At 54.9% G+C, this 66,042-nt stretch overlaps 6 protein-coding genes and 2 long non-coding RNA genes across 17 annotated transcripts in view; 3 read left to right on the top strand and 5 right to left on the bottom strand.

The window, feature by feature from the left end:
• Positions 1-257, top strand: part of LOC110584702 — a 6,020-nt gene extending 5,763 nt beyond the window's left edge. The window contains exon 3 of the long non-coding RNA XR_002480591.1: positions 1-257. This exon is cut by the window's left edge and continues 144 nt beyond it. This is a non-coding gene — a long non-coding RNA (uncharacterized LOC110584702).
• Positions 258-12,198: 11,941 nt separating this feature from the next.
• SLC16A11 (solute carrier family 16 member 11) lies at positions 12,199-14,438 on the top strand. 2 transcript variants are annotated; one of them, XM_044921690.1, is made up of 5 exons: positions 12,199-12,312; positions 12,556-12,760; positions 13,030-13,173; positions 13,338-14,105; positions 14,192-14,438. In XM_044921690.1, exons 2-5 carry the CDS (start codon positions 12,562-12,564, stop codon positions 14,419-14,421), a joined length of 1,341 nt encoding a protein of 446 aa, XP_044777625.1. In that variant the 5' UTR covers positions 12,199-12,312; positions 12,556-12,561; the 3' UTR covers positions 14,422-14,438. The 2 variants fall into 2 exon arrangements, with proteins under 2 accessions (XP_044777625.1, XP_021550217.2); XM_021694542.2 differs by lacking the exon at positions 12,199-12,312 and having other exon boundaries at positions 12,361-12,760.
• A 671-nt stretch (positions 14,439-15,109) lies between these two features.
• On the bottom strand, positions 15,110-18,617 carry LOC110584588 (monocarboxylate transporter 13). Its single transcript, XM_021694691.2, has 4 exons — positions 17,973-18,617; positions 17,678-17,821; positions 16,319-17,056; positions 15,110-15,704 (listed from the first exon to the last, which is right to left on the bottom strand). Exons 1-4 carry the CDS (start codon positions 18,169-18,171, stop codon positions 15,508-15,510), a joined length of 1,278 nt encoding a protein of 425 aa, XP_021550366.1. The 5' UTR covers positions 18,172-18,617; the 3' UTR covers positions 15,110-15,507.
• Positions 18,618-22,574: 3,957 nt separating this feature from the next.
• Positions 22,575-26,384, bottom strand: BCL6B (BCL6B transcription repressor). The gene is made up of 8 exons (XM_044921650.1): positions 26,206-26,384; positions 25,759-25,980; positions 25,295-25,648; positions 24,926-25,050; positions 24,186-24,350; positions 23,964-24,094; positions 23,709-23,846; positions 22,575-23,383 (listed from the first exon to the last, which is right to left on the bottom strand). Exons 1-8 carry the CDS (start codon positions 26,382-26,384, stop codon positions 23,267-23,269), a joined length of 1,431 nt encoding a protein of 476 aa, XP_044777585.1. The 3' UTR covers positions 22,575-23,266.
• Positions 26,385-32,639: 6,255 nt separating this feature from the next.
• C15H17orf49 (chromosome 15 C17orf49 homolog) lies at positions 32,640-35,372 on the bottom strand. Of its 4 annotated transcripts, none has more exons than XM_021694634.1 (6): positions 35,248-35,372; positions 34,962-35,056; positions 34,315-34,416; positions 33,455-33,645; positions 33,132-33,236; positions 32,640-32,907 (listed from the first exon to the last, which is right to left on the bottom strand). In XM_021694634.1, the coding sequence occupies exons 1-6, from the start codon at positions 35,266-35,268 to the stop codon at positions 32,843-32,845; spliced, it is 579 nt and encodes a 192-aa protein (XP_021550309.1). In that variant the 5' UTR covers positions 35,269-35,372; the 3' UTR covers positions 32,640-32,842. The 4 variants fall into 4 exon arrangements, with proteins under 4 accessions (XP_021550309.1, XP_021550310.1, XP_044777444.1 ...); XM_021694635.2 differs by having other exon boundaries at positions 32,640-32,903; XM_044921509.1 differs by lacking the exon at positions 34,315-34,416.
• Positions 35,373-35,610: 238 nt separating this feature from the next.
• On the bottom strand, positions 35,611-37,315 carry RNASEK (ribonuclease K). Its single transcript, XM_021694544.2, has 3 exons — positions 37,076-37,315; positions 36,315-36,391; positions 35,611-35,936 (listed from the first exon to the last, which is right to left on the bottom strand). The coding sequence occupies exons 1-3, from the start codon at positions 37,151-37,153 to the stop codon at positions 35,795-35,797; spliced, it is 297 nt and encodes a 98-aa protein (XP_021550219.2). The 5' UTR covers positions 37,154-37,315; the 3' UTR covers positions 35,611-35,794.
• Positions 37,316-37,573: 258 nt separating this feature from the next.
• Positions 37,574-39,934, top strand: LOC110584561. The gene is made up of 3 exons (XR_002480582.1): positions 37,574-37,708; positions 39,583-39,663; positions 39,833-39,934. It is a non-coding gene; the product is annotated as an uncharacterized LOC110584561 (long non-coding RNA).
• On the bottom strand, positions 38,961-50,939 carry ALOX12 (arachidonate 12-lipoxygenase, 12S type). Of its 6 annotated transcripts, none has more exons than XM_021694646.1 (14): positions 50,716-50,939; positions 50,038-50,239; positions 48,768-48,849; positions 48,543-48,665; positions 48,325-48,428; positions 47,906-48,066; positions 46,982-47,125; positions 45,969-46,178; positions 43,418-43,504; positions 43,023-43,192; positions 42,414-42,535; positions 39,888-39,988; positions 39,596-39,766; positions 38,961-39,471 (listed from the first exon to the last, which is right to left on the bottom strand). In XM_021694646.1, exons 1-14 carry the CDS (start codon positions 50,848-50,850, stop codon positions 39,292-39,294), a joined length of 1,992 nt encoding a protein of 663 aa, XP_021550321.1. In that variant the 5' UTR covers positions 50,851-50,939; the 3' UTR covers positions 38,961-39,291. The 6 variants fall into 6 exon arrangements, with proteins under 6 accessions (XP_021550321.1, XP_021550323.1, XP_021550322.1 ...); XM_021694648.1 differs by having other exon boundaries at positions 39,119-39,471; positions 39,596-39,649; XM_021694647.2 differs by having other exon boundaries at positions 39,119-39,471; positions 42,414-42,499.
• Positions 50,940-66,042: the final 15,103 nt, after the last annotated feature.

Below are 66,042 nucleotides of genomic sequence, written 5' to 3'. Positions count from 1 at the left end.
GCTCCGAAAAGTCAGAATCCTGGGGGTGGGCTTGGTTAGATGAGGGTGTGCGATTAGTGACAGGGTCTGAATATTAAGAATATTAACGTCCAGAAGACGGGGCAGGGACCAGGAGGAAGCTCCACTAATCTGGGACAGCTGATGCATCAGAAAGCTCAAAGATAAGTAAAACACTAACAGTCACCACCCTGAATTTTCTTCTGACTGGCAAGAATATATTTCAAAAGAAGACTGCTCCTGGGGCGTCTGGGTGGCTCCTGGGGCATCTGGGTGGCTCAGTCGGTTGAATGTCTGCCTTCAGCTCAGGTCATGATCTTGGGGTCCTGGGATCAAGTTCCACATTGCGAGGGGAGTCCCTGCTCAGCAGGGAGTCCGCTTCTCCCTGTGCCCCTCCCTCTGCTTGTGTTCTCTTTCTCTCAAATAAATACATAAAATCTTAAAAAAAAAAAAAAAGAAGACTGTTCCTTAATTTTAAGAGACTGCTCATGCTGGCTCTCTAATTTTGCAAACAAACCTTCTGTATTCAGAGTTATAGGAGACTCTCTTCTGATAGAGGACTTTGGTTTGAAAAAGATAAAACTGCTCATTGGTGATTATGCCAGCTTTTCTAAGTTGTTTCCGGAAACAAGGAGGCTTAGGTGAGGAGGGGATGAGACTGTGGAAGGAATGGTGTGTGACGCTTGTTTCTTTGGACTAGTCTGAACCCCTATTAGAATCCTACCTTAGAATGACTCTTTGGTTTTAAGCTACAGAAAATCTCTGGATTTAGGTAATGCAGAAAGACCATTTGTTATACAAGGGAGTCTCATACAACCTGTCAAGGGTTGGATTGTGTCCTCCAGAAAGATATGTGGAAGTCCTAACCCTCAGCACCTGTGACTGTGACCTTATCTGGAAACAGAACGGTTGCAGATGTAATTAGTTAAGACGAGGTCAGAGTCGAGTCCGGTGAGTCTTTAATCCAGTATGACCGCGGTCCACATGAGGAGACGCAGACACACAGGGGAGAAAGCCAGTGGCCGCCCGGGTAGCCTGCCGAGGATTGCCCGCAAACCACCGCAAGCCAGGAAGAGGCCAGGACGGGAGGCAGGGGGGTGTCTTCCCTCCAGGCTTCGGAGGGAGCCCCGCCCGGCTGGCCCGGCCGGCCCTGCCCACACCTTGGTTTCAGGCTGCAGCCTCCAGAACTGAGACACTCCACTTCTGTGGTTCCGTTGCTCCTCGGCCGCCCTAGGAAACCACCTGGCAGCCCGAGGCTGGGAAGTGGCTGCAGCCCGGGGAAGGCCGGAAAGGGCAGCTGCAGCCCTGAGGGTCTCTTCCCCTCCGCGCCATGTGCCCCATCCCTCTCCATCACTGCCGAACATCATGCTCCGCGGTCCCTTCCCGCGCTCTCCTGCGCTCAGGGATGCAGGCCTGGGGCAGCCCCGCCCCCTCCACGACCAAGCGCTGTTATGATTGGCTTAAGCCTAGTAGGGCACGCCCACTCTCTTTTGCCGGTGATTGGCTTAGGGGTAGACATGTGACTCGGTTCTGACCAATGATACTCGAGGGTCTGGAAGCCTGCTGGGGCTTGTATGAAAGATTCTCCTCCCGGAGGAAGAAAGAAAGATGTCTAAGGACGGGGAGCTCTGTGTGTTGACTTGCTGCTTTGGATCCTTGCTCGTCGAGGACGCGGTGTTTGGAGTAGTGGCAGCTGGCTCCTGACGATGGAGGGAAAGCCAAGAGTAAGGAGTGTATTTAGCTGCTGGGGCAGAGTGAACCTGCTGTGACCCCCCTGGGCGAAGGCAGACAGCTGGGTGTTCAGTGCATCCAATTCTAGCTAAACGCCGTGCGCTGAGTCAAGTGCTCTGCCCATCCTGCGTCTCATCTGGAGTGAAAACAGACACTGCTTTTAGAGTTAACTTGTAGGTTTGAGGAAGAGAAGGACAAGAATCTGGAGAAAATGCACGCATCACTGGCTAGAAAGGAAGACAAGTAAATGCCTCCAGCAGTACCCCCCCAATTATTAGGATTTGAAGTGTCAGAACGAGTCCTAAACTGGTCAGGTTTTATAAGTGAAACAGTCGTACTGCGTTTTATTTTTATTTATTTTTTAAAAAAGATTTTATTGACTTATTTGACACAGAGAGAGAGACAGGGAGAGAGGGAACACAAGCAGGGGGAACGGGAGAAGCAGGCTCCCGGCTGAGCAGGGAGCCCGATGCGGGGCTCGATCCCAGGACCCTGGGATCATGACCTGAGCCAAAGGCAGACACTTAACGACTGTGCCACCTAGGCGCCCCTCTTACTGCGTTTTATTCACATGGTGCATGATTACTTCACGGGGCGTGGATGGGAACGGTCTATTGCCATTTGATAGAATGGCTTCAGAATGAGAAAAGAAAACCATTCAATCAGTCAGGATCAGCAGTGCACACCCTCCTGACTCCATCCGTTTTCCACAGGTTGATTTGCACCGCCTGAGAAGGGGCAAAATACCCATCTGTTCTATATACATAGGCACGGCCACTACTGCCTAAAATTAGGTAATTCAGAAGTTAATGCATGAACTCTCTAGTTTCATACCTTGACCCTGCTACTAGGAATGGAGTAATTCTGTCCCAGAAGGTCAGACGGAACAGAATGTGTACATAAACTAGACTACCTTTGACATCTGTAAGAAATTGTAGAGGGGCGCCTGGGTGGCTCAGTCGTTGGGCGTCTGCCTTCGGCTCAGGTCATGATCCCAGGGTCCTGGGATCGAGCCCCGCATCGGGCTCCCTGCTCTGCGGGAAGCCTGCTTCTCCCTCTGTCACTCCCCCTGCTTGTGTTTCCTCTCTCGCTGTGTCTCTCTCTTCAAATAAATAAATAAAATCTTAAAAAAAAAAAAAAGAAATTGTAGAGATGGCAATTGCAAAAAAATAAGAAAAGATTGTCCCTCTGTCAGCAAAACTTCCGTCTAGCTATGCTCTGCTGGAGTCTTCACTGGGTTCTGTCGAGCCAGTAGTGGGGCAGGACTGAGTGGGAAGTTACCTGTCTGCAGTCCACGCTCTGCCATGTGATCACTCCCATTGATCCTGAGACCTTTACCACCTCACTGGCCACCAATCAGAGCCAGTCCTGAGATGCTGGCAGGTCTATACTTCTCAACAGAAAGGACTGGGATTAACCCCTTCCTGCCTTTGCTGTCCTCATTCCACCACTGTTCTTCAGGATTTTTTCTGGATTCTCAGGATGTCTCTTTTCTTTTCTTTCTTTCTTTTTTTTAAAGATTTTATTTATTTGACAGAGAGCGACACAGCGAGAGAGGGAGCACAAGCAGGGGGAGCAGGGAGCCCGATGCAGGGCTCCATCCCAGGACCCTGAGATCCTGACCCCAGCCGAAGGCAGACGCTTAACGACTTAGCCAACCAGGTGCCCCTCTCAGGATGTCTCTTTTCTTAAAGGTAAGATCTTCTCCATCACATTCATTAAAGTCAAAGAAGGATTGGGTTACACGCCCTCTGGCTCTTCCTGCTTGAGAATCACCCCATTTCCTTGCCTGGTCCCTGGAAGCTGCTCGTACTAACGGTGTCATGTCCAAATGGTGCATTTTGTAGAATTATGGTAAGGTAGGCAATGAATCAAACTCCTGATCTTCTCTGTTTGGAATCTGAGGGGACTCAACCCATCTCTTCTTCTCCTCTACGACTCCACCATGGCCGTCTCCACACCAGCATGCTGAGACACGGTTCACACGCGCAGCCCCACCAGCCGCAGCAGCCCCGCAGGGGACCAGCTCAGGTCTCAGCCTCACTGTTGTGCTCATACCCAGAATGGCAGGAGCAGCTGTGGGTGCTCTCTGCTGGAAATCTGTCTAGTAATTTTGAGTTTCTGGTAATTTTTGAGTTTCCTTCTTCTTATTCATATTTTAAAGATTATTTATTTATTTATTTTATTTATCTATTTTTTAAAGATTTTATTTATTTATTTGAGAGAGAGAATGAGATAGAGAGCATGAGAGGGGGGAGGGCCAGAGAGAGAGGCAGACTCCCTGCTGAGCAGGGAGCCCGACGTGGGACTCGATCCCGGGACTCCAGGATCATGACCCGAGCCGAAGGCAGTCGCTTAACCAACTGAGCCACCCAGGCGCCCTAAAGATTATTTATAAATTTATTTGAGAGATGGGGAGGAGGGGCAGAGGGAGATGGAGAGAGAGAATCCCAAGCACCCGGTGGGAGGGCTCAATCCCATGACCCTGAGATCATGACCTGAGCCAAAATCAAGAGTCACACACTCAACCGACTGAGCCACCCAGGCGCCCCCAGGATGGAACTTTCTTTCTTTCTTTTTTTTTTTAAAGATTTTATTTATTCATTTATTTGGGAGAGTGAGAGAGAGAGAGCACATGAGAGGGGGGAAGGTCAGAGGGAGAAGCAGACTCCCCGCCGAGCAGGGAGCCCGATGCGGGACTCGATCCCGGGACTCCAGGATCATGACCTGAGCCGAAGGCAGTCGCCCAACCAACTGAGCCACCCAGGCGCCCCAGGAACTTTCTTAAAGACATACACAAGCACTGAGGAATCCACAGCGCTCCCACATTTGTTTTTTGTTTTTTTTTAAACAAACAAACAAACCCCTTAAATAGAGCTTCTGTCTTACTTGGAATTGTTCCAAATGCTTTACAAATATTAACCCACCAAAACTCCACAACAGTCCCACAAAGCTGTGCTGATGGTAACAAGGTGCTTCCATGACCATCATCATCATCATCACTGCCTTTTCTTCGCAGAAGTAGGTGCTATCTTACCATCACCTGTTTTATGGAGGAGGGAACTATTGCACAGATGGGCTAAATAATTTGTTCTAGGTCATACAGCTGGTAGGTGGCAAAGCCGGAATTTAAACCTATGCAGTTTGGTTACAGGGTCCGTGGTGCCTGTCAATATCCAGTGTACTAAAATACACTTACGTTCCACACAAAATATGTTTGCTGTTAAGGTTTTTGAAAGGAGGGGTGCCTGGGTGGCTCAGTTGTTAGGCGTCTGCCTTCGGCTCAGGTCATGATCCCGGGGTCCTGGGATGGAGCCCTGCATCGGGCTCCCTGCTCTGCAGGGAGCCTGCTTCTCCCTCTCCCACTGCCCCTGCTTTGTTCCCTCTCTCGCTGTGTCTCTCTCTGTCAAATAAATAAATAAAATCTTTAAAAAAAAAAAAAGATTTTTGAAAGGATTTTCTTTTTTTAGAATTGCCTGCAAGGAACTGATTGAATCCATGAATATTTAGGAAATTCTAGGAAGTGAGAAAAACTAACCCACAAATTGTTTTCCAGTGTCGTGAAATTTAACGAAGAAGTTGATTGACTTATATTATGTTTTGCACATATTTATTTAAATATTTATTAATTTAGGTGTTTACAGTTTTCTTTTTGTATTTTATTTTAATTTTTAAATGTTTTCCTTATTTGAGAGATGAGAGAGAGAGAGCACGAGTAGGGGGGAGGAGCAGAGAGAGAAGGAGACTCCCCGCTGAGCAGGGAGCCCGATGCGGGACTTGATCCCAGGACCCCAGGATCATGACCTGAGCCAAAGGCAGATGCTTCACCAACTGAGCCACCCAGGCACCCCTTCTTTTTGTATTTTAGACTCAAAAAACTTTTCTTGGGAGTGTAACCTATCTGTAAGCACTTGGAAAGCTTCTAGCCCTAAGCCCTGTGTACTCAGGAGATAAATCAGCTCTTCTCAAGGACAACAGGGAAATAAACCCAGAAACCACAGGCCACCTAAGAACAGCCAGGCTTTACATACCATGGAGCTCAGGCTCCGGTCTTACTCCACACTGCTGCTCACTGCTCTCAGCATTCGCTGGCCACTGTCCCCCAAACATCTGCACCTAAGCCCTCGGCACCAACTTCCCACCTCCCAGATCTCTGGATCCAGGAGGGGGTAGGCTCCTAACCCATAAATCAGGATGCCTCTGCTAGGCAGCTGGTTGACCAGATGCCCGAGGCCTTGCCTTCACCTCTGTTGGCCCATCCAGGTGTGACCTCCCTCCGGGCCAGTTCCCACCACCATCCTGTTCAAATAGACGGGGGCTGTTAGACTCACAGATGTGCTTTAAACTAGGATCCGTCCCACTGCGAGAGGTTCTGGTTGTAAATCAGGAAAGAGAGATAAGACCAGACTTGAGGCTCAGGAAGAAAATTGGGTAAAGCTGCTTGCCTGATGGGATAGAGGGAAGGGATCCTTAGGGAGAGAGACTGCTCAGGACTGAAAATGCTTTGAAAGTAGAGAGAGGCTGGAGAGGGCTTTGCAGAGGCGAGAGGACTCTGGAGTGTGGGTGGGGCAGAGATTGGGACCCAAAATCCGAGCTCTGTTGGAGGCCCAGACACGGAAGGGAAAGACCCATCCTGTGCACAGATAATTAGAGGTCGTGTGGCTTCAGGGCCTCTCGGGGTCCCAGACCCTCCCGGCAGCTTTGGGACTTGCCCACCCCCTCCTCCCAGTGTGCGCACGAGGAGCTCTTTCTGGGGGAAAGAAAACAGGCCCTCTCTGCTTACTTGTCCCCCCAGACTCCGCCTGACACATGACACACTCCAGGAAGTCTGAGTTACATCCCCGCGGGGGCGGGAAAACCTGTTTTCTGACTCCCTGTCTCCTCCCACCTTGGCTTTGGTCCCCCTTGACAGTGCTCATTTGGGAAGCAGATTCCGGGATCCCGGTAGCCCAAGGGCAGATCCAGGGGTTGTCAGCTGAGTCCCCTAAGAGGCTGAATCCTTTAAGTCAGAGGCGAGGTCCCAGGCTGGGGCTGGTAAATGCAGGGGTAGGTAGCTAAGAGGTTGGGTTACTGCAGAGGGGAAATGACAGGCCTCACCCCTGGCCCTTTCTGGTGCGACTCTCCCTCTCAAATCAAGCCAGGAGGTGCACAGGGAGCTGGAGAAGACATTGGACGGGGGGGTGGGGGGTGGCGGCGGGGAGATGCAGCAGTGGCTGCTTGCGGCCGGAAGAATGGGAGGAAACAGAATGGAGGGGAACCTACAGTTGTTCTGTGCTTTGTTGAGATAGGATTGACATGTCCCTCGTTCCTTTTTATGGGAGGAAGAATCCATCTACCTGTGGACGCTGAATGCCCCAGGTGCTCTATCTCCCGGTGTCCCTTCCAGCCAGGATGAGAGCCCGTGACCAGGGGTCAGGCGGTCAGGAGCAAGCATGGACCTTGGCCCTGAATCTGGAGCTCGTGGTGAGTGAGGCAGAGAACATTCTAGCAGCACAGCAGTTTCCAGACCCAGTGGTGGCAGAGAGCCAGAAGCAATGTCTAGCATCTGTTAGTGACAGCGGTGGCCTTGGAGACTCACTGAGGCCCGTGGCAGGCCCATGGCAGGTTGTTTACAGAACAACCAGTTCTGTAGCCTCTTGGGTAATTCTGAGACTACTTAGTATCCTGTAATCAATCATTTCTGTCCTTAAGTAAGTCACGGTTGGTGCTCACAGCCCGTAATTCAGAAGTTTGACACAGATGTTAGCCAAAGTCCCAGAAGCAGAAAATGCCAGATCAGACACATTTGGGTATTTAGACACACAGACCAGGCTCAAAGCCTTTAGCTGGGATCCTGTCCTTGGAAACTGGGCTGCCTGGAGAGATCCAGGAGCCAGAAGCTGCAGACCTTGGGAAGGGGTGTGGGGAGGTGGGGGTGGTGGCAGAGGGCCTGGAAGAGGCACAGGAGGCAAACTTGGTAGGGGGAGTAAGTGGGGAGTAGGGGTGGGGTGGGACTCCCAGGCCAGTGCAGCCTGGCCCACGTCCTGGCTCCAGCCTCAGCCCTGTGACCCTGTCACCAGGCTCCCCCAGCCGCAGACTCAGCAAATTCCTTACCTGATCCCAGTCTCTGCGCACCGCCCCCCCCACCGGCCCAGTTCAAGGAACCCGGCTGGTTCTCCATTCGTATGCAGACTTGTGCCCTTCACTCAGTGAGCCCCACTGTCCTGAGTGAGCGCCTTTCCCCGGATGCCTACCCACCCCCTTCCCAGAGCATCTCAGCAGCTGGGCTTCCCTGGCCCCGAACCACACATCCCAACCTTTGTGCCCTGTTTCTTTCCACTTTTCCAGGCCCTGGGTCTGGCCCTTGAGGTCTATGCTGACTTCCCAAAGCCTGGTCTCTGGGGTGAGCTGAAGAGGGAGGAGATTTTGGGGGTGAGGGGTAAGAGGCCCCTTTATTGGGCACATAGAAGCCCAAGGTCAGCTGGGCCAAACTCCGGAAAGCCTCCTCTTTCTGTGTGCCTCAAGGAGAGCCATGTTTCTTTGCCTCTCCCCATCTCTCCCACCTACCTTCTGCAGAGGGCCCCCCAGCCCTCAGCAGGTGGACCCTGGGAATGGCTGGGCCCAGCTCAGGACCTCCCCGCTGAGCCTCCTGCAGGTGTTCCCATGAGAAAATCCCAAAGCAGTTTTAGAGTTCACAGACACAGACACACTTGCAGACCTCATGGTCCCCAAAGCACATTATGTACCGACTTTGGCCCTCTCCAAAGACCTGACCTGGCCCAGCACCTGCTCCTGGGGCTTTCTCCCTGTGGGCAGGCACTACCGGTCTGGTCCACTGGAACCACTCCTTACGATCTCACCCCAACCCGTGGAGCACCAGGCCCTGGGTCTGCTCAGTCCACGAGTCTCTGGCTCAGTTCTGTCTGAGCCAGTTTTCCCCAGAGATCAGTCACGTAAGGTCCCACCTCCAGGGCTACGTGGGGACGAGGACAGAAGACCAAGATGGATGACGTCCCTGCAGGCTGAGAAGGCTCCGAGGGGGGTGAGGTGGGCAGAGGGGGCAGCCACTGCAGATCCACAGTGGGTGGGGGCGGGGCATGACTTCTGGCAGGGGGACTCCCCCCCCACACCACCACCAGTGGGGACCTGGGCAGAAAAACGGAAATAATTTATTTAGTTATTTAAAGAGTGGTTTTCCTACGCATTATGAAGTAGAGGGGCGCCTGGCTGGCTCAGTGGGAAGCACCTGCGACTCTTGATCTCGGGGTCGTGAGTTTGAGCCCCATGTTGGGTATAGAGATTACTTAAATAAATGAAACTTAAAATAAAAGATAATGAAGTAGGATGCAAACTTCCACATGAATTTTCTTTCTCTCTTTTTTAAAAAAGATTTTATTTATTTATTTGACAGAGCGAGAGAGCACAAGCAGGGGGAACAATAGAGGGAGAAGCAGGCTCCCCGCTGAGCAAGGAGCCCGATGTGGGGCTCGATCCCAGGACCCTGGGATCATGACCTGAGCCGAAGCAGACGCTTAACCATCTGAGCCACCCAGGCGCCCCTCCATATGAATTTTCAATGTACAATAAGATGTTTCAAAGAAATTTCTCACATCAAGAAAAGGTGTCTAACCCCAGACTCTCCTGCCCCCCTCCAACTGGTGTGAGTCCTCATTGTCTGTTTAGCGCCGAATATTACTGAATACTAGTGAATGCTACATCAGTGGAAATTTTTGAGAAGCATCAGTCTCCGGGGAAACATCTAAATTCCTTAGCCTGGCCTTCAAGACCTCTGCCCTACGCAATCCTATACGCTCTCTCATCTCCATAGAGCCCGCTATTTGCAGCTCCCCAAACAATAAAGAATATGCCAAGCTGGTTCGTGCCTTTGTGATTTTCCACAAGCTTCTCCCTTTGCCTGGAATGCCCCTGCCCACGCAACCATCTGGCAAACTCCTACTCATCCTTCAAGACCCCGTGTAAAGGGCTCCTCTCCTGTGAAGCCTTCCCAGCAGTCCCGAGAGCAGAATGAGTCAGCTCCTCCCATGTAGCACCCTGTGGTGTCTGTGTCCCTCTCCCTGTCTTGGGCTCTCTGCATTTCACCTTTTCCCTAATTTGAACATGGGGGCTCGGAGGGGAGAGACTGGATCCTTCATAGTTGTATCCCCAGCACTAAGCATATAATCTGGCATGGTTAGGTGTCTATAAATATTTTGTACGAAGGAGTGAGTGAACAAAACTTAATTTGACTCCTTTCTTTTTTGTTTTTAGAGTCGAGATGGGGAGAAAGCATTTTCTCACAAACTTTGGAAAATGCTAAGAAAACCACTCACCGTAAAGAAAAAAAAATTCACGTCACCTCTTTTTGTCGCCAGTCACATCTCCTAAGCCGTGTAGTTCTGCCGAGAACTCACCAGACCCATGTGGTTCTTTGCCATCGAGGCAGTAATGGAAGTGGCCAGGTGGGGAGAGGGCGGCGGCACTGGAGGGTCCAGCCAGGGTCCTCCAACAATTGCAGCAAAGGGGCCGAGGCACTGCGCTCGGTGCCATACTCACGCGTGTATGTGACACACACAGTGACTCACTGCATCCCCATACCAACCCTACCAGGTGGCTACTATTATGAGCCCCATTGTAGAGATGAGGAAGCTGAGGCGCGTAACTTGCTTACAGCCCTACGGTGGATAAGTGGCAGAGCTGGGAGTCAAACCCAGAGAGTCCAGCTTGGGCATCCATTCTCCTAGCCTCAATGCTGTGTTAGCTCCATGAGCAAAAGATGCATAGTGATGGTTGTTTTGGCTAAGAATATACGGAACATGATGTAGAAGAGGACCGTGCCCTTTGATGACCAATCACCCTGGTCCCAGAGCCTGGGACGGAAGACTCTGGGTTCCTAAGTATCCTGTAAAGGTGCTCAGCATTGCTTTGTCCAATTCCCAGACCCAAGGGGCCCAGTCTCCTCTTTGGCTGCATGAGGCATGTTAACTCCACGGTGGAGAGGGTGTGATTTGTTTCAGGTTGGGGAGGGGGGCAGGGCTCTGCTTGCCTCAGAGTCCTCAGCAGCCAATTCCGGAAGTAGGCTTCCTGTTCCACCCCCAGTGGCTGAGGGTCTGCCAGGCTTCATCTGCCAGGTGTCTCCCACAGCAGCAAACCAGGCTGGGGAAACCAGTGAGACCACTTTACTAGGGCGTCCGTGGCAGGACCGTCCACCTTCAAGGACGCCTGTTCCCCATCCAGGACATTTCAAGGAGAGGGGATGGCAGATGCACAAATTCAGGAGTGAGAAAAGCTAGGCATGTCCTTGGAGCAGGTGAGGCGATTTGGCTGACGCCCACGGAAGGGCGCCGGACGGAGGGGAGGGTGATGGAATGGGGAGGGAGGGTTCCTTCGGTGGTGAAAAGCCTGATATCCAAAGTAGAGCAATGGGGTTGTTTTCCTCCGATTTGCAGATATTTTCTCAACAACTAGGAAACACTGCCACCGTGTGGCTCTGGATTGATACCGGCTCCAAGCTGTACCGGGCCAAATTTTCTGATACTGTGTAATCATTAAACCAAAGAACACATCTCTTGATTCGAATAGCTCAAGTGAAGCAACCTAACCCTAATGTGGAAAGGATCTTTTTAAGTCAAATTTTCCAAGAAATCAGTGCCTGGGTTCAATTCTCGGATTTCTTATCTTGTTTTAAAACTCCGGATCTAAATCTTCAGCGATTCTGATCCCAGGGATCCTTCCTGGCCAGTGAGGATCAAACTGTACCCTGGCCAGTCCCCCCACTGGGGCATAGTCTATTTCAGTCCTAGGTCTGTTCTCCCTGTACCTTCTGCAGCTGGACAGATCCAAATTCAAACATTTCCACCATCTTTAAGGTGGGTGCTTTGGGGACAAAGCACCTAACCTCTCTACTCTCCAGTGACTTCATCTGTAAAATGGGCATGACACCTTCCTCGGCGGTTTCTTGGTGGGCAGGTGGCGTGGGTCGCGTGCCTGGCACATCACAGCTCCTCATAATGAGGGAGTCCTCTTCCTCCCGCTCCGCCCTTGAGGGCCGGCTATTGTTGAGCAAGGAACAAGCATTCAATGGAGGTCAGTGATTTGATATACGAGAATTGCCTGGTCCCCCAGCAAAGTTCCCAGAGAACAAAAGTACTCATCGCGGCAGGCCTTGGGGGATCACTCCTGTTTCCAAGTGTTGCCTACGGGCCCTGCGTTTGCTGGGGATCGCAATCCACGCGTCTCCTCCGCGAGGGGCGGGCGGCAGGTGCGTGGGCCTGAGCCGGGCGGGGCCGCCTTCATTCTCCCCGCTCGCTCCGCGGGGGGTGGGGTGTGTGTGTGGATAATTCAATCCCCGTGGGACTCAGCGTCTGGCCTCACCCGCCGCTCGGCCGATTGGCTGACGGTGTCAGCTCCCCCCGCCCTCCGCACCTCCGCGTCCCAGGTGGCTCAGGCCCCCGGTGGTGCTCTCTGTTTACCTAGAGAGCCGGTCCAGGTGGGGCTCCAACTCGGCGCTCGCTCCCCTCTGGGGCCCCGCCCGCGCAGGAAGCGGGGAGAACACCTGGCCGAGCTGCTCCTCGCCCTTCCCCTCCCCCCACCGCCCAGAGAGGTCGGGTAAGGGGGAAGGGGTGCGTGTGGGAGGGGGAGTCCCAGGCCCGGGGGATCCGCTGTCACCCGGTCCCGGGAGCTCGCGCGGGCCCTGGGGATGTATCCCCAGGCCTAGCTCCCACTCCCTCCGCCCCGCCCTGCCGTGCTCCGGGTGACGTGCCCACCCTGGGCCAGCAGCCAGAACCTGGATCTCAGGGATGCCCAGGACCCTCGAGGAGGCACGGACGTGGTGTGTTCCCCCTTCCCCAGACGGCGATGACCCCCAAGCCTCCCGGACCGGACGGGGGCTGGGGCTGGGTGGTGGCGGCCGCAGCCTTCGCGGTGAACGGGCTCTCCTACGGGCTGTTACGCTCCCTGGGCCTTGCCCTGCCTGACCTCGCGGAGCACTTTGACCGAAGCACTCAGGACACTGCGTGGGTCAGCGCCCTGGCCCTGGCGGTGCAGCAGGCAGCCAGTGAGGGGGGGACCCCAAGGTGGGAGGCGGGAACCGGGGTGGATTGGCGGAGTGTGTGTGTAGTGATGGAAGACCCACCTGATGACCAGACAACCGGGAAAAGAGCGCCCGGTGGGACCGAGTCCTAGAAAAGAGGGGGTCTTGAGGGCAAGGGGAGGAGCTATTAGGCTGGGGGAGAAGTTTTAGGCCTGGCAAGCCGCCAACGAGAAGTGTTGGATCAGGTTTGGGGGTGCAGAGGCGTGTCTTCCGTTGACTCCGCCCCCTTCCAGGCCCAGTGGGCAGCGCCCTGAGCACCCGCTGGGGGGCGCGCCCGGTGGTGATGGTTGGGGGCGTCCTCACCTCGCTGGGCTTCGTCTTCTCGGCATTCGCCCGCAGTCTGCTGCACCTCTACCTTGGCCTGGGCGTCCTTGCTGGTGAGGGGAGAGGGATACCCGGGTCCTTAAGGGGTGATGTTGGCGAGGGGCGCTTCTTGGGGGCTGGAGGCCCAAGGGGCGGGGCCTCCTGCGAGGAGCAGGGCTGGGATCGCTGGGGCGGGCATCCCAGGGCCCTGTCCTCACCCGGTCCTGTCCGTCCGCAGGCTCTGGCTGGGCCCTGGTGTTCGCCCCGGCCCTCGGGACCCTGTGCCGTTACTTCTCCCGCCGTCGAGTCTTGGCCGTGGGGCTGGCCCTCACGGGCAACGGGGCCTCCTCGCTGCTCCTGGCGCCCACGCTGCAGCTCCTCCTTGATACTTTCGGCTGGCGGGGCGCCCTGCTCCTCCTCGGCGCCATTACCCTCCACCTCGCCCCCTGTGGCGCCCTGCTGCGACCCCTGGTGCTCCCTGGCGACCCCCCGGCCCCACCCCGCGGGCCCTTAGCTGCCCTCGGCCTGGATCTCTTCGCGCGCCGGGCCTTCTCAGTTTTTGCTCTGGGCACAGCCCTGGTGGGGGGCGGGTACTTCGTGCCCTACGTGCACTTGGCCCCTCACGCTTTAGACGGGGGCCTGGGCGGCTATGGGGCCGCGCTGGTGGTGACGGCGGCTGCGCTGGGGGACGCGGGCGCGCGGCTGCTCAGCGGCTGGCTGGCGGACCGGGGCTGGGTGCCCCTCTCGCGGCTGCTGGCGGTGTTCGGGGCTCTGACCGGCCTGGGGCTGCTGGCCGTGGGACTGGTGCCCTTGGTGGGGAGCCGGGAGGGCTGCGGGGGGCCCCTGCTGGCGGCGGCTGGGGTCTACGGGCTCAGCGCCGGAAGTTACGCGCCCTTGGTCTTCGGTGTGCTCCCGGGGCTAGTGGGCGTCGGAGGTGTCGTCCAGGCCACGGGGCTGGTGATGATGCTGATGAGCCTTGGGGGGCTTCTGGGCCCTCCCCTCTCAGGTAAGGCCCTGAGCGAACACATCCGCACGCAACCATCCTCTACCCCTGGATCCCAGGCCCCTAAATGCCTTTCCCCTTCCTCACAGGCTTCCTAAGGGACGAGACGGGAGATTTCACGGCCTCCTTCCTCACCTGCGGCTCTTTCATCCTCTCTGGCAGCTTCATCTACATGGGGCTGCCAGGGGCGCTGCCCTCCTGCCGTCCAGCCTCCCGGCCGGCCACCCCTCCCCCCGAGAGGGGGGAGCTGCTCCCCGCTCCTCAAGTTGCCCTGCTTTCCCCTGGAGGCCCTCAATCCACTCTGGACACTGCTTGTTGACCATTAGTTTGAGCCACTCCCCCAGTAAAGAATTTCTATCCAGTTTCCTGCAAGCTCCAACTGTTAGCCTATCTAGGAGGCTGAAAACATTCTTTCTCCGTAAGATATTCAAGGGGGCGCCTGGGTGGCTCAATCTAGTTAAGCCTCTGACTCTTGATGTTGGCTCAGGTCAGGATCTCGGGGTCCCGCTGGGCATGGAGCCTGGTTAAGATTCTCGTGCTCTCTCGCTCTCTCTCTCTCCCTCTGCCTCTCTTCCACCGTCACTCTTCTTTTCTCTCTCTCAAAAAACAATAAAAACAAAACAGGTAAACTCTGAGAAGTTGCCTACCTGTCAGCTTCAGTGTGTTGGGGGTGGGGGCTCAGGAGGGGGCCATCTGCCCCACCTAGACCCCCCCCAGCTAACTCTTCCCTGCATTTCAGGCTCCTTCCACTGGCCTGAGGGAAATGCTGGACCAGACTTCAGCTCTCATAGCTTTAGCTCCCCCTCCCAATCACCCCCACCCCGTGTCCCCATTACTGTCTTCTAAGTCACAGGGGATAGTGGGCCAGACGGAGGGACTGTGGTCCAGACAGCAGAGTCCATGGTCAAAGTGGGTACCTCCCCTCCACTTCCCAGCCGCGAGACCATTCGGCCAACCCAAGCTTATGGGCCCCAGCTCTTTCTGAGATCCTGACGATTATCCAGTTTCCTTATTCAGTTTTATCTCAAAAGGGCATCCCCCTTTCCCCAACATCTGCCTGCAGAGAAGGAAGTTGGTAGGCAATAGTAGAGATCACATGTAAAACACATTAAGTCTCTTGGCCTTTGGTTTTCACAGCTGACTCACAGCTCAGGGGAGCAGACTGAGCTCCTGGATCCTTTGGAAAAGGTTATGGGAGCAAAGAAGGGATAAGAGTCCTCAACAAAATACTAGGGGTTGGCGCATGCAGCGCAGGACCCGCCCCCCCCCCCAGGCCTGCCCTGCGGGGAGGCAGTTCAAGATGCTTAAGGCACTGTGGTTCTGTGGGCACCAGGATGGGCCAGGAGGAGAAGATCTGGAGCTGCCAAGCTCTAGCTCTCTGGGCCTGACAGCCCCTTTTTGCAGTTCAGTCCTCTCCCAGCCCTTCCTTGGTCAGAGAGACTTTGGTATCCACTGCCTCTGTGACAAGGTCCCGGGGCTTGGAGGTGGAGGCCGAGGAGCAGAAGCGAGGCAGAGTGATGAGGATGGCACTCCCTGCAAGAAGGAAGGCCCCGGCCACTACAAAAGAAACTGTGTAGTTTCCTGTCACATCCCGGAGGTAGCCTAGGTCCAAGAGAGAAGAAGAACACATGTGGGTGACCCAGTTCCTGAGCGCGATGAAGGGAAGAACATAATCCTTAGCGCATCATCTCGGAAGAGTTCGAACTCACTGGGCAGGACTGGATAAGCTCGAGAATTCTGGCATCCCCAAGGTTTCTACAGGTAATTTCCAGAGGGTAATTTCAACCGTGGCCCTCTGTCTACACTTTCAGTTAATAGTTAAAAGGAGAAAGTTACGGGTCTGAAGGTTTTGGCCTCTGGGCCGTGGAGAACTTTGACCCAACAGCTCAGACACCTGGGCTGGGGCCCAGTAGGCCAAAGCAAAGGCCAGACACCTGCAGGCTACATCTGGCCAAGTCCAGCCAGGTCCTCTGCACACCCAACCTGTAGATACCCTGCTAAGGGGCCCTCATAACTCCTCAGAGTCTTTCCACAGCCCCCATTTCCTTGCCCCATGGACCCACTTCGGGGCCGCTATGTTTGGCCAGGCAGGCTGTGTTCTGTGCCATTCCAGAGGGCAGTATTCACGTACACTATAACGTAATTATTCGTCCCCTCCCCAAATTGCATGACATGGCAGCCGTGACCACCCCCCCCGGAAACCCAATCGCCCTTACCTGACAGAGGAGCCCCCAGCAGCCCCCCGATGCTCTCGACCATCTGTACTAGGCCCAGGCCACAGTATATCCTTCCAGTCCCCACCAGTTCAGGCAACACGGAGAAGGCCACCGGGGTCAGGGCCCCTGATGTGAAGCCATAGGCCACGGCCAGAGCCATCAGGACCGTGGGAGTGCGAGCCACGGGGAACAGGGCCAGTGACACCCCAGTCAGGGTAGTCCAGAGCATCAGGAGTCGTGCCACAGGTCCTGGGACGGCATCTCCTAGCCACCCAGAAGCCACACGTCCCACGAGGTCAGAAATGGCCGCGACCGAGAGTAGGAAGGCAGCAGACAGTGGGTCCCAATCCAGGTCCTGGAGGTGCGCCATCAGGTGCACGTAGGGAATGAAGTAGCCAGTGTTGATCAGCGTGAGGGCAGCAGTGTAACGGAGGAAGGGGCCGTGATGTAGGAGGGAGGTGAGCTGGGTCCCAGGGCCGCCCATGACAGGGTCCTCCCTCAGGGACAGTGGGCGGAGGAGAGCGCCGCAGGCTACCAGGTGGAGGGAGAGGGCAGACACCAGCAGCAGGGCCCCCCGCCAGGCATAGTGGCTGACCAGCCACTGGAAAAGTGGGGCAAAGGCAAAGGAAGAGAGGCCCACGCCGGTCAGTGCCAGCCCTGTGGCCAGGGATCGCCGTCGAGAGAAGTAACGGGACAGGCAAGCCATGGTCGGAGTGAAGGTCAAGGCCCAGCCAGAGCCTGTCAGAAAGGAAGAAATAGGGGTTGGGGGCCTCTTAGGGCACCCAGGGCACCTGGTAATCCCACCACAGCCCAGCCATAGAACACAGCACAGGCCTGGTTTCGAGCTGTACGACCCTGTGTATTTTATTTCCTCTCCCAGCCTCGGTCTCCTCATCTGCAAGACGGGGGTAATAGACCTGATGGGACCGCAGAGACTTAGACATACTGTGTGCACAGTAACTAGATCCGAACTTTGGAAGTTAGGCCCGGGCTGTGCCCCCTCTGGCCCTGCGATCTCTTGTCTGCCAAGTTACATAAGCTCCGAGAGCCTTTCTTCTTTGTCTGTCTGTAAACCGGATGGTGGTATCTATTTAGAAGCCGCGGTGCCTGGCACAACTTCATGGTGATTCTTGCTTCGACACTCCGGCCCCACCAGCCCTGGGCTTGCACATTCTGGCCTCGACATCTTTGGATTTCTCAATATCCCTGCACCACGTTGATCACTTTAGTCATCGCTCTTAAGACTTCCTTCCCTCCTGGGCACAGGTGCTAGCCAAAACTTTCCGTCGTCTCCTCCTTAAGCCTCTCGGAAGGGGCAGGAAGAAGGTGAAAGTCTCCTGCCCTTGTCCAGGGCCTCACCTGAGAGCAGCCCAATACTGAGGTACAGGTGGGTCAAGGAGGTAGCAAGGGAGGCGAGCAGCATCCCCGACGCAGCCAAGATGCCCCCGGCCATCACCACGGGCCTGGGCCCGTACTTCGTGCTCAGGGCGCTGCCCACGGGACCTGAGAAAGAGGAAGGCAGTCATGCGAGAGACTCTCCGGCGCCCTTGGCCAGTATCCTCCCCAGCCCCGCCCTTTCCTCCCCAGCGTCCCCGCATCCCCCTTCCCTTCCGAGGGAGGGTGGCGGGCCGCCGGACCCAGGCGCGGCACTCACTCCCGAACTGCTGCACCGCGATCCCTATGGAGGCGATCCAGGAGACCCGCGCCGCCTGCTCTTCAAACGCCGCCACCAGTTCCACGAAGAAGACGCCGAAGGAGCGGAGCACCCCGAACACCAGCGCCGACTGGAAGAACGCGGAGAGCACCACCATCCACCCCCAGCCCCCGTCGGGGGGCTCGGCCCTGTGCGCCATCCGCAGGGCTGCCGCCACTCGGCGCAGCCCTGGCGGGAGCAGGGCGCGGGACCCTCCGCCTCTGCCCACCGAGCCGCCCCGCCGCGCGGCGGAGGGCAGGCTGCTGCTGCAGGGGAAGGCACCGACGAGGCCGGGACGCTGCGTGGGGCGCCTGCGCCTGTCCCCCGCCGGCGACCTAGGTGGGGAGAGCGGGCGGCCTCCGAGCCAGCGGTTCCCGGGGGCGTGGCTCCGCGGGCAGCGCGCAGCGGGTCGAGGCCGGGGCCGGACGAGGCAGGGCGGGGCCCCGACGTTCAGCCTGGAGCCGGGAGGCGGCCCTGGCTTTGGGCCCCCGCCCTGCGGCGCGCCAGTGTCCGTGTGGGTTATCCGTCTTATCGCGGCCAGTGTCAGCTACCTGCCCATCCTGGCCGTCATCCCTGTCCACGGCTCGCGGGTGGGGAAGCTGGACTCCTGAGCCGGGGGTGGAGCCAGAGGGGCAGGGCGGGGCTTAGAGAGCTCGGTTCTGGACCGGGACCGTGAGTGGGGCGCATGCGTCAGGAGGGGACCGCGGGAGGCCGACTCGATGGGCCCCACGTGACGTAGGGACCTACCCGGAGGCTGTTGCGGCTCCCCTCCACCTAACCGGCCAGTCCGTCCAGATTCCCGCACCAAGACCCTCACGTAGCGAGTTCCCGGGGGTGGGGGGTGGGTAAACCGGTTCGGGAGAGGAAGACACCCGCTTGCTGAATGAGGGGCCCAGTGGCAAGGTCAGGTCGTGGTGAGCGTAGGGGTTCTGCGCTGAGACTCAAAGGGAAATACCTGCCCTAGCGCCTGAGTACCCTGGAATCCAGATGCCTGGATCCCCGAGGGGCTCAGGGGCCGAGGAGGAGACCGGGGGAACGGACTGTGGGACTGCTGGCGTTCGTGTCTGCAGTGGCGACTCAGTTCCTGTCGCTTCTGTCCTCACTAACAGGAAATCTACAAGTCACAGAGACCAAAAATAACTCGGGAGAGGAAGGGCGGCCGTGAGTGCACTCAGGGCCTCCCCAGCACCATCTACCCCCCTTCCTCAGTGGGGCTGAAACCTTTTCCTCCACCCTCTGGTTTTACTATTTCCTAATAGCAGGTTTTGATCTCCTGATGGGGTTGACGAAAGAGACGAGCTCTTATCACCCAGCAGTCAGCCCCTCCGATCCAACCAGTATCCAGTCTCTCCACCCTATATAACACTAATGGCTTGGCTTTCTGTTTCTTCATTATAATTCCTGCTCCCCAGGACCCTGACCTTGCAACTCGGGCTCAAGGGCTCATACCCAGACAAGTGACAAGTGGGGGGTGGGGCAGGGAGGGAGCTGTTTTTTGTTTGTTTGTTTGTTTGTTTAGAGAGAGAGTGCACCTGTGAGCGCCAGGTCGGTGGGGGGGGGGGGGGTTGGGTGCAGAGAGAGTCTTAAGCAGGCTCCTTGCTGAGTGTGGAGTCTGACATGGGTCTTGATCTCAAGACCCTGAGATCATGACCTGAGCTGAAATGAAGAGTCCAAGGCTTAACCAGCTGACCCACCCAGGCACCCCGGGGCTGTGTAATTTTAAAAAGCATATTGAGCCCTATAATTTTATATGTGGGAAATAAAAATAATCATACCCCCAAACTTTGTTAAGTGGAATCAAAACTTTGGCTGACAGGAAATATTCCAGGACGTGGCAATTGATGTGGTTGTATATAGGATCACTAAGTACATGGAGTACATAGGATCACTAAGACGTTGAACCTCTCAGTTGGTTTTCCTAACTGTGAATTAGGGATAATAATACCTACTTTGGAGGGTTGTCAGGGGAGTCGAATTAGAAACGTTGTGCACAAGAATGCTCAGTTTAAGGGTGCCAGGGTGGCTCAGTCGTTAAGTGTCTGCCTTCGGCTCAGGTCGTGATCCCAGGGTCCTGATGTCGAGCCCCGCATCGGGCTCCCTGCTCCGCGGGAAGCCTGCTTCTCCCTCTCCCACTCCCCCTGCTTGTGTTCCCTCTCTTACTGTGTCTCTCTCTGTCAAATAAACAAATAAAATATTAAAAAAAAAAAAAAAAGCTTAGTTTAGGACCTGACAGGTACCCAGGGATAAGTAATATTAGCTGGTCTCATTTTTTTTTTTTAAGATTTTATTTATTTATCTGAGAGAGAGAATGGGAGACAGAGAGCATGAGAGGGGGAGGGTCAGAGGGAGAAGCAGATTCCCCGCTGAACAGGGAGCCCGACGCGGGACTCGATCCCGGGACTCCAGGATCATGACCTGAGCCGAAGGCAGTCGCTTAACCGACTGAGCCACCCAGGCGCCCCGCTGGTCTCATTTTCGACAGGGCATAAGCTGTAGTGGTGGGAGGGGGAGGGAGGTTTTAGTTTAAGTTCTTTGCTTCATGTTTTACTTAGAAATATTTCTAATCTAGGTCATAAGTTTTAAGATGGAGAAACACAACCACAAACTGAAAATGTAGGCAGGAACTGCAGGCCACTTTAATTGCCTTTCGCAGATGAGGAATTAGGGATTGGAATACCTCCAAAAGGGAGGTAACTGAACAGAATTGTGACCCTCTGCCCACAGCAGAACAGAGCTGCACACCCAGGACACACACGGGACAGGGAAAGGGTGGGAGAGAAGCAGGCCCTGGGCACTGGATAGATTCCAAGGCACCATTGCTGGGGGAGGGCTGGAGCTGGCCTGTTGGCTCTAACCACATGCTTCACCTTCTCACGGCCATATGCACACTCTACTGTCCTCAGGGGACCCAAGTCCTATCCATTTTCCTTGGTGGTGGTCGGGGGTGTCCCAAGCATTAAGATCCCCAGCACAGATGCATCCCCCAGCCTCTTGGTATTATTAGTGGCCTCCTGGTTGCTCCCTGCTGCCTCCACTCCTCGGGCAGGAAGTGACTTCAGAGCAGCAGGATGCAGGTGGCTCCGGACAAACTTCGTGAGGTCACGGGTTCCTACACAATGAGCCGGAAGGCAAGGGCAGGGAAGGGGAGAACAAGGGCCATTTAAAGTGTCTGATGGGATGGGGCGGTCGAATGGGCACAGAATACAAGACAGAATCTAGGAGGGACGAACCCTCATTCTTCCCCCCCCACCCCCATTGCACCCCGTTCCCAGATCCTCCCAGGCAAGAATCCTGGACGCAGCAGGCAGCACAGAGAGGCTTCTTTATTCCAAGATTCTGATCTTGCAAGATCTAACATTTCCACCCCTAGGCGCTCTTCACCTGCCCATCCAATTGGGAAAAAAAAAAAAAATCATGGTTCCTTCTCATATCTCTCTTCTGCTTTCTCTCCCTACTTCAGTTCTGCAGTGGGGAGGAAAAGGGAATGATAAAAGTTGCTTTCTCACCTGTCCTCAAGTGGCAGCAATTAGTCCTGACCTATCTTGAGGAAGCCCCACCCCACAAATTCAAAGTGCTCCTCACCCTCCACCCATACCCCACAATCAAACAGCTCCCAAGGCAGCAGGCGAAGGACTGTAAGTCAAGGCTTCAGAGTATCATCTCACATTCCAGACATCCCGTCTAGTCAAGAGGCAACCCCATTCCCAACTTTCTACCTACTGGGCCTACAACGGGGACTGTGCCCCTCAAACAACCTCTTAATCCTACCCAGATACTTGGTCAACTAGAAGGACCATCAGTCAATTACTCTTTTAAATCTTCTAAATCCCTAATCCCAACAGTAATCCCAGTCATAATCCCAAACTACAGCAAATCCAGAATGGAACTCAGCCACTTTTCTCTCCCTGTGGAAGGTAATAGTGCATTCACCGGTTCCAGACAGGAATGCAGTGACAGGAAGGCCAGGTCACAGACCTAGCTTTTCTAAGGTAAGAAAGTTACCAAGCACCTGTGACTTCTAGAGGCAAAGAAGTTTCTGGAATCTGGACACTTGCCAGATGTCTGAAAACCCACTAAAGGAAGAAGGCGCTTGTCTCAGGTAGAGAGAACCCCAAGGAACATTGGAACCCAGACACCTCTACAGTTAAGGACTGGTCATGACTCTTTATCTCTTAGTCAAGATAGAGTTTAATAATTCTCCCACAGGTCATAGCATTCTTAGAGTCTGGGCAGAGTCAGAAAAGGTTGCGTCATCTCTGATAAGGACGGGATCAACCCAGTGCTGAGAACAGGCCCCAGTGGGAGGATTCTGGGCTCAACTAAAGCCCAACTCATGACAGATTGGCACAGTGGAGCCAAACCTAGGTGACCAGACTCATGGGCCAGTGAGGGCCACGAGAGAAAGCCTTTCCAATCCTCCCTCCAGTTCCAAGACTGCCAAAGCCCCCACATCCATGGCCCCCAGGAAGCACTTCTTACTTCCATTTCCGGCTCACCAAAAAAAAAGATCCTCTAAGTCTTGGAACCAGAGCAGAGTCCATATGCAGTTCTAGCCCGCTAGAGAACCTACAATATCCAGAATACCAAAGAGGGTTCCCGACCCAATTCCACAACCCCACATGTCCCCAGAGCTGCCCTAGAACAAATAAGGTTCCAGACCTAGGATTGGGAGGGACGGGACACAGAGAGACCCTTTCTCCACTTTCAACGAACTGACAAGCAAACAGATAGGAGAAACAACAACTCTAAAGATGAAAGTTATGACAAGAATAAACATAAAACAGTCAAGCCGAAGGAGACCGCTAAGTGCTCATCTCTGCCCGCAGAGCTGACCCCACACACTGTGCTTCAGGCCACGTTTGATCACACTTGTGCACGTGGGAAATGCGGTGGCATGAAGGCCCTGGTGCCACCCACAGGCCTCAATAAATTATATTTACAGAGAAACCAAATGAGAGGGGGGGCTGCAGGTGGAGGGCCGTTCCCTCCAGTCTCCCCCCCGCAGCTCCCAGCTGGCTGTCTCCTCAGGAACAATTTGGATTGTGGGGAAGAGGTTTTGACCAGCAAAACGGAGGCAGATCAAGCGGAGATCTGCCACCCCTGCTCTCCCCAGTGCGAATTTAAGGCGGTGGCCGTTGCCGACGCCGGAGGGGCCTTGCACGCCCCGCATGCCCAGGCCCGACAGGGAAGCCAGGCGCGAGCCCGCAGCTGTCCCGGCTTCCGGGAAGCGAGTGGGACCTGGGCGCGGCGCCCAGCTAGGGCCCCCCCAGAATGTGGTAGTGCACTTTGGTGTTAGTAGCAGCTCCGTGCTTCTGGCGCAGATGCAGGCGTAGTTGACTCTTGTGCCGGAAATGCAGGCCGCAGGGGTCGCACTGTGGGAGGACAGCGGGTCAGCTCCCGCCCCCTCCACGGCCGCCCCCGGCTCTCCGCGGGAGAGGAGCTCTCGGGTCCGCGCGTCTCCCGCGAGGCTCGGCGGCGGTCGCGGAGCTAGGTCCCGCCCTCTTCCATCCCTAGCTCCTCCTCCGGAGGACGGCGCCCAGCCCGGGAGCCTAACTTCGGTGCGCGCGCTTCCCGGCCCCCGGCCCCGCCCCTTATCTCCCAGGACTCCGCCCACTTCGGAGAGCTCCGGGGCCCGCCCGGCCCGCTCCCCTCGCAGCCCCGCCCCTAGGTACACGCCGGGCCGGGTCGGGTACTCACGTGGTACGGCTTCTCCCCGGTGTGGATGCGAACGTGGCTCTTGAGGGTCTGTAGGTGGCGGAAGCGAGTGCCGCAGGTGGGGCAAGGATAGGGCTTCTCCCCGGTGTGGATCAGCACGTGCGCGCGCAGATGCGCTACCTGGGCGGCCAGGGGGAGCTCAGAGCGCGCATCTGGGAGGCACCGAACCCTCCCCGACGGCCCGCCCCGCCCTCCGGCAAATTTGCCTTGGAGCGGGCTGGGAGACGCGCTCGGTACCTGCACGAAGCGCGAGCCGCACGTCTCACACTTGTAGGGCTTCTCTCCCGAATGGATGCGGCTGTGCGTTTTCAGGTTGGCCGGCCGGTTAAAGCGGGCTCCGCAGATGGAACAGTGGTAGGGCTTCTCCCCTGGAGGCAGGGAGGCCGGGAGGCCGGGAGGTCAGGGACTCCGTCCTAGGACGCCCGCGGGCACGAAGGCCAGGGCCCTCTCCCTCCTTACCTGTGTGCACCGTGCGGTGACTGGCCAGGTTGCCTTTGTAGCGGAAGGCAGACCGGCAGAGCTGACATTTGTAGGGCTTGTCCTCATCCCCAGGAGCCAAGGGGTCCAGCCCCGACGAGCACCCAGCCACCGCCTCACAGTTCTGGCAGCTGAAAAATTCACTTCCTGGGAGGGAGGTGGGTAATGACAATTCCAGTGAATCCTCAAACCGCAGTAGTAGGGGGTTTTCTTTTTCCCCAATTTACTGTTAAGGCTTCTGGAGTTCATTTGACTTACTCAAGGTCACATGGTTAGTAAGAGGACAAGCCAAGATCTGACTTCATGTCTGTCTGACTTCAGAATACTCTGCTAATCTCTTCAATAGTGGTGGTGGTGGTATATGGAGGCCCCAATTACTGGGTGAAGTTTCTGTTTCTCCTCTCTTGGACCACTGCTCGGCTCGACAGCTTGCGGGAGAGGCCCTGCCCAGCCCTGGGCCCACCACTCAGCCCTGATGGGAACAGGCCAGAAGTTCCCAAACTTTGCTGCTCATTGGAAGCTTTTAAAAAATACTGATTCCTGGCTCCCACTTCCAGACTTTCTGATCTATGGGGTGTGACCTGGGCAATGGGATTTTGAAAAGCTCCCTAGGCGATTCCGATTTGCAGTAATTGGGGGCGGGCCTTTCCTTTTGGTCCAAACTGGCCTTGAGCAGCCTGAGGAGAAAAGCCAAGGGAGGAGGTAAAAGGAAGGGCTCTTACCTGGTGGTGGGCAAGCCCGCCCAGAGTGTGATCCAGTGGTCTCTTGAGCCAGGGCTGTGAGGAGATGGGGGGTATTGACTGGAGCCCCACATTTGAACTGTCCCGTGACAGCAGGTGGAGAGAGCCTAGGCAGGTGGCAAGCCCAGAGAAAAGGATTAGGAGAGATTTGATGGAGGGGTTCTCGCCTGGAGAACTCGGAGCGGAAGGCCTACCCTCTGGTGGTGAGCCAATACTGACCAATGAGCCATATCCAATTGTGCTGCCAAAGTCCCACCCCCTCACTCCCTGCTCCTGGCCGCCCAGGCCCCATGGCTCTGCCTCCGAGCTGAGGCTGGCCTCCGCAAATTCTTGAGGTTCCAGGGTCTGTACCTGCTCTGGGGACCAGGAATGGGTCCTTCTTCACTGCTGCTGCCACCGCTGCTGGAAGCCTCATCTCCGCTGGGGAGCCTGGCCTGGGGACAAAGTTGACCAGAACTCCTCTCTGCGGCCAGGCTCCCCACTTGGGAGGCCTGAGAGTTTAGCACGATGAACTTGTACTTCTTCCAGTTGCAGGCCTTGGGGTCTGGGCTGCCTGGGCTGGGGGGGCCTTGACGGCAGCTGCGAGACTCGGTAGGTGGGTCTGGATGCCCTTCGGAGCGCCTGGGGCTGCCTGATGGAGGGGCCGTTGGGGGCGTGGGCGGTTCTGCCTCCGAAGGCCGCAGGGAGATGCCCAGAGGTTCGGAGCTGGGAAAAGCGCGAGGGATATGAGTGCTCTTTCCTAATCCTGGCCTCCACCCTTGACACCTGGGTTGCTGCCTCACCCAACGGAGGACACCGGGCTGGGGCTCCCTCACCTGGCCTGGATGAAGCGGTGGCATGCCTGGACCACGTGTTCCATCTGCAAGTAGGTGGCGGCTGCGAGGACAGCCGGCGCAGTGGCGGGAGAGAGGCGTAGGCGTGACGTGTACATGAAGTCCAGGAGAGGAGCGAAGCCCCCGGCTTCGGGGCCCCCGGGCAGGGAGAGCACGTCCACCCCCACGCCTGCGCGGCCTCGGAAGATTGAATAGAAGAAGCCACTGGAGAGAGGGCGGAGAGGCTACATCAGGGCCTGGGAGCCCACGGAGACACGCCACCCTGTAGAAAAGCCCCACCTCCTCCCCATGATCCCCCCGGTTCCCCGACGCTCCGCGCTCAGCCTCCTGCCTCTGGAAGGCTTGGCTTCGGATCCCCTCCCAAAGACCTTGTGACACCAGCCCTTTCCCATTTGGTCCCGCCCCTCCCCCCTGAGTCACTCCCCGAACCTGCAGGCGATAAGAACCGCCTTGTGCGCGCGAAGGGGTTGCCCGCCAACCAGCAGCGTGACGTCAGTGAGGATCCCGCGCAGGCGCAGCTCGTTCAGGTTGCCGAGCACGTCGGAGGAGTGGCGAGTGAACTCGCGGACGTAGCCCAGCGCACCCTCGGGGGTGGCGGTGGAGCCCATCGCGACGCAGGCCTGCCGGTGCCCAGGAAAGGGCTCAGGGACCCAGGCGGTGCTCAGACGCCTTCCCTGCGCAGTTCGCCCCTTCTGCGGACGTGCGGCCAGGGCCGAGCCCCCCGCCCGGCTCGCGCAGCCTCGCGTGCGCCGTCTAGTTCTTTCCGCCCCCGGCTCATCGGCGCTCGCTTGCCCCCTAGGCTCCACAGTGCTTGCGCGAGGTGGGCGCCCCCACGCCGCGGCGTCGACGGCCAGCGTGGGGGACCCGGCCCGCAGCGCCCTCGGTTCGACTGCTCGTCAGTGCAGCACCCCGCTGCCCCCCGGCTTCACCGCGCGACTGAATGTCGGGTGTCCGACCTGCCCGGGCACCCCAGACGGCCTGCGGTCCACGCCCCTCCAAACCCCAGCCCAGGCTCCCTTTCCGAAGCACGGAATTCCACTACTGTCTAATCCCGGAGTCCCAGTTTAGCCCAGGTAGTGGGCCTCAGTCTTCCTACCATCAGCAACCCTTTTCGGGGACCCGGGAGTCTGGCTCCCTCGGTCTGTCGTTCTTACCCCCGTCCTGCAGGGGCTGCGGCTTCTCTTCTCAGGGGGGCGGGGTCTCTCTCCCCTCTTGGACTCGGCTCCTTTATCTGGCCGGGATGGCGGGGGCGGGGGTGGAGGTGGGGTGAACGCCTGGGTCTGTATCCTTCCTTCCTCCCGAGCTCTCCAGATGGCGAGCCCGGGGCGGGGTCTCCGGCTCGAGGGCGGGACCTCAGAAACCCTGGGGTGGTCGTAACATAAGGGGTCTTGGGCCACTGGAAGTGGAATCGGGGATGGGACACGGGAATTGGGGAGGAGGTTGGGGATATCGAGATTGGAAATATGGGTGACCCGGGTCGTCGAGGGGCCTGGGGCAGCGAAAATCGGTGTGTTGGCTTTTGGAAGGGGGGGTGCCTGTTAACTGGAGAGTGGATACAGCAAAACTCCCCCTTCCAACGTACGACATCAAGGGAGAGAGAGGGGAGCGCAGCGAGGCACCAGGCTTGGGGAGGCCACGGTGGACTCGCGTGGGGTCTCAGCAGCGGGAGGGCGCGGTGTGAATGACAGGCTCCTCTAGCGGGGCCTACAAGAGGGGGGGCTCTGATCGGGCGGGGCGGGGAGGGGACGGATATGATTTCTAGTTCGTTTCCTTCCATTGTCCTGAGACCGGACGGCTCCGCCAGCTGCTTCCCCTCGAGGAGGTGGGGAAAGCCCCGGGTGGGGGCCGAGAGGCGCTCCGGAGACCTGGGCGTCCGGACTCTCGCTCCCGACTCTCTTCTGAATCCTTTTAGGGATCCAGAGAGACAGACTCCCGCCCAAAGCCCGCTCGCCCTCCCCCAATCCCAGCTCACTAGGGCCTCGGGCACCCGCCCGTCGGCTACGCTTGGAGGCTGGCGGGACGCCGGGGTCCAGCGCGGCAAGTAGGCAAAACCCGGCAATGTTTGACTCCTTCCACGAGGGGGCGGACGAGCACTAGCCTCGCCTCGCCGTCTCCACCCGGCTGGGGTCCACTCGGACCGGGGCGCAGGATCGATTCGGTCTGAGCGGCTGAAACCTTCGTCCTCCTCCCCTTTGCGCTGGTTGATTTTGTCCCTCTGTCTCCGGGGGGGGGGGGGGGGAACTAAGGTTGGGCGGAGGGAGGGAGAGTTAGGCGACAGAGGGGACTTTCCTCCGAGGCTGGGGTTCCTTATCTGGGGTGAGAAATCCGCGGGCTCTGGGAGCAAGGGAACTGGTGGGAAAAGGAGTGGGGTCTGAGCCTTGGGAGCTCAGGGTTCTCTTTTCTAATTACGCTAGACACTATTATCTGTCGGTGGAGGTGAATTTTTAGTGAACATTAATCTGAAAGCTGGGTGGGGTGGACAGAGAGGAGGGAAAACAGGGAGGGTCTCGGGGTAAAAGAAGGGAGAGAGGGCAGGAGGCGTCCGATAACCGATAACCCTAATTTGAGGTCCCTGATCTGGGAGATAGGCACGGGTCACACCCTCATATTTTGTTTGGGGGAGACGTTGGGGGAGGCGATGTTTATTTGGAGACGGGGGTGCAGAGCTGAGTCTAGCTGCAAAGCAGGACTTGGGTTCAAGAGGGTCACAGGTGCCCAGGAATGACTGCCCGTCATCCGAGGAGCTGCGTATCCAGGCCTGCGGTGTCTTTATCTGATCCGAGGGCGACTTTATTTGGGCGCAGGAAAGAACTGCTGAGAAAGTGGGAATCCCAGACCCCTAGTGAATCAGGACCGGGATGGGGCTTTTGCATGTTAGGGTTACTCTGGTCTCTGCTCAGTTTGGAGGTGGGAGTTCCACCAGGAACAAAGAGTTCCACCCTTTGGTATCAGGATGGAGCTGATTTTATGTTATCTGGTCAGCTGTGGAGAGTATGTTTGTTATGGGGTGTTGAGTTAGCTGGATTGTTCTGGGCACTGGGGGCTGCATTCAGAAGGCCTGAGCGCCAATGGTAAGTTTTAGGCATGGAGCTGATTTTGAAGCTATGTTAGTTTTGGGGACTCTGACACCCATAATTTGGAGATTGTCACTTTGGAATATCAGGACAACCCGCTAGGCGTTCTTCAGGAGGTGGATGAGGGCTTTGTGTTGGGGATTCAAGAGTCATTGGTGTGTATGGACAATCTGATTTCAAGTAGAGTAGTCATGCTGATTTTGGGGTACAGTCTGTTTTGGGAAACCATGTATGTTTCAAGGCTTGGGTTAGGCTTGGGGGGACCTGAAATTCAATCTGGAGTTTTTTTATTAGCTTGAGGTGGAACATAATAGGAACCTGGGAGCAAGTTTGAAGGCCTTCTGGGTGATTGTGGGTCATTGAGGTAGAGCAAAGCTTTATATTTGAATGTTGTGGAAACTTATTTTGAGGGGGGATAGTCCTGTGTAAACATAGATAGCCATGAAGCTTTTTCCAGGGGGAGAAACAAGGTGAGGGCCCAGAGTAGGAGACTAAAGTTTTGGGGTGTCCTTATTTTGGGGTGTTTGGTCACTCTTTGGGTGTATTTGATGAAGCTGAGTGATGGGTCATAAGGTGAGATTGATTTGGGGGTTCACTTAATTTGGAGCGTGACGCTGGTTTGGGATGTCCTTTGCTTATAGCTAGCTTCCCTCTCACCCATCCCAGATTCTAGAAATCTCTTTCTTTGCTGAACCCCCAGTTTACACCCAGGACTTGAAGGGAGAAATTTGGAAAGGTAGTGGGTAGTGTATCTCCTCTCATTTCTATGTGGCCTGGATAGATCTGAGGGACGGAAGGCGGTTTCAGACTCTGAACCCCAACCTCTTAAGGGAGCACAACTCACTTTCTGGGAAGGTTGGGGAGAAGATGGGGTGTCCCGTGGTTAGGTGAACACCCCCGACTAGGGCCGTGCCTTTGGAACGTTGGCAAGGAGAGGTGGTGGTGGGGGTACACGGAGGTGATTCTTGTACCCTGAGTTTCTAGCATCAGAGCCCCAAACAGAAAGCAGTCAGAGGACTGGGAATGCGGGTGAGGTGGGTGGGGGGAGGGGTTCCCCACGGCAGCAGGGGCGAGGGGGTGAGCCAGGCCAGCTCTGCACGCCTGGGTCCCTGCTCTCTTCGGCTCTCCTCCCCTCTCTCCCTCCCACCGCCCACCCCCCCAACCCAAGGAAAAAAACCTGCCTGTGCAACAGCAATAGCAGATTCCAATCCTCCAGGCTTTCCTTAAACCACCACGGAGACCAGCCAGGGGGGAGGGGAGGGGAGGATCGGGCTTTCCTGCTTCCCTAAGACTGGGGCTGTGAGCTTGACCTCCTGGCCCCTAGCCCTTCGAGGAGTGCCCCCCCTGGTCTGGAAGCCAGGTTTCCTGGCCCCTAGCCCCCGAGCGGGGGGGCCTGGAGAGACGGGGAGGAGGAAGGAGGGAGTGACTTCCAAAATTGGCATCGGGACAGAGCAGGGCTGGCGGGAGGCAGGTGAAAGACGGAATTTTCCTGAAAAAACGGGGCTATCTGAGGACCCCAAATTTGGGGTGCTAGTCCAGGACCGTCCTGCCAACATCCTAGATTTTTTTGGGATTTTTTGGGGCCCCCGGGACCCCTCTAGATGGGGTGAGGAATGTAGTGTTGGGGGAATCTGACTGGGGCATTGCAGCTGCCTCTCCCGCCGAGTTGGAGACGGATGGGCTGGGACGGGTTTGGGGGGGTGTCCCCAATTCTGACTGGGAATGGAGGAACCCCCTTCTGAGCTCTCTTGTGGGGGTCCCCCCTCCCTAGGGCACTCCCCACTCCCTGAGCCAGCCGAGAGGAAGGAGGCCAGCGATGCGACTGGGGCGGCTCCTTTCTCCTGCACCCCAAATGTGAGGGATGCACCCCAAATTTTGCTCCCTTCAAAATAGGGGACCAGGATCTCAGGGGAGAGTAGCTGAGGTAAGTGGGGATGAAAGTGTCCCCTGTTTTCAGGAGAGACGTGGCGGTTGGGGGGGAGGTTTGGAGGTGCGTGCTGGGGTGGGGTTGGGCTTTGTCAGTCTTGGAACTGGGGGGATGATTGGAGAGGCTTTCCCTTTTGCCCCTAAACTGCAGTCCCCCAAATGGAAACCAAAGGCTGAGACCAGAAGGTCCCCCAACATCCCCAGCCGTTAGCAAAGTGTTTGATTTCTGTTTCACCCCCACAAAGGCTCTGCCGAGAATGGGAGCTGGGGGCAGCTGTTCAGTTTGGGGGGCTAGGGAGGTTGGAGTGAGAAGCAGGAGGCCTTGGCAGGATTTGGTGCAGGACAGACAGGGGTCTCGAGGGAGGGGGTCTGGCATCCCCCCGGGGCCTAAAAAGACTGCTTACACCCACCATCTTAGATCTTTCTGATTGCTAAGAGTTTTGGGGGGTGTGTCGGAAGGGGGGTGGTAGCGGATGGAATGGGAGGTAGGAGGAAAACTTTTAGGTTGCAGAGGATGTTATTTTGATTTGTGGAAGGGATTTTGGCCCTTGGATTTTGCCTTCTGTGGGGTGCTTTTAAAAATCATGTCCTGGACAGGAGGAAAAGGCTGAGGGAAGGCCTAGGGTGGGGGTGGGGAGAGGCATGTTTGTCTCAGCTTAAACGTGGCTTTCTGGGGTGGGCCCGCCTTCCTGGGCCTGGTGGATGGGCTGATGGGGGTCGTCGCGGGGGGTCCGGGCGTGGGTCCTGGGGGGTGGTGGGGAGTGGGAACAGTGCTGGAGGTTGAGTACCTGGCCCCCAGGTCCAGACAGCCCTCTTCCTGGGCCCTGCTGCTCCCCTTTCCCCCTGGCCTCCATTTCCTGCCTTTGGCCTCCATCTTGTGGCAGGCCCAGGGCCCAGGGCAACTTCCGGCCCCCCTCTCCCCACCATGTTCCGGCCCCACCACCTCTGGACTGCCAACTCCCAACCCTGCTGTCCTTGGCCTTCTGTCTCTCCTTGCTTTCTCTTGGGTTCTGACCCAGGGAGGGGAGGGACGGACACAGGAAGCCTTGGGTCCCTGCCCTTGCTGAGTCGGGAGGCAGTCTGTTGGCCCCCCACAGTCGTTCCCTGTTTCCTCTGCCTCTGACCCCACCCGAGGGATCCCCTGAGTAGAGTTCTTGCGGAGGGAAGATGGTTCCAGTCTTATCCCACGGCGAGCTCATCCCTTAGGCCCCTCTCCCTCCAGTGGGCTGCCAGCCCCTAGCCCCGGTTCCCTGTTGCCCCCGCAACCCTTCTTGGGGCCACGTTTGCCTTCGAAGCCTTCTCTAGGTCCCTGCTCTTGGCGGTGGGGGTCTTCAAGGCACCATCTTGTGCTCCCTTCCTCTCAAGCCACCCCAGTCCTGCTCCCGCCCCAGCAGCACACTGTGGTTTGTACGGCTCTGTGGCCACGTCCAAACCACACTGTGGTGTTAGAGCGAGGGTGGGGGAGGCACCGCTGAGGCCTGGCCCCGGGAGGCCACCCTGGAGAAGCGACACAGAAAACATCTGGGCCTTCCTGTGAGGTGGGGGGCGGCGGCGGGGGGGGGGTCCTGGAAGCCCTGGAAATAGCCCCTCTAAAATCCCCAGGGCAGCCTCAGGAATACTGCCTGCCAGAGGTCCTGGGAGCTAGGCTCTGCCTTCGGAGAGCGGAGAGGAGTCTTTGTTGCCCACCCCCAGCCCCCCCGGCTCTAGCAGCACAGAAATATTGGCGCTGGGAAGAGCCTGCCAATATTTGCCGTGCTGCTCCAGGCAGGGTGGTGAGAGCGGCGAGGGGCTGAGGCCCTGGGGCTCAGGAGGCAGGCGGCGGCCCCCCACGCTCCATCATGTGATGCTGCAGGCACCAGGCGGGAGGAGAAGGCAATCTTTATTGTTTTCTGTATAAAAAAGTCCATCGGAAGGAGGTCAGAGGGGTTGGGGGCAGATGCGCGTACAGGAACGGCGAGGCGTGTGGCCCCAGCAGCCTCTTGACCTTCTCTTCGGCAGGCCTGCTCGGAGTCCTGGGCGATCCACAGGTCCAGGGGGAACAGTGAGAGGGGTCAGAGGCGGAAGGCTCAGCGAGAGAGCGGAGGAGGGTCAGCAGAGGTCATGAGAAGGCCAGAATCCAGGGTCAGGCTGTCTGGAACAGGAAGCAAAATGGGCCGAGATGGAGCGAGCCCCAAGTATGCTTCCAAGACAACTCTGACCTCCCCCCACGCACCCGGCTCCTTGCTGACCCGATCCCCTGCACGGCGTACCGGGGAACCTTCTCTTCCCAAGCCTCTGTACAATGGAGGGGGCTCCTGTGGAGACCCTCCCCCACCACTTCAGCTAGTGTGGGAGTGGGAGGAGGAGGACTCCTACCCTGGTCGAAGTTGAGTTTCTTGGCTGGAGGAGTTTCTCCCAGCCCTTCGATATCCACCAGGTCACTGTTGGCGTCCGAGTCGTTCAGAGCACTGAGTGTCACATCTGGGGGGGGGGGGGGTAAGCTAGGTTCTAGGTTCTCCGACTGCCCCCCAGCTTCCCAAAGCTTCCAGCTCCCCCTCCCTCTGCCACTTCAGCCCCTCTCTGGGAACCTTGACAGGGAAAGGAAGAGAGATTGGTCCTTCTTTGACCCACCCCCCAACTGTCTCCCTGGACCTCGGACGGGACCTTGAGCCCCCAGGCAGCAACTCGGCAGCCCTCACCAGCCTTCTGTTTCTTTATGGGGGGACCCCCGGCCTCAGGGACACTGGAGCTGCTTGGTGGAGGGGCAGCTGGAGGAGGGGACAGGACACCAGACGGCATCTTCTTGGGGCCCTTCTTGGGCGACTCAGCTGGAAGGGGGATGCCAGAGTCTTCGTATACCTTGCGCTTCACGGTGGCCTTTATCTGGGCCCTGAAGAGAAGAGAGAGCAGGTTAGGAAGGGAGTCATCAGAGCGATTGAGGGAAGAAGGGAGGGGAGGGGCAGGGGTAACGGGCCACTCTGAAGGAATTCTGGGGAGCCTCTTCATGAGCATCACGGTTAGGGCCCCAACCTCTGGTAGGGTTCTCGTGTTCCCCCGAAGCTTTGCACACACTCAGGGCAGATGGAATGTGAAGAGTGGACTCCCTGAACTGCGTAGTGGGGAAGGCCCACATCCTAATTCTCTTCTGGGGGAGAGATGTGTGGGTGTGGAAGGCTACCAGGTAAGCCCTGGCGATCCACAGGTAGACTGAGACTTAGGACCGGATCCCGCTCAACTAGTTCAGAGTCCCAATATCCCCAGAAACACCACAGTAACATCTTGAAGGAGCTGTGTAAACCACCAGGGAACTCCCATCACCAAATTCAACTGTTGGCCATCTCAGGCAACCCGAAATAAAATTCTTGGAAGGTCCTGGTTACCACAGCATTTCAGTAACGTCTGACCCACTCTTATTCTTTTAGTCTTCCAGGAGGTGCTAACACAGCCAGAAGCGAGCTAGGAAAGCTTGCTGAGCTGGAAGGGAGTTCTCAGGAAGATGGCAGGTGGGTGTGGAGGAAGAGTGCCCACCCCCCTGCCTCTGCCGGCCACCCTCCCTCACACTGTCCGTTCCTTGATGACACAGCTGATGTGATTAAGATCGTCCCCAAACCGCTTCACCGCAGCCCTCAGCATCTCTATCTCCGTCTCCGTCCACTTGGCGCTGTCAGAGGGGAGAGGGGGACAGGAAAGTGGGAAGAGGGGGGTGTGCGGCCAGCCCACAGGCTGTGCGTTCCACAGCCACCAGCCCCCTCCCCCCAGTCCCTGGGGCCCCGTCCGTGGGTCCCTAAAGAGGGATTCCTTAAAAAACAAAAAAGCAAAAAGCTCTTAGCGCCCTGTGGGCATCCCGAGGACCCCCAAACACACCTATCCCGACAGCCACGTTAGGAGAAAGCCTGTCCCCGAGCAGCGTGCGGCAGCTGCTGCAAGGAGCGCGCGGAGAGCAGTCCCGCCCGCGGGGGGTCTTACACACAGAGCCCCGGCCGCGGCGTGCAGCGCTCGGGCCGTCCCGCATGCCCTGCGGTCGGCTCGCAGCACGGCAGAGCGGCGGCCCGGGTCCGGGTCGGGAGCCGCAGCCGGCCCTCCCGCGACCAGCGCTTCTTCACAGCCACTCTGCGCGGTGCCCGGCGCGGGGCGCACTACCACCTGTCCCTGCCCCGCAGCGTCCGCGGCGGGGACCGAGTCGGCGCGCCGGCCCGGCTCACGTACCCCGCGGGGGAAGAGTCGGCCACGGGATGCAGCTGCATCGTCAGCTCCCCGAGCTTCGTGAAGGCGGCGCCCGCCGCCGAGAAGATCTCTCCGACCTGGGGGCGGGGCGGCGTCACGGGGGGCCGGCGCACACCCCCGCGCCGTCCCGCCCGGAGCCCCTAGCCCCACCCCAGCCCGGCTCCCGCCCGCCCCCCGCCCCGGGCGGAAGAGCCGGCGCCGCGGGCACGGGGTGGGGGGCCGCCCGCCCGCGGCCGCCAGGGAGCGCTGTCCGCGAGCGAGGCCGAACCTTTGTGGACGCTGACGTCATGGCCCTGCGCGCCTCCCCACGGAGGAGACGCCGCCGCCGCCGCCGCCGCCACCGCCGCCGCCGCCTAGCCGGGGACCACGGAGCCGGGCGACCGAGCCTCTCGGGCCCCCGCGCAGGAAGTCCCGCCCCTCCCCGCAGCCGATTGGCTCCCCGCCGGCCGCTCCCGCCTCGCCCGCCGCGGCGGCTTCGGCGGCGCCCGCGAAGCGGGGGGCCGAGAGGGGAAGACACCGCCTCACTTCCGGCCCGGCTTCACTCCACTTCCGTCGGCGGGCCGGGAGTCGCGGCGTGGAGGCCGCTCTCCAGCCCCGGTGCCCGCCCCCGGACCCAAGCACAGACACACGGCTCAGGGGCGCAGTTTCTCTTTATTGTGGAGGGACAGGGGACGGCCAGCCCCAGCCTCCCTCCGCGGGGGCCGGGCGCCGGCCAGCCAGGGGTTCAGTCCCGCCGAGGGCGCCGGCATGCGGACGCGGGTGGGGACAGTCTTTAAAGAGAGGAGGGGGCTGGTCAGGGGAGACGCGACGATGCGCTAGCGCACCATGTATTCCTTGCGCTTATTGAGCCGAACTTGGCAGAACGAGAAGCCTCCGAGGAGGAGGTAAAGGCCCGCGGCGATGAAACAGTTGTAGCTGACTCGCTCGTAAAGTTCATATATTTTCTGAGGGTCCTTCCTGGGGGTGGGGATTAGGTAAAGAAGTGTCAGAAGCATTCACAGCGGCCAACATTTCCTGGGCACTGTGTGCCAGGCACCATCCTAAGCGCCTTTACACGCATTATTCAAGCTTTCCTAACCCTATGGGGCGAGTTCTAGGATCGCATCCACCGGGCGGGAGAGGGACGGCAGCACAGGGCAGTCAGGTAAAATACCTAAGAAGCCACATCTGGACTGGTGGGTTTAGGAGGGCCGCTAAGGAGAAGAGCTCCTGGCACTCAGTTCTCTAGCCTCGGGGCCCAAGCATCCCGCCACCCGCAATTCCCCCGCCGACAATTCACAGCCTCAGCCGCCTCCCACCTGCCCCCAGCCCCGCCTCTCCCACCTGACTACTTACTCAAAATCTTTCTCGGTGAAAGGAACGTCCTCGATTAGCACAGCGGAATGGACGTTGAAAAAGATTCCGAGCATTATCTGAAAAGAGGCAACGGACAGGTTTGCTGAACCCAGGCACCAACCTGATCACTCCCTAAGCCCCTCCCACGTCTACTGTTGCCACAACGTCTGGGTCTGGGAGCTACCAGAACGAGCTGGGGTTGGGGTGGCTGCTGCTGGATTCGGACTCAGTCACCAGGATTAGGGCGTGAGCTGGTGAAGAGACGACTTGGCTGGTGCAAGGGCACGAACAGTGAGCAAGCTAGATTATCCTCCTCTCCAGAGGCGTCATTATCACGGGACAGGGAGGAAGGGGTCAGGGGAAATCAGCCCTTCCGAGGATTTCTTCCTAGAGTGGGGCGGGTCATCCTGGGGAAACAAGGCCCCACCTGCCCATTTCGGGAACAAGCGCTCCCTTTCCCCACTGCCCTCCACTCAGCACAGGCATCTCTCAAGGACCCAGCTCTTCTCCCTCCTACCTTGAGGGCTCTCCAGATTTACCAGCCGCGGCTCCCGTTCCCAGCTCCAGCTCCCCACCCACCCGCGCCCCGCTCGAGTTCCCCATTTCTCCATCTCCGTTGTCTCGTTCTCCAGCGGCTAATCAGCCACCCCCTTCGGCCTGCCTGCTGCTAGTTTCTAAGGCCCGCAGTCTCCCAGCCTCCCAGCCCTCCAACACCGGGGCCCCTCGGGCCCTGTCCGGCCGTCGGCGGGCGGTCCCCTCACCAACATGATCACTCCCCAGGCACTGAGGACGATGCCGCAGGCGGCCAGCTTGGGCCCACAGCACAGAAGCGACGCCATGAAGAAGGGGGTCGGGGATCGCCTAGCTGCCGGCCGACCGAGCGGGAAGGCGGCGAGAGGAAGGCCCGGATGCGCCCGGGGCGAGCGAGCTGGACTTGGGGGCTCGCGCCGCGGAGAACCGGCCGCCGGGAGCGCCGCCGAGGGGGCGTGGCCTCCGGCCCCAACCATAGCGCCGGGGGGGGGGAGACGCAGGGCGGAGACGGCGGGGCGCCCCCGGGTCCTCCCGGATCTCCGGCGGGGACAGGCGGTGGGTGAGGCCGAAGCAGCCCCTCAGGAATCCCTTAGAACCCATGTAGCCGGGGCGCGGTATTGCAGGAGCAACCCCTCCCGTTTATTGTCCCCCCCCCAGGCTGGAATGGAAGGATCCAGCACGTCACGTGAGCGGACCGGGCAAGTCAGGTGACGAGGAACCCGCAGTAGCCGGGCCTAGGGAGGGCGGAGGTCTGGCGGCCTTCTGGTTACCCTGGCGATGGGCTCTTAGGTGCGGAGGATCGGAACTAGCCGCCTTCCCCTCCGATGCCTTAGTTTCGGGTGGTGGCCTGTGATGGGGGCCTGGTAAGTGAGACGTGCAGATGTCCAGCGAGAAAGAACGCCCCTGTCTCCTGTCTTTTCCTGCCTGCTTGAAACAGAGACTTCCCGACCCAGGGAAAGGAGGAGCCCCTTCCCGAGGCCGAGCGCGCAGCCGTGGTCAGACGCTTTGCAATTGCCACGGGCCCCTAGCACCGGGAGTGGCTCGTGAAGTAACATTTTGTTACCAAACGTAGAAGGCTGAATCGTTTTGGAGGCCGAATCTGGGAAAAATGCGGGCGCCGGGAAAAGTGCGGGGCGGGGGGGGGGGGGGGCGACGCAGTGTGAACAAGTTGTGAGGGTGAGCGGTCTTGCTAACTGTGTCGGCGAGAGGAGTGAGTACACAAAGATGTCACTTTGCCTCCCTGTTGTGAACCGGGGAGACCGGTCACAGGTCCTTGGAATAAGGGAGGGTACAAGACTTTTAAAAAAAATACGAATAGGTCACCCTCTGCAAAGAAAAAGTTTGTGTACTTGACCGGTGAGAGGCAGCTTTGTAATAATTATTTAGGGAAATAGGGTGTTTGAAGAACACGGTTTTGCACCGAGCTTGCTGTACACGTTCTGGTGAGGACAATGATCGCAGCATAATCGAGAGGGGCCGTTTGAATCCCAAGACCCCAGAACCACACAAAGAGACACTGTCAGCGATGAACCTAACTTTGTGGCATTCCCCCCCCCCATTTATTTTATGCATATCGTTCTTAAACAGGTTGTGACAGAGAACTTGGATCCAAAGAAACACCTATAGACCCCAGGAAACTACTACAGGGGCTGGGACACGAATTTCATGTCTCGTTTGCTTGAGACTGCCTGGGGAAGGAAGCCATCCTGGGATGGCAGGTTTCTGTTCTGCCCAGGAGCACCATTCTCACTGGACTACTTTTGGGGTTGGTGTGTGAATAAGGGGAATGGGGTGGTGGGAACGTTGCCAAAGCTGAGTCAGGAAGTTTTAGGTTGGCCACCGGTGCAGGAAGTCTAGCTCCTGGGAAGGGATAATTAGTTGAGGTAGTTGATTTAGGCAATTAATCTTCCCCGTCCCACCTCAGAGCATTCTCTGGATGTTTGGCAAGTAGGGTCAGTGCCTCAGGCTAGTGCGGGGTAGCCTGGTGCGAATACTGCTCCTGATGGTCAAATCCAGCCCACAGCCTATGCCTGTCCCTCTAGCAAAGCACAGATTCTCTTTGCATTTTTAAACCGTTGACCAACGCAAAAGGAGAGTATTTTGTGACACGTGCAGTTCCTATTTCACTGCTCATAAGTTTTACGGGAACATGGTCACACTCATTCACTTACATATCGTCTGTGGCTGCTTTTGTGCCCTATCGGGGAAGTTAAAGTAGTTGTGACAGAGACCGTGCAGCCTACAAAGCCTAAAATATTTATTACCTGGCCCTTAACAGGAAAGGTTTGCTGCCCACCCCCTGGGCGAGTGGGATACTGACGTAGGGGATTTGGTTGGGGGAGAAAATGGAGCTTTAGCAGCAGAGCCTTTGGAAACCATGACATTCAAGATGGAAATGTTAGTACTGGAGCTGATCTAAGTCTTGCAGGTGGGGGTGCCGCAGGCCTCAGATGGTGACACTGTTCTCTATGCGGCTGGGCTTCAGGTAGTCATAGGGCAGGTCGAGTTGCTCATTCCGGGCTGTAATCTCTCTTTCCAGGCTTTCCAAATCCGTTTGGAATTGGTTTAATACAGCCTTGGCCTTGGGGCTTGAGAAATATTTTTCTTTGTGATGCCCCAGAGGCACCTAGGAAAGGACAAAGGATCCATCAGTTTCTAGTCCAGAGGCAGAAGCCTGGAGCGCCTAGCCCCTCACTCCGATGTTGCCCTTCCAACTGTAATTTTTCCCCTTTCCCAGAATCCCCTCTTACCATGTCTGGCTGGCGGCGCCCCAGATGCCATGTGATGGTCATTTGAAGACAGGCCTGTCGGACATCAGGTAGTGAGCCCATCACCGTGGTCATTGTTACATCTTCCTTGGTGGTGGGTGGGGGCATCCGCATTGTGCATGGGGCATTAGGGACCCAGGCATACCAGTCCAGCTGGGGGAAGAAACTGCAACCCTAGGATCCTGATACTTATGCTTTGAACCCCTGTCTTTCCCTTAGGCATCCCAAGGTCCATACACTTGCCTCCAGGGACCTGGGCTTTCGGCTGTCATACCTGGCCCTGGTTGATGGCCCCGTGCTGAGCAGTGCATGTGAAGACACACATGGTAAGGAAATGGCAGAGTTGCTTCCGGGACTGGAAGGAGACAGGGAAACCTGGCAGAGGGGAACAGGATTTAGGGGCTCCAGCGTGAGAGGAGAGATACGAAGGTGGATGTCTTGGGATGTCTATGCTAGTCAGGTTCGCACTGCATGGGTCCATTTAGGTGTGGATTTCTTACGGTGTGGTACCTAAATGTATTTTCTCTTCCTTATATTTTTTTTCATATTTTATCTAGTTCATTTTACTGTTAGAATATAGTTTATAATGCGGGCGCCTGGGTGGCTCAGTTGGTTAAGCGACTGCCTTCGGCTCAGGTCATGATCCTGGAGTCCCGGGATCGAGTCCCACATCGGGCTCCCTGCTCGGCGGGGAGTCTGCTTCTCCCTCTGACCCTCCCCCCTGTCATGCTCTATCTCATTCTCTCTCTCAAATAAATAAATAAAATCTTAAAAAAAAAAAAGAATATAGTTTATAATGTATATGGCACACAAGATAGGGGTGAATTGATTACGTTATTGGGAAGGTTTCTGGTCAACAGTAGGCTCTTAGTAGTTAAGTTTTTGGGGAGTCAAAAGCTATGCGCAGATTTTTGACTGCTCGGTGTGTGTGGGGAAGGGTTGGTGCCCCTAAACACCTCCTCCCCCGCCGCCGCCGCCCCCCCCCCCCCCGCACTGTTGGAGGATCAACTGTATTTTGGCGTTGATGGGTGTCTGTTCATTTGTTTATTTGCTCAAATGTATTTGCATTAGACCTGGGTTTCAATTCAGGTTCAAGCAATATAATCTGGGTGTCTTAGGCTGATTACTTAACCTCTCTGAACTTCCATTTCTTTGCCTGTAAAATGTGGGTGATTCCTACCTTATGAACGAGATAATGTATTGAAATCACCTGGTCCATAACAAATACTTGGTAAATAATAATTACTGTCATTATGGAAGGGTTGGGGGCTGAAAAGGTCTGAGTGATCGAATATCTTCTGCCTCAAAAAGCGGTTAAGAATTTAGAGACGCTTCCTCCTATTCCCAAACAGGGGATTGTAAATGCCTGAGTTATAAAGTGAGGAACGGGAGAGGTCGGGTGTTTATAGTATCACAGCCGAGAGAGGCTTTCCACAAAGGTTATCTCGGGCCCCTGATTCTACAGTGGAGGTGGTGCCTCAGAGCCACTGATCCTGTCGGTTAAGAGGAACAGATATAATCACCCCGTTTCTGTAGATTAAAAAAAAAAATCAAAGCCCAGAGAGATAAAACCGCTTGTCAGGATTGCATAGTCGGGAAAAGGCAGAGGTGACCTTGAACTTGGGTTCCTGACTGCCACTTGCAAGCTATTTTTAATTTTAGCACATTTCCTCTAAAAAGGCTGTTGGGAAAATTAGGCAAAGTGCGCGATGAGAACCGAGGCGGGTGGAGGAAGAGAGGATGAGAGGCAGTTGGTGGAGATTAAAGCTGACACGTGAGTGTTTATTTTTGTTTTCCAAATATAGAGAGTGGTTGGGGAGAAGAGGAGCAGGGAGGGAGAGGAAGGAGGATCTTCCGGGGGCCTGGGGGACCTAAGGGACAGTTCTGAGGTCTCCAAGACAAAGTTTGGGCCCGGAAGGGTGAGTGCAGGTGTTGGTTTGTTGCTGGCCGCGTCCCTGGGGCCTGGCCGTTAGTGGCTCCCCCCAGTAAACGTCTGGAGTTACCCCGCGGAGGCAGAGGTGCAGCGTGACGTGTGAGGGGCAGTACCCCTAGAAGGATCTAAAGGCGTCCCTGCTGGCCCGTGTGTGCTGGAGAGGTGAGGACAAACCTAGCAAGGGCTCGAGAAAGGCTGTTCCTTCCCCAGAGGTTAGAATGCAGGCGGGGGTGCTCCATGTGGTGGCTAGATCCTAGCCGAGGGGAGGGGAGGCCGGACTGGCCCCAGAAATGTGGCCCCGAGGGGCCGTGCACAGGGTTCCACTTGGTGCGAGAGCACGTACGGTGCTGAGTTTGCACGGGACGTGACTGGGCAGCGTGGGACGTGTGCAGTGCGCCCAGAACAGTGTGTGTGTGCCGGACAGTAGCGGGCAGGAGGGGCAGGGAGGGAAAGCAGCGTGGGACATGATGGGCTTTGCAGGAAGCTCTTCCCGTGTATCTCTGTCCTCACGCGGGAAAACAGACAACCATGAGGAGAACAGGAGCCCCAGCAGGGCCTGGGCAGATCCCTCCCTGGCTGTGGTTCTGGTCTTACTGGGCTCCATGCTGTGGCCGACGAGGGCCATCTGTGCCTGGGGCTCGGGGATGACAGTAGAGGTTGGTGGCCAGGGTCTCTGAGGAGGGCAACCCCCCGGTATCTAGAATTGCCTTGAGTCTTAGGAGGTGGGAATGGGATTCAGATGCTTCCTGCGTGGCTGAAGAGGGGGGTGTGATGAGGGGTTGGGGTCCTGAACCTAGAGGGCCAGGACCGAGAAGGGGCTCTGGGCAGAGTGTCCCAGGGGCTCCCGTCCCCGGGGAGGGATCCTACCTCGGTCCTGGGCCTGGCACAGCCCCACCTCAGTGATCTCCTGACACCAGGCCTGCAGCTCCGGGTCCCCTCTCACGATGTCATCCCTGTGGTAGAAGAGGTGGACGATGCCCTCCACGTACCTGCTCAGAGGGGGAAGGGGGTGAGCTTCCTGAGAGAAGAACCTCTGCTCCTCTCCTGGGCCTCTGCCCGGCTGACTCCCACTGTGTCTGGGGACAGATCTTACGAGACTGGTCTCTGGGGACCTTCCCTAGCTCTTTCTAAACACTAGTTTAGAAAGGAAGGAAACAGTTTAAGAATTCGCTTTAGGAATTCCGGACCCATGGCTGAAAGGCATTCTTCCTGACAAGCTCCCTGACCCCGCCAGACCCTGTGGTTTGCCCACCCACAGCTTTACCTACCCGCCCTTCCGGTCTCAGTCTGCCCATCTTCAGACCCTTCCCCAGTGCCTCCTGACTCTCCCTTGTCGCCCCAGGGTTGAGCTCCTGCTCCTCCTGTCTGGCCCTTCTTGGTTCCATGTGGGGTCTGGCCCCATGCTGACCTCAGGCCGGAGCCCCGCTCTCCCCCGCCCCGGCGAGGCTCCCTTCGTCATCTGTCACCCTCACCCACCGGGCAGTGATCCCCCAGAGCCGTAAAGCATCATGCGCGTAGAGGGCACTTGGGATTCCCAGCAGGCCACGGTCAGCCAGGTCGTCAGGAGGACAGAGGGAGCGGTAGGTCAGCTGAGCCATGGCCCGACGCAGCAACTGCACGTGGCCCCCTCCGCCGGTGCTCACCGCCTGCCACGACAGAGATGAGAGGCCGTGAGGGACAGGACGGAGCGGAGTGTAAGGGGCTCAGAGGTGGGGTTGCATATTTCCAGACGTGGGTGGGAAGGGACAGGCTCATGGGCTTAAGGGCCAGGACATTCCCCCAGGTCGCTCTGGGATCCTGAAAGTGGCAGGAGGTCACGGAGAGCTGGGTGATGAGCAGCCCCGCCCCGCAGCGCCCCATTACCGCCTCACCTTATCAAATATTCCTCCTTCTGAGATGAGCTGGGATCGGGCCCGGGTGTTGATCTCCATGGTGTAGCGGATGTGCGGGATCAGGAGCTGGGGTGGAGGAGGTTGGGGGGGTGGTTAGGGAGGCCACGTGAGTCCTTCGCCAGGGGGCGTGGCGCCCAGCCTGGCGGCCCTCTCCCCTCAGGGGGCTTTCCTCGCTGCCCCGCCTGGCCAGGCCGGTCTGCCGCCGCTCCATTCGCTGCCATCACTCCCTCTCCTGCCTCTTACTGCCCAGTGTGGCAGGCTCTGGTGCCAGACCGGCCCGCGTTTCAGTCTATGCTTCAGCACTCACTTTGGAGCTTGTCCAGGGTCCTGGACCCTCCGAGTATTAATCTGTGTCATCTCCCATCTCTCACCTCATCTGTCGACTGGGGGTCATAACGGGGTCTCCCATCTTGGGGGCCGCAGTGCGCAGACCGTCGAGCACCCACGGAGCCCCTCATTCTGGACCTGTTACCATTGATCTTTATTCCCACCTCGAGGGTTGGTGTCGAATCAGCCCCTTTTTATCTACTTTTGTGCTTCTGTCCTTCGCATCCTCACAGCTGAAACCAGCCTCTCTGCTCGCTAGCAAAGCCCCACGTCCATCCTCTGGCCGCTTCCCTGTGGGGGTGGGGGTGCGAGGTGCCTTTTGGGGGTGGGTGCCGTGAGTCCCCAGAGGGGCCCTACCGAGCCGCCTGCTGACACAGCAGAGGGAGGGGCTGTTGTCAGACCTGCCCACCCCCCCAGCTGGGCGGTTAGGTGCCTCTATTTTTAATAGCTTTAACAAATAGCCTTTTCTTAGCTATTAAAGAAGGGCATCTGATCCTCACAGGCGCTTCTTTGACCTCAGACTGTTCTGTCTCGTTTGCACCCAGTATACGTGCAGGTGTTGTGCGGTGTTGGTATTTATCTGAGGTGTAGGTGCTGCACACGGGGAAGGACCCGGGTGGTGCCTCTGGGGTCAGGATATGAAGGCAGCTCCTATCGGTCTGAAACTTTTCAGAAAGTCCCCGAAAGAAAGCCGAGTCCACGGGAGCAGAGCAGGTACCTGAGCACAAACAACCCCTAAAAACGGGAATGGTCACTGCAAGAACTAAGGAGTTTGTAGCTTTTAGCCGCTGTCACGCTGTCATGCTTTGTCGTTCTATCCTTTCACGACCCCACCGTGGAGCTCCCGTTGTCCCCATTTAGAGAGGAGGGCCCTGAGCGTGCATCTGGGAGGAGGTCAGGATTCCGGATTCGCTCCCCAGCATCCGAATCCAGAGCCTGCCTGCGCGCGGAGCCTTTGTGACGCAGCAGCCTTCGCTCTCCGTAGGACTGCTAACAGCCCAGCCATCCGCCACGGGACCAAGTTGACAGAGGTGGGGACAGGGCTGACCTGATGACGGGGGATCGTGAGCACGAATAGAAGCCCAGCCTATTCCCGAAGAGCAAAAGATGGTGACGCGGGAGCGCCCCGAGAGCTATAGGATCCACGATTCTGTGGCACACGCTGGTCTCCATCTGGTCTGTGTTGTCCTCAACTCAGAGAAGCCACAGCTCCTAGTGGCCAGGCTGGGGGTGGGGGTCGGGGAGCCTCCAGCTGAAACCCCCCAGCTGAAACTCATGTGCATATCTTGCCAACATTTCAACTCCTTGCACCTGAGACGGAAGCCCTCGTCTTTGCTTCCGGCCTGGCTCTCCCGAGTGTGCTGTTTCTGACAGTTACCCCGGGTTTGTCCCTTCTCTGCCGCGTCCCTCTACCTGAAGTGTCGTCGAGATGTTGAGAACATTTGTACGCAACTACAAGTCTTATTTTGCTGCCTTCTGCCTAGCAATAGATACTCAACTCACTTTTTTATCAGATTTCAATATTTCTAGGTCATTACAACACTCCCACCCCGTGGACCTCTGGCCCTTCTTTCTCCGGTCTGATACCGGGCACGCTGCAGCTGCTGTCGCCCCCTCCCCACCCTCCCAACCAAGTCTTTGATTTCTTTTTCCTTTTCATCCAAATCACCACCTTGCCAATGCATGTGTTTCTGCACCTGTCTCCCGGGCAGGTCTAAGTAGCCTGCTGGGTTGTTCCCCTTGCCTTTTGATCTGTTCCTACTTGGCAAACTCCTCGGTTGGGGTAGAACATTCTCCGTCAGTTCTATGGTGTTTGTGTTGTGATTTCTAGCTCCAGATACTGGTCTCTGGATGTTTCTCAGGAGTATCACTTGCCCTCCTGGCTACATAGAGAAGCTCCTAAGGCAGGTACAAGGCTGTTGTCTCACTAACAACATTCCCGCTGGACTCCACGCCGTTTGCCAGGTCGGCAGCTCTCTGAGGATTTCAGAGGGCTCCTTCACGAACATGTCCTGAAGGAACGCTAAATGACTCAACTGAGTGAAGATACAAGTTTCGGGGGTAGACAGTCTTCCTTCTCGACTCCCCCTCTTGCTTTCACAAACTGATAGAAACACTTTTTGCTGTTGCCATATCATTTGCTCTTGGGCTCTTTCCTCTCTCCCTGGGGTCTGAACGGGGACACGGAAGGTAGAGCATGTACCTTGAAGACAGGGTGCAGCCCCGGGAGGCGCCTCATGGTGGCCACAGCAATGACCTCGGCCACCAGGTGAGTGTTCAGCAGATGATACTGGAGCTGGTGCAGTTGAAAGTCGGCATTTCGGACCCAGGCCTTTGCCAGGAGCCAGGCGAATGGGGGATCTGAGGGCAGGAACAGCTGGGGGGTGGGGGTGCTGGGGCTGGGAGGCTGGATCTGCAAACATGAAATCAAGCCGTTACTGAACTTCTGCTTTACGTGTGACCTTCTGCTCAGCATTCGGGGGTGCGGGGGACAGCAGATGGGTGAGGAAGAGTGTTGCTCCCTGGGAGGTTACAATCCAGGAGGAGAACTGAGGCCTTCTTCCACCCTGCCTCTCGCCAGCGCCCTGATGGAGGGGCCGAAGGCAGGAGCGTCACAGCGGGGGCTCCAGGGAGGAGATGCTGCAGGTGGCTGGGGGAAATAGGACGGGGTCCAAGCAAGGGTGGGCAGCGGGAGACGGAAGCTGGACGGGGGAGACGGGACGGTACTCGTAACTGCTGAGAGCCGTGGGCGAGAGGGTATTCATCAGAAGGTGGGTGTTTGGAGTCCGAGGCTCCAGGGCGGTTAGAGTGTTTCTCCAAATGTGTTCCCAAGCGAGCAGCAGCATCGCTTTGAGGTGTGCTAGGAATGCACATGCTCAGTCCCCACCCCAGACCTATGAATCAGAAAGTCTGGCGGTGGGACCCAGCCACATATGCTAATGAGCCCTTCGGTGATTGCGATGCCCTCTAAAGTTTGAGAACCAGCGGGTACAGGGTGAGACTCCAAAAGGCCATTATGACTCTTGAGCAGAACAAGAACTTCCAGTTGGGTGAGTCAGGGGAAAGCAGACTGCAAGCAAACAGAGTGACAGGAGACAGGTCTCACTGTATGATGATGGAGTTTGGGAGCCAAGAAGCAGGGGGCTGGATCCCCGGGAGCAGAGGTTGGGGCGAACAGAGAGCGGTGTGGGGCGGGGGGTGCCCAGGGCGCCTCACCTGGATGACCACGGGCAGCAGCTTCCCATTGGGTGTCATCCGCAGCAGGACGAGGGGGGCGGCCAGGTACTGCTTCTCGCCCCGGATCACGTTGGCTGGAATTCCATCCAGCAGGATGAAGTCAGCCTCAAACAGGGAACCGTTCTGGGGAGAGGAGGAATGTGCCCATGGTTAGAGCTGAAAGCACGCCTCCAGGGCCAGGGCAAAGAGGGACACGTTTAGCTAGCTTCTTGTCCTCATCCCTTGTCGGTACCAGGGTCCTCTTGGCGGGACTGGAGCATTTGGTCCAATGCCTCTCATTTTATAGACGTGAGCAAACAGCACAGCATGTGCGGGAGCAGATCTGGGTTCGGAACCGGGCCTGTGTAGAGTCCCGTCTGTCGGGCAGGTCCCGGAAGCTGTCCTGAACCCCTCGCCATCATCCCTCCATGGTCTGCTGCCTGTGTCCCCCCCGCCAGCAAACTGAGCTCTTTCACTGCCTGTCCAAACCTCTCCTGTCCTGCCGAGGAACCCCCACAGGGCCCCTCACTACTGCTGCCCCCGAACCCAGCACACACCTGCGTGCGCTCACACCTGGCTTCTCTCTTCCGAACCTAGGAGACCTCCCCGCTCTCCACCCCTGATGGCGCCTCCTTCACCTTTCGCCCTGCCCAGGATGCTGGTGCTGGGAGTACACAGCAGCCAGCAAATGTCATTGTCCCTGCTGATGTCGCTGGCCCCATCTGGGCGCTGGGAACTCCTCCCGTTGCCCTGCATCCTGGGAGCTCCTCAGAGTTTCCCCTACGCGCTCTGTCATCCGTAGGTTTTTCCAGCACGGGACTCTGCAGCCAGGCACAGTGGATGACCACAGCCTCCCTTCCCCTGACTCATCTTTGGTCCCTCCCCACACAGCCAAGGGGAACCACGCAGGGTGGGAGGAAGTACCTGGAGCTCTCTTTCCAGCTGGGCCCCCAGTGCCTCCAGCCCGGGGGGCAGCACGAGCCGGCAGGGCAGAGAGGTGGAGCGTCTCAACAGCATGGGGTTGGCGCCATTGAGGAACTGGTAGCCAAAAAGCTCATCGTCCCGCCAGCACTGGTGGACCTTCTCTGTGGGGTCAGGTGGAATGTAGGAGTGGGCATTTACCAGCACCCGGAGGTCCCTCTCCTCCAGGCCCTCCCCCAGCGTTTCTGGCACACAAGCGCCCTGTCTCCAGACCCTGGCTTTGCATTCTGGAGGCCGCTGTGAGATGATCAGGCCTCCTAAGGCCTCAGCTGGGAAGGAGTCGTGGGGGGCTCTGGGGTGTGAAGGTCGGGTTGTCCAGAGGGGCCCTCGGGAATGTATAGGGACCTGGGGGAACCACTGACCAGCCAGGGCGCTCTTCTGGCCCCAGAAGATCTGATCAAAATCCTCCGGGCGATTCCAGGAGCTCAGGAGGGTGTAAACACGTTTGAGGACCATCTCTAGCGCCCTAGGACAAGTGTGGAGACGTGACCCAGTCGCTGACCCCTCAGCGCCTCACTCATCACCACCGTTCTTGGACCTCCCGGCCCTCATCCGCTCTGAGCCCCAGGCTTTTCCTCACCCCGCCTTCAGTGCCCACTCGAAGTCCAGCCTCTTGTCCTCATGGAATCTCATGTTTGGAGGCAGATCGTCCTGACACCCGGCAGCTATGGTCAGGGGTAACCCCTCCTTCCAGGTGTCCCAGCTAGGAGATGGGGACCAGGCTTCAGGGAGGGTGTGTAGGTCGGCGAGGGGGGCGGGGCCAGGGAAGGGGGGACTGTTGGGGGGCTCGCGGGCCAGTGCTCACCAGTACAGCTTTTGTCTTTCCTTCAGTTCTTTCTCTCGATGCTTCTGGAACACGTCCAGGGCATTGTCTCCTGCCAGGCGTGCTGGGGGGACATTAAGATGATTGACCGCACAGCTTTGTGTGCTCCTGTGCTCTCCCCTGCGTGTCCTCTTCCTCCTTCTCCTGCTCAGAGCCCGAGTGCTCAGTCCTGCTCTCTTGCTCTCGCTGTGCCTCACGCCATCGATTGCCCAGACACACGCATCCCACCTTTGCCAGCTTGGCACTCCTGGTTTCACTCAGCTCAGCTCTCATCCCTTGCCTTGAGACAAAAACCCCACTTGTCACCCTTTCTTGTTCCCTAATTTGTCTTTCCCTACCTGATCCGATTCCATCAATAGCTGTGGTTGGATTAATCACCTTCATTAAGCTGATAAAATCTTATTCACCCATGTGACCACACCTATTTGTACTACATATTGCTTCACTTAATTTCACGTCTTGAACCTCACCTGTTACACCTTCCACTGTCCTCAGAAGCTGCTGAGGAACAGCTGTGTTTGCCGTCTTTCCCTGAGCTCACCTTCCTTAGACTTCCCACCAGAGGCCATCCTTGTGGACATGTTCCTGCTCTTCTCTGTGCCCATACTTGCTTGGGTCAAAGTCGTATCTTCCACATTTCCATCCTTACTGTCCTTGCCCTCGTTTGCCTCTGGATTCATCTCTTGTTTCCCGTGGTAACAAATTCTGTATTGTCTGTCCTCCTTCGTCCACACCCCGCTGTTGGGGTGCTCCCTGGCCCTCGCGGTCGTCTTTCACGCTTTCCCAACCAGACCGGCTCTCGGGCTCGTGGCTCATACCGTTTATCCTCCTCCTTCGCTGCCACCTGCTCAGGGGTCCCCATCTCCTGCTGCACGTGCAGCCCTTACAGTCCCCGCCCTCACTTGTGCGGCCACAGATCTCCTTTCCAGTCTCTTTGATCTCCCATTTTCCATCGGCGCTGTGACCCCCAGGCCCGTCCCCTCCTTGAAAGAGGGCGGCTGCAGATCCCGTGCTTCCCTTCCAGGCTCCCTGGAGCCCTTTATCCTGGGTGTAACTTCGGGACTGTAGAACGTTGCCCCGATCCCTGTCTTGTCCGCATCTGCCCAACACCCACTTTCCCCAGCCCGGACCCCCACTCCACCCGCGGTTGCCCGGTCGCCACCCCCGCGTCCCCGCGTCCCCCCCCCCCCCCCCCCCCCCCCCCCCCCCCCCCCCCCCCCCCCCCGCCCCCCCCCCCCCCCCCAGCCCTCACCGGTGCCCTCGGGCAGGCTCAGCTCGCCCTGGCCCTGCACCCAGCGGTAGCAGGGGAAGGCGGCCTCCTCGCAGGCACCCGGGCCCCGCACTGTGATGAGGTCGCAGAACCACGCGTCGTCCACCAGGGAGTGGTGTTTGCGCAGCTTCACGAACTGCAGGGGCCCCAAGTCCTTGGGAACGTCGCGATCAAATTCCTCCTCCTGTGGGGACCACAACCCGCGACACTTAGCAGCAGGGACCCAGGAGAGGCCGTTTTAGTTCGAGTTGGGGGCGCCTTTGCGGAGCCTCCGCTGCCCAAGGCCTCCAGAGACATCTGTTCCCTGCTCCGGGCACCTGAGCCGCGGGGCCTGGGGAGGACGAGGGAGCGCGGGGCACGACGTCCCCGACCTCGGTCCGTCCCGGAGCTGTCCCCGCGCCCGCACCTTCTGAGCAGCCCCTGGCCGGACCGCTGACCCCGCACTGACACTGGCCCTGGGGTCACTTAGGGAAGCGGTGGAGGCTGCGAGGACCAGGTCGGAAGGGAGGAGGGGCTCCGGATCCTCTCCCCGCCCCCGCAAATCCCCGGCGGCGCGGTCGCGCTGTGTCCCTCGTCCGCCGGCCGCCCGCGACCCCGCTGCCCTCCCGCCGCGAGCCCAGGTCGGACCGAGGGCGGGGGTCCCCGATCCGGGCCGCTGACCTGGCCCCGCGCCGGCCGCAGCTGCAGCTGCAGCTCCGCCTCCCCGCACGCCCCGACCAGCCACAGCTGCACGCTGTTGTGCGACCCCGCGAAGAGCCAGGCCCCGGTGGCCACGCGGATGCGGTAGCGGCCCATGGCGCCCCGGCAGCTCGGGCGCGGGAGCCGGGTGCTGCGTGCCGGTGGGGATCGTCCGGGGCCGCCGGCGGCTGTCGAGGCACCTTCGGGCGGTTGCGGGCCTTTAAAGATGGTCTGCGTCCCCGCCCTTCTCACGACTTTCGGGCGCTCCCCAGTCCCCGCCCCAGACTAGCCCGAACCTGTGGCGGTGGGGGCAGGCTGTGGGGCAGGGCCTTGCCCCGGGTGGGGCGTAGCTGCGGGAAGATAAAGGGGTCCGGGCGTGCGCGGGGCCGAGAGGATGGAGGCACCCGGGCTTCTCTGGACGCCCCCCGCCTGGGGCTTCGGGGGCGGGGGTCGTGGGCCCCGGGGCCTCGGGGTTGGAGGGAGCAAGGATGAGGATCCAGGCCTTTGGGAAAGCAGGAGGAAGAGAGGGTGAGTGGGTCTTCCAAAGGAGGAGAAGTCGCCCCTTCTCTGGGTCCGCACCTGGCTAGGCTGGCCTGGGAGGCAGTGCTGGGCTCCCATGGGCCCACCCGCATTCCCTCCGCCCCGTAGGCTTCCGATTCCCGATTTCTACCGCACTGGAGCCCAGTCCTGCGGGAAATGACGGGGGTTCCGCAGAACCTGGAAAAGTAGCAGCTCAAAGGCCTGCTCCCCTCTGTCCGAAGCCCAGTTTCACACGTCCTGGCTTTGGGACCCCAGATACACCGGAAACAGAGAGAGGCCTAACAGGCAGGGCAGCGAAAGCTCCTTTTGTCTGACGTTCAGTGGGAGCAGAAAATGTTAGGGACTCAGGTGTTAGGGTGCCCTATGGAGTCAGCTAGGAACCCAGCATACAAGGGTGCTTCCCATGACCTTTGTCCTTGCCAGGTGAACGCAGCCCCTTACCCTGCAGTCTGTTCCAGATTAATTTGTATTTGTCCTCATCTGACTGACCCTGATGCGTTCTTCCCCATCAGAATAGTTTGCTCCTAAAAAATTGTATGTAAGCAGCTTTTATTAGGCCTTAAGTTCCACTTCTTTCATCAGCCCTGTTGTCCTTATACCCCCCCCCCCCCCCCAGCTGTTTCCTGCGTGGCTCTGAGGGCAGGAAACTAGGGGCCAGTGCTGGTTAGGGACTTTGTAAGCACTAGGAGGATGATTCAGGACTCAGGTTTTGTCACCCATCTCCCCCCCCCCCCCCCGAATCTGAGGAAGCCTCCTGCAGGTCCCTGTCTAGATCCTGCTCCAGGTCACTGCAAACATTTGGTTCCCAGGGTATGTCTGCTGGCCTGGGCCAGGGCAGGGCAAGGTAAATCTGCTTTCTTGAGCCTGACCCTCAAAATGATTTGGTGTGTTGGTTATTGGGGACAAGAGGACTTCCAGACCCACGTGACAGTCTTCCAACCTCACAGAAGTATCTGGTTCTTACTAGGGTGCCATTCCCTCTCTTATTTCTAGGCCCACTCCTCCCTACATCCTCTGTGCTCAGGACTGGGCGTCTCTGCCATTGGCCGACTCCCAGTTCCTCCAGTTTTGGGGGTCACCCAATGAAATGGCTCACATTCCCATCCTATGTAGTAGCTGGACCTGACCTTTCCCACGGAGACCCCAAAAGGTCATTTTTGCCTATAAGAGAGTTTGTTTCAGACCTACTGCCCAAATCAGTCCATCCTTCAACCTGCTTCCCTGCTGTTTTGTGACACATTTTCTGTCCTGTCTAGTGCACTGCAGGGTCACATGGCAGAGGAGGAATGAACAATCGAGAATAATCCCAGTTAGTGCATATGCTAAGTGAGTTAATATATTTAAATACTTAGATGATGCCAGTATGTTTTATCTGCTATTAGTCTGTTATTTACAGATGGTAAACAATTTCCACTTGAATGTCTGCATCCCTCCTAGAAATTCCTCTGCCTTCCGCCACCACACACAGTTTCTCCAGGTCCCTCCAAAGACCCCAGACTCCCACTAGGGGTCTTACTCCTCTAGAACCTTCCTCCCACTTCTTTTCTTTTTCCTTGTTAAGCACTTGCGTTATGTTGGGGGAATATAATTAAAAACAAAAATTCCCAGCCCTGAAAAACCTCTCCACAAAAGGTAGCAGAGAAAGCAACAGTTTTCTTTTTGAAGAAGCATTAAACCAGAATGTGATGTGCCTCCCTGGCAACCCACTAAGAGGCCGCAAAGACAGAAAGAAATCTTCCGCAGCCATATAAGCCAAACGGGTGCAGCCCATTACACACACGCTCTCAAGGTAAACAGTAACCAGCCCTCAAGAGGCTTGATGGCACCTTTTGCCACACACTGTTCATCCTAACTTTACCTGGTAATTGATGACCGTCTGTATTATTACTAGGCGAAATCATAAGAAACACAAAGTTCTTGTATCTTTACGATCGGAGGCGGTTTTGCAACTTGGAGCACGGAGCCCACCCAGGTTAGGCTTCTAGCCTCCCACAGAAGCCAGGAGAGAGGGATGCGATCTCCTTTGATGTTGACATTTCAAAGAGGTGGATCCCAGGCCCTTGGGAAAGACATTCCTGGATCATAAAGCTGACTAGAGGCTTGTTTAGCTTCTAAAAAGATTTACACACATTTCAAAGAGACAGAGAAAGAAGGTAAAATGACACGTTTTCTAACGTAAATGCCCTCAGACAAGGGCACAGGGGAGCAGTCTCTTATTTTCAATAGGGAGAATTAAACCTCTTAAATTTTTTTTTCTTTACGATGACCATTTTGTTCTGTGTGGTGCAGGAAGGGCCAAAGGCTGGATTTTGCCTGGCCCTCTGCAGTAGGGAAGTCCTCATCTGCCCCATGAGCACCCCGAGGCTGAGCTCACCCCATCTTCCAGACTCCCAGACCCCGTCCTCTGTGTCAGCAGCCAGCCAGCTCCCACAGTCCCATGACTTCTCCGAGCAGGGCAGCTGAACTTCTTGATCAAAGCTTCCCTTGTTAGGTTATCCCTGGGGCCTGGGAGTGACAGGGGTGGCCCTGACATTTCATAGCCAGAAAGGCTTGTGAAAGTGTTTTTCTGAACCTAAGAATAATTTCATCCCCTTCCTTTCTCGCGTGCCCGCAGTCAGTTGAGAGGGTAACACCACTGCGCCCGCCACAGGACTGTGTGGGGCCCATATTCAGCACGGGGCTGCAGACGTTTCTCTCTGTTCCCCGAGGACGAATCGGGCATGCAAGCCCGGCAGTGTGAACTATGTAACGTTGGGCTGCGCAGAAACAGGACCTGACTGCAGGGGAGAAATGATATCATCTGTTTTTGCAATCAGTCACCTCAGGACTCGCTCGCCCGTCCTTGCGCCCGTCCTTGCAACAAGTCCAGCCCTTCTGTCTGAGTGTCGCAGCTCGCTTCTGGCCTTGTTTGGGGGTGTAGCTGCAGAAACTCTGTCCTGCAAGGTCTAACGGGTGGGTTTCCAGGCCTGCGGGGATTCTCGTCTAGGCCACCATTGGTGACAGACACTTGGGCTTTCCAAACCCTTAGTTCACACGGGCTCGGGCACAGTCCCCAAGAGTGACTGGTGCGAGGGGGCCTGAGCCAGGGCCACGTCCAGCTGTAGCCTCTTAAACCGTCAGGCCTTGGCATTGAGCCTGGTCATTTGAGCGGCCACTTTCCTCACAGAGGGTTCCCTCTTGGGACCCCTCGTGTTCTTTCCTGCTGGTGGATCTCTAGTAGAACCTTCTCAGTCTTCCACAGACGACTTGGTTAATGTTGAGCAATGTGAAAAAAGAATTAGAATCTCAGTCTCTTTTCTTCCAGGTAGTGTCTTGGGCCCTTTAGGCAAATTTACCCCCTCCTCCTCATCCACCTCTTCTGCAGACCAAGGGAGTATTAGGCTGGGGTGGGAGATGGGGAGTGTGTGGCAGGGAAGGAAGGGCCTTTGTGGGACCTCAGAAAGGTGCCAGAGAGGGGGACGTTCAAGGCTCAGAGAAGAGTCAAAGGTGGTTTGCTCTCAGGGAGCTGTGTCCATTCAGAGAGAAAAAAAGCTGACACATTCTTACCCTTTAGCTGCCTTCCTTCCCACCAGTTCTGCTACCCCAATCCTAGCAGGTACACCCACGGTAAGCCCAAAGGGTCTGCTCAAGTTTCTGTGCATTCAGAGAATCCTCTTCACTCATGAATACACTTCTAGGAGTGGTTGGTTTGGGTTGTTTAAAAAAATCTTTGTATACATATTCCTGCAGCTCGCTTTTCTCACTTAAGAGATGTTGCTGATGGAAAACGTCTGGAGTTCAGTAGTGATTCATCTGACGTATTCTTTTAAACAGTTGTGTGGTACTCCATGTTCATATGATGAATGCTACGAAGGGCAAGTACATTCTTTTTACATTCTTTTTTTTTTTTTTTTAAAGATTTTCTTTATCCGGTGATGGGTATTAAGGAGGGCACGTACTGCATGGAGCACTGAGTGTTATACGAAAACAATGAATCGTGGATCACTATATCAAAAAAAAAAAGATTTTATTTATTTATTTGTCAGTGAGAGAGAGAGCACAAGCAGGGGAAGAGGTAGGCAGAGGGAGAAGCAGGCTCCCCGCAGAGCAGGGAGCCCGATGCGGGACTTGATCCCAGGACCCTGGATCATGACCTGAGCTGAAGGCAGATGCTTCACTGACTGAGCCACCCAGGCGCCCCTGTACTTACATTCTTATGCACTTGGTGGTTTTATTTCTGTGGATTAGAGTCCAAGAAAAAGACGCAAAGAATAAAAGACGACCAGAATAAAAAAAAAAAAAACCCACTAAAACAAGAATAAAATAGATAAACTGAAAACAACAATGCTGTCTTTACTTGTCAGGCAGAGGAATTCACCGGGGCACACATTGAACTGTTTGTGGACAGTGATAAATCAGAAATTTTTAACGGTTAAAGAGGGGGTGTTCATAGTGTTTATGTTAATTAAAAGTTGAAAGCTTGTCCCTCGAAAGGCTGCTACACAGTTGGTAGAAACAGGTCCCATTGTCCTTCAGTTAGGTCCACTAAGGATCGGGCATACCAGTATTACTCGATATCCCTGGCCCTTGAAACTCTTCAGCTGGGTAGAAACAGTTGTGGTGAAGCACTGCATTTAGTTCTGCCATCTGCCGGGCAAGTGCTTGTCCGAGTTCTTCCGCGCGGGGTTGCTGGGTGAGAGCGTGTGCGGGGGACACGGCGCTCTTTGTGGTTGGATGGAGAGCAGGTCCCGCAGAGGGACGGAGGCAGAGTGCAGATCAGGGTGTGGTGCGCCCTCCCAGAAAGGAGGCCGCGATGGCAACAGAGAGGGCCATAGCTGGGGCCGGGTGACTGGCAGAGGTCCAGGAGAACAGGGGTGTGGGTGATGAGGGAAGACCCTGAGGGATAGATAAAATCCAGGAAAGGCACCCAGGACATGGGCGTAGACCCTGCATGCTCACACGGGCCGGGCAACGTCTCCGATATTGCAGTGGTTGGTGGCCCTCCAAAGGATCACACGTGTAAACAGGTATATTAAGGTACTAACATTTCAAGCGGTAGGGGCAGAAAGCAGTGAAGAAACCAGTGTCTTCTAGGTTTTGCAAGGGGGTGATAATGGAGAAGAAGGTAGAGAAATATGGCTCAGGGGTGTGATTTCCCCAGCAGTACTCACTGCGTGGTTGCTAGACACAAGAAAAAGAAAAGGTTGCAATCATCCAGATCATTAACAGGTGGAACAGGGATCCTGAGGCTCTGTCAGAGGCTGACATGAGCCCCTCCCTTGCTCTTACTCCCCAACATCAGAGGTAGAGCAGGTGTGGACACCAGGCCCCATTCTTACATGTTATCAACTTGCATTTTAAGCAAACATGGTGTCAAGAGAGGCCTCGTAGACCCACTTTCGTGAGACTGGCATCTATGAAACTACTTGGATTTACTTGGTCCAAAGCTGGCTCTTCTCAGCATTTCATAAAGGGGTTGAGAAGTTAATCCTGGGTCCTCTCTCCACCCCCAACTGCAGCTCTCTGTTTCTTAGAGACCCAACATCCGATTCCTGGCTGATCTTTTCAGGACTGCACTAGAGGGTCACACCCATGGTGTCTTGCATCTCCCACTCCATCTTTTTTTTTTTTAAAGATTTTATTTATTTTTTGACAGAGAGAGAGACAGCGAGAGAGGGAACACAAGCAGGGGGAGTGGGAGAGGGAGAAGCAGGCTTCCCGCTGAGCAAGGAGCCGGATGCGGGGCTCGATCCCAGGACTCTGGGATCATGACCTGAGCCGAAGGCAGACGCTTAACGACTGAGCCACCCAGGTGCCCCTCCCACTCCATCTTAAAGAAACAAAGGGTAGGGCGCCTGGGTGGCTCAGTCGTTAAGCGTCTGCCTTCGGCTCAGGTCATGATCCCAGGGTCCTGGGATCGAGTCCCGCATCCGGCTCCTTGCTCAGCGGGAAGCCTGCTTCTCCCTCTCCCACTCCCCCTGCTTGTGTTCCTGTTCTCGCTGTCTCTCTCTGTCATATAAATAAATAAAATCTTAAAAAAAAAAAAAAAAGAAAGAAACAAAGGGTAGACGACAAAGGAGTGTGGGGTCTACCATGGGGGGTACAGAAATTCCACTCCTCCTCTGGGATCCTGGCCACTGTTTATCTTTCTCTTTGTTCTAATGTTTATCTTGTAATCCTACATTATTCAAATTTCTTACTCATTGATTTCCAGATAATTTTCGTGTCTTGCCTGATGGTCTGTGTCCCTGGGCCGTCAGGTGTTCCTTCCATGTGACAGACTCGTACTGAAGGTTTGAAAGGGTGACAGCCGGGCCAGGGACTAGGGTGAGGTGAGTGAGGCGCTCACCTTGGGCACAACATTTAAGGGGCCCCCCAAAACTCAGTAATCAAGATATAAAATATTTTGATGCAATATTTTATTTTATTTTATTTTAATTATTTTTTAAATATTTTATTTATTTATTTGACAGAGAGAGAGACAGCGAGAGAGGGAACACAAGCAGGGGGAGTGGGAGAGGGAGAAGCAGGCTTCCTGCCGAGCAGGGAGCCCGATGCGGGGCTCGATCTCAGGACCCTGGGCTTGTGACCTGAGCCAAAGGCAGATGCTTAACGACTGAGCCACCCAGGTGCCCCTGATGCAGTATTTTAAAAAATCAAAATGAATGCAAAGAAAAATATGTGATGAACTAAGATATCAAAATTTAAAATAAAGCCAGGATCACTTGTAAGACTTAATATTGGCCATCTATATCCTTAACATTTTTTGCAGTTATTCCTTCCACTAGAAACTTCTCTCTGGTTGACCTGATCCCTGGCACCCCCATACCCAACCCACAGGTGAATTGTGGAAATTTCTTACTTGATCTTATTTCTATTTATTCACAGGCCCTCTTACCTCCTCTCCCCACTTCCGTCCTCTCCTCAGCAATGGCGTACTTGAGGAAAGTCCGTATTTTTCTTATTGTGTAAAACAACTTATTTCTCATAGTCTCACTCTTCTTCAGACTCTGCTCTGTCTCCGGGCTTTCTGAAACCACAATGGGTCTTCAAGGTGTTTTGTAAATAATAGGCCATATGCTACTTTAGCTACATAAAGAAATGACTTCCCAAGATTGAGTTCTCAGGCATCATTGTCTTTTCCATGAGTGTCTGTAAATTGAAGAGAGCAAAGATTGACTCTCTTAAGATTCATACACTGCCATCCCCATCCCCAAACAATTGGCTACAATCAGGGTGTGTGTGTGTGTGTTTGATGAAAGTAAGAAAATGAATGTATCTAATTAGTTCTACAAGACTCTGAGAAGTAGATATTGTTACTACTGTTTCATAAATGAAGGTACTAAGGCTCAAATTGGGGCAGGGATGTCCTCAAAGTCACACATGTAACAAGCAGGTGGAATAGCTCCGGAAGAGTCATGGGCTTGATTGAGAGTCTCATCACCCATTCTCTCTTTGATACTTCATTGTCACCTTCTGCCCCGATCCCTGTAATGAATCCCTTCCCAAAGCTTACTTACAACCTCTTCAGTGTTGTAAAAGTCTCCATTAGGGCTGCCTCTAGGGTGTGCGGAGTCTCAAGTGAATACTTTTTTGCAGGTCCCCTATCTGTATAGATGATTTCATTAAAATGTATTCCAGAATTCAGGGGTCCATGTTAGATACGGTGGTTTATATGGAACAATGGTTAGTGAGGCGGTACTTAGGTATTTCTCGTGCAGCTGGTGCACGAGGGGTCCGGCACAAGCAGTTGCTCCAGCAGCTTTCTGAGAAGGAGAGCTTACGGGGTACAGTTTTTTGAGATCTTGCATATTTGAAGATGTCTTTATTCAACTCACACTTGCTTGGTAATTTGCCTAGGACTGGAATCCAGGATGGGAAATGAACTTCCCTCAGAATTTTGAAGGTATTTTTGTTAGTGTAAGTATAGGCTAATTTCCATAACAAAGAAATTTCAAAATACAGTGACTTAGACATCCAATTAATAGTCCATATATTGGGCTCCAAACTGGGTGTGAAGCCTACTTAAAAAAAAAAAAGTCCACATATTGTCTCTTCTAATTTCCAGCTCCTTTTCACTACTCTATTGGAGTAGTGAAGTTCATCTCCACTTTTTCTATTAAATTAAAAATGTTTCTGCTATTGAATCTTTTCTGTTTTGTTCTTTGTTACTTTTAAAAAACACTTTGCTCCACCCAAAACAATGATACCTAGGAATAAACCTAGCCAAAGAGGTGAAAGACCTGTACTCTGAAAACTATAAAACACTGATGAAAGAAAGTAAAGATGACCCAGAGAAATGGAAAGACATTCCATGTTCATGGATTGGAAGAACAAATAGTGCTAAAATGTCTATACTACCCAAAGCAATCTACAGATTTAGTGCAACCCCTATCAAAATACCACCGGCATTTTTTGCAGAGCTAGGAAACACAATCCTAACATTTGTGTGGAACCACAAAAGACCCCCAAATAGCCAAAGCAACCTTGAAAAAGAAAAGCAAAGCTGGAGGCATCACAGTTCCGGACTTCAAGATATACTACAAAGCTGTAGTCATCAAAACAGTATGGTACTGGCACAAAAACAGACACACAGCTCAGTGGAGCAGAATAAAAAGCCCAGAAATGGACCCACAACTCTATGGTCAACTAATCTCGGACAAAGTTGGAAAGAATATCCAATGGGAAAGAGACAGTCTCTTCAACAAATGATGTTGGAAGAACATGACAGAAACATGCAGAAGAATGAAACTGGACTACTTTCTTACACCATACATAAAAATACATTCAAGATGGATTAAAGACCTAAATGTGAGACCTGAAACCATAAAAATCCTAGAAGAGAACACAGGCAGTAATTTTTTTATATTGGCTGTAGCAACTTCTTTCTAGACATGTCTCTTGAGGCAAGGGAAGCAAAAGCAAAAATAAACTATTGGGATTTTATCAAAATAAAAAGCTTCTCTACAGTGAAGGAAACAACAAAACTAAGTGGCAACTTATGGAATGGAGAAGATATTTACAAGTGACATATCTGATAAAGGGCTAATATCCAAAAAATACAAAGAACTTATAAAACTCAACACCAAAAAAATGAATAATCCAATTAAAAAATAGGCAGAAGACATGACTAGATACTTTCCCAAAGAAGACATAGAGATGGCCAACAGACACATGAAAAGATGCTCACCATCACTCATCATCAAAGAAATAAAAATTAAAACTACAGTGAAATATCACCTCACACCTGTCAGAACGGTGAAAATCAACAACACAAGGAATAACAGGTGTTAGCAAAGATGTGGACAAAAAGGAACCTTTGTGCACTGTTGGTGGGAATGCAAATTGGTGCAGCGACTGTGGAAAACAGTATGGAGGGGCCTCAAAAAGTTAAAAATAGAACTACCTTAGGATCCAGCAACTGCACTACTGGGTGTTTACCCAAAGAATACAAAAATAGTAATTCCAAGGGATGCATGCACCCTGATGTTTATAGCAGTATTATCTACAATATAGCCAAATTATGGAAACAGCCCAAGTGTCTATCGATTGATGAATGGGCAAAGAAGACATGGTATATAGATACAATGGAATATTACTCAGCCATAAAAAGAGTGAAATCTTGCGATGACACAGATGGGACTAGAGAGTATTATGCTAAGTCAGTCTGTCAGAGAAAGACAAATACCACATGATTTCACTCATAGTGGAATTTAAGAAACAAAACAAATGAGCAAAGGGGAAAAAGAGAGAGAGACAAACCAAGAAACAGGCTCATAACCGTAGAGAACAAACTGATGGTTAACCGGGGGGAGGTGGGTGGGGGGGATGGGTGAAATAGGTGATGGGAAATAAGGAGTGCACTTGTGATGAACGCCGGGTGGTGTATGGAAGAGTTGAATCATTATATTGTACACCTGAAACTAGTATTATATACTGTATGTTGACTGAGTGGAATTTAAATAAAAACTTAAAAAAAAAACCCCACCCCTCTCTTGTTTCAAGGATGCTAAATCTTCTCTAGTATTTCTGAACAGGGTAATTATAGTTGAAAAAAACTTCTATCCCTGCACTATTCCTGTTTTTTGAGTCCCTTTCTCTTTTTAAATGTCTGGTGATCCTTGGCTTTCTCTTCATATTTAAGCCTGAGGCACTAACAAAGCCCATTGTGGGGCTGTCAAAGGAATGAGCAGAGACCTGGCCATTGGTGTGGGATCTTAGTATCATTATCTTTAGGCATTTCCTAGTGGGATGCTTGGATTCTCCAGAGAGCAACATTCCAGTTTCCTCTTTGGCGTGTGTAAGCCTGGCCATCAGCATTCTTGGCAGGATTTGGAGAAAGGGGACGGGGCACTCACCATTTGGCATGTTGGCTTTCATTTAGATTTTCTGTTTTCAGTAGGGCACACCCACCTGATGTCCAGAGTCCAGGGCCCATTGCCTTATAAGAGGATAAACTTTTAGTCTTCTCTTGAGGAGAAGGAGAGAGAATTGCCTGAGTGGGCCGATAAAGGACTATGGGGGCCATTTGCTTGCTTCTCATTCAGATTTTCAAGCAGTTCTGTGCTCAGTCGCACCTACAGCCGTAACTGCAAGGTTCATTGGTATCCCAGTTCCTGAGCCTTTGTGGGGGATCTGTGCTGATTGGCCCACCCATACCCTGTAGACATTTGACTTTTTAACTTTCTCTAGTCTGCTAAACTAATTACCACTTGTCCACGTGCTTTCAGCTTCCAAACTATAGATGTCATCTCTTATCTACTCTTGCATCATCTCTTTTGGGAGAGGTAATCAAGAGAATGTGATCACAGTTCACCCAAGAGCTGGACTAAGGCAATCGGAGACTCCTTGTCACCTCCCCTATGCCTGGGATGTATGTTCTCCCCACCATTCCCATGGGGGAGCCATTTTCAAGGACACAGAGAACAATGTGTTGTTAAGACCATCTGGATGGTTGGGGCGCCTGGGTGGCTCAGTTGGTTAAGCGACTGCCTTCGGCTCAGGTCATGATCCTGGAGTCCCGGGATCGAGTCCCCGCATCGGGCTCCCTGCTCGGCAGGGAGTCTGCTTCTCCCTCTGACCCTCCTCCCTCTCATGCTCTCTGTCTCAAATAAATAAATAAAATCTTTTTAAAAAAAAGACCATCTGGATGGTATATGGGACTGAACCCACTTATGGCTTCTTTACAAACTTAAGATTTGTCAGGCAGGTGTGGAGATCTGCTCATCTTGCAGCCACCCGAGACAAGCCTCGTAAGTAAGTTCCCTTGCTTATTAAAATTGCCACCTACCAATCTAGGGTGATCTGCCTCTTTTTTCAGTCTCTCCCTGCCCCCTCTGCATACAGGGCCAGTTTGTGAACCAACAATCTCCAATTCCTTCTGTAATTATGTTTTAAAAAATGTCCCTTAACTGGCATTTTAGTGGAGAAAGGAATGAGAGGAAAGAAGGGGGAAGAGCCCCAGTCCTTCATGATTACTTGCAAGAACATTTTTTTCTTTAAATAGTGCCACTCTTCCATTTTTTTCTCATCTCTCCTTCTTGAACTTTTGGATGGATGTTAGAACTTCTGGATTTATTCTCCATGTTCCTTAGTATTTCTTTTTCACTTTATCATAAAAGTGTTTCTATTTCTGTGTTTTGTACTTTGAGAACATTCCTTGGCTGAGTTTTCCAGCTCACAAATTCGCTCTTTAGCTGTGTCCATTCTGCCACTGAGTTGTAATCTCAGCAATTACACTTTTTTATTTCCAGCTTCTCTCATTGTTCCATTTAATAATTTCCCGTTCCTGCTTCATGACTGCACTACCTACCCTTATGTCTCTGGAGATATTGTTTATACTTATTTTAAAGTCCTATTCTGATACTTTATTAATTCTATTTCATTGGGTTTAAGTTCTTCCGGTTTTTAAAAAATCTTTATTCTATTTAAATTTAGTTCGTTAACATATAGTGTATTATTAGTTTCAGAGGTAGAGTTCAGTCAGTTCTTCCAGTTTTTGAGTGTGTGTCTTCTGAGGCTGGAAACTTCTCAACTGCCTGCTAATTCTTTCTTCATAAAAGAACTCTATCCTCTTCATAGTTCGTGTTATCTATTAGATTGTGCGCTGTCTTGGTGCTCACAGCCCCGCTGGGGAGAGGGGCTGGTGTTGCTGACACAGTTGCACTCTGTATTTGTTTCCACTGGAAGTTGGAAGTGGATGGATGTGCTGCTGGTGAGGAGCAGAGTGTGATTCCTCTCTCTCTATTCCTGCTGATGTTCTAGGCTGGTTTTCCCTTTCCATCTAGTATGACTTCTGTCTTTTAGCAAGTTCTCCCTCTCTTTCCCACCAACCACTCACTTTCTAATTTTGGAGCATAGGTGTTCATTTATCTATAGTATATTTCCTATTGTGTTTATGGTTAGAATTTGGTGTAGAAGGTAGACTCCAGTTTCTTTCAGCCCGCCAACTTGTAATCAGCATTGATATTTACTCCTTATCAACTCCCCTTGTATTGGGGACTGAAAAGATATTTTGAAACAGTCTTATGATTCTCAAACTATGAATCAAAGAAGCAAGAGTAGTTTAACCAATATATCCTGCTTCACCAGTTTGTTACAAAACTGGCTTACATTTCTTTATTATTTAGATTAAACTATTCACTTCCACCCTGCCTGTTAGGATATGTTCTTCTTCCTTCTCCAGGAGCTTCTGTGATGTTAGTTAACAGTTCTACAATACTTACCTTGGGCCAGACATTCATCTACGTGCTTTTTACATGTATGAACTCATAACTCCAGACTCCTCAGAGAAGCTTATTAAGTTTAACGTGTCAGTACTTGTTACTCTTTCCTTGAGGAGAACAAATCCGAAAACCTGCTCAGTCTGTCAGAGATTCGTGTGTTTGCTTGTTTGTTTTTATTTTGTTTTCAGACTCTTGTTGCCTTTACTGGAATGTGGATTGCTGGTAAATCCCAGGGTGTCCACTGGTTTTGCTCCTTGTCCACTGGTAACCGGGTCACTGAACACTATGCAGTGTCCTCTGGGACAGCGATTGGTCAAGAGGGGGACACATGGCCCAGGATGGGTTCCTCAGAGACACTGAGGCTTACTTCTGAGACTTTGATGGAAATAGGAGGAATGAAGACTTTGTGTTTCCACCATGGCTGCCAAGCTTGTAGACTCTAGGCCTATTGACCACAGTGCCTTCCACTTGGTGAAAGCCTGTCAGAGAATAAAGCCGACATAGAGGAAAGCAAAGGTGGGCCCCGGACGAGAAAGACTGAATCTTGATGATATTGTTTGAACCCTTTGATCCAGCCACATCTGAGGTCAGACTACTGACTTTCTAAATTATGGGAACCAATAAATGTCTTTTCTTTTTTTTTTTTTTTAAAGATTTTATTTATTTATTTGAGACAGAGAGAATGAGAGACAGAGAGCATGAGAGGGAGGAGGGTCAGAGGGAGAAGCAGACTCCCCGCCGAGCAGGGAGCCCGATGCGGGACTCGATCCTGGGACTCCAGGATAGTGACCCTGCCGAAGACAGTGGCTTAACCAACTGAGCCACCCAGGCGCCCATGTCTTTTCTTTTTTAAAAGCCACTTTGAATTGACTTTGTTACATGTGAACAAAGAATCCTGAATAATGCAAGGGGTAAGGCAGGGGTACAGTTTCTGGACTGGGGGACAAGGGAACCTGTGGTCTGGGTCCAAGAAAGAGTGACTTAAAACAGCGTGCCAACCTGTGAGCAGCGTTCTCCCCAGACAGCCTGGGATCTGAGTGAGTTTGGATGTGGAGTGAATTTCTTGCTGTCTTTCTGGGGGTCCTTTTCCAGATGGTTCTCCTCTCTTAGTTGCTTGGGAACTTCTCTCAGGGGCAGGAATTGGGCATCTGCTGGCTTTGTTATGTTTCTAGAACCTCTCTGGGTGAGTCAGGCCATTTGAAGGACAGTGCATTTGGGTCTGAGAAAACTGTTTGCCCAGTGATTGGCCTTATATTATCACTTTGACTCATTACTTAATATTTCTTTTTTTTCCTTATGTAGTCAAAAGGAGAAATCCTCTGTTTTTTGTTTTTTTCGGAAGAATTGTTTTCTTGGGGGGTCCAGTTTTGTCCTGGTGCCTGCCCCCCCCCAAGCTTAGGAAGGGTGTCCATCAGCTCTCCTAGAGGAGGTACTTTAAAGTAGGTCACCTTGGGGCGCCTGGGTGGCTCAGTCGTTAAATGTCTGCCTTCGGCTCAGGTCATGATCCCAGGGTCCTGGGATCGAGTCCCGCATCGGGCTCCCTGCTCGGCGGAAAGCCTGCTTCTCCCTCTCCCGCTCCCCCTGCTTGTGTTCCCTCTCTCGCTGTGTTTCTCTCTGTCAAATAAATAAAATCTTTAAAAAAAAATAAAATAAAATAACTTTAAATTTTAAAATAGTTTCAGATTTACAGAAAAATTGCAAAGATAGTACAGAGAATCTGTCACCAATATTTTGAAATTTGTTTGAAAATTTTTAGGTTGGGGGTTTTCTCTGGAGTTATTTGGTGGTGACCCTGTACTTTGGTATAATGGCCAAGTAGAATATTTCAACAGTAGTGGGATCTTGGTCTCTTTGTAATCTGAGTGAATTATATAAGAAATTTTTATACTGAAGAATCCTTTCGCCCTCATTTTGTTTGCAACTGTGGTCACCTTCTGGTTTCTGGTGGGATACACTTCTGCATGGCCAGTGAAGTAATTGATCAACGCAAATGGGCCATGAAGCCTCCACCTGTCAGTCTTTGAGGATAACAGGAGGGTATCCAATATATGAATATTACTTTGGA

Source organism: Neomonachus schauinslandi, chromosome 15 (assembly GCF_002201575.2).
Source record: "Neomonachus schauinslandi chromosome 15, ASM220157v2, whole genome shotgun sequence".
NCBI classification, from domain to species: Eukaryota; Metazoa; Chordata; class Mammalia; order Carnivora; family Phocidae; genus Neomonachus; species Neomonachus schauinslandi.
Note: the sequence above shows the minus strand (reverse complement) of the source record. Positions and strands in the feature narration are given on the sequence as shown.

Coding starts and splice junctions, on each gene's coding strand:
- BCL6B (XM_044921650.1), bottom strand. CDS start 26,384: ATGGGCTCCACCGCCACCCCCGAGGGTGCGCTGGGCTACGTCCGCGAG. Junction 24,095..24,185: donor TCACCGCACGGTGCACACAG/GTAAGGAGGGAG, acceptor CCCTGCCTCCAG/GGGAGAAGCCCTACCACTGT. Junction 23,847..23,963: donor GCGGCTCGCGCTTCGTGCAG/GTACCGAGCGCG, acceptor CTGGCCGCCCAG/GTAGCGCATCTGCGCGCGCA.
- RNASEK (XM_021694544.2), bottom strand. CDS start 37,153: ATGGCGTCGCTTCTGTGCTGTGGGCCCAAGCTGGCCGCCTGCGGCATC. Junction 36,392..37,075: donor CCTGGGGAGTGATCATGTTG/GTGAGGGGACCG, acceptor GCCTCTTTTCAG/ATAATGCTCGGAATCTTTTT. Junction 35,937..36,314: donor TTCACCGAGAAAGATTTTGA/GTAAGTAGTCAG, acceptor CCCCACCCCCAG/GAAGGACCCTCAGAAAATAT.
- C15H17orf49 (XM_021694634.1), bottom strand. CDS start 35,268: ATGACGTCAGCGTCCACAAAG. Junction 33,646..34,314: donor GTCATCAAGGAACGGACAGT/GTGAGGGAGGGT, acceptor TCTTCTCTTCAG/GGCCCAGATAAAGGCCACCG. Junction 32,908..33,131: donor GAAACTCAACTTCGACCAGG/GTAGGAGTCCTC, acceptor TTCCTGTTCCAG/ACAGCCTGACCCTGGATTCT.
- LOC110584588 (XM_021694691.2), bottom strand. CDS start 18,171: ATGGCGCACAGGGCCGAGCCCCCCGACGGGGGCTGGGGGTGGATGGTG. Junction 17,822..17,972: donor CGCGGTGCAGCAGTTCGGGA/GTGAGTGCCGCG, acceptor CCTCTTTCTCAG/GTCCCGTGGGCAGCGCCCTG. Junction 15,705..16,318: donor GCTGGGGGCTCCTCTGTCAG/GTAAGGGCGATT, acceptor TCTTGGACCTAG/GCTACCTCCGGGATGTGACA.
- SLC16A11 (XM_044921690.1), top strand. CDS start 12,562: ATGACCCCCAAGCCTCCCGGACCGGACGGGGGCTGGGGCTGGGTGGTG. Junction 12,761..13,029: donor GGCGGTGCAGCAGGCAGCCA/GTGAGGGGGGGA, acceptor GCCCCCTTCCAG/GCCCAGTGGGCAGCGCCCTG. Junction 14,106..14,191: donor TCTGGGCCCTCCCCTCTCAG/GTAAGGCCCTGA, acceptor CCTTCCTCACAG/GCTTCCTAAGGGACGAGACG.
- ALOX12 (XM_021694646.1), bottom strand. CDS start 50,850: ATGGGCCGCTACCGCATCCGCGTGGCCACCGGGGCCTGGCTCTTCGCG. Junction 46,179..46,981: donor TGCTGCCCGTGGTCATCCAG/GTGAGGCGCCCT, acceptor TCATGTTTGCAG/ATCCAGCCTCCCAGCCCCAG. Junction 43,193..43,417: donor AAGGAGGAATATTTGATAAG/GTGAGGCGGTAA, acceptor CTGTCGTGGCAG/GCGGTGAGCACCGGCGGAGG.